Below are 72,089 nucleotides of genomic sequence, written 5' to 3'. Positions count from 1 at the left end.
TTACGTTTCTCTTCAGATGATTTAAATGTTTTTCTCAAGGTCATTTTCTTGAACTTTGTCATTTGGGATTGTATGTGCCCTCTACTATGACATTGGGCATCGGCCTTGGCAGACGACGTTGATGGCATGTTATCGTCTATGTCATGACTAGTGGCAGCAGCTTCAGCACTAGGAGGAAGTGGTTCTTGATCTTTCTCTATTTTATTTTTATCGGAGAAAGTTTGGTCCTCCATTTATGTTATATCGATTTGATATATACGTGCGGCTAAACACAGAAAATATATTTTTTTTTTGGTTTGGACTGGAGTGTACTTTGGGGGTTACAGCACCCTTTAACAGTCAAGCCAGCCGGCCCTTTACTTATGACACAGGCGCACGCTTGGCACTACTTTGTTGATGCACGTGCGGCTACTGCGCACACAATTCACAAACACAGAAAATATTTTTTTTTTTGGTTTGGACTGGAGTGTACTTTGGGGATTACAGCACCCTTTAACAGTCAAGCCAGCCGGCCCTTTACTTATGACACAGGCGCACGCTTGGCACTACTTTGTTGATGCACGTGCGGCTACTGCGCACACAATTCACAAACACAGAAAAAATATTTTGTTATTTGGTTTGGAGTGTACTTTGGGGGTTACAGCACCCTTTAATGGTCAAGCCAGCCGGCCCTTTACTTATGACACAGGCGCACGCTTGGCACTACTTTGTTGATGCACGTGTGGCTACTGCGCACACAATTCACAAACACAGAAAAAATATTTTGTTATTTGGTTTGGAGTGTACTTTGGGGGTTACAGCACCCTTTAACGGTCAAGCCAGCCGGCCCTTTACTTATGACACAGGCGCACGCTTGGCACTACTTTGTTGATGCACGTGCGGCTACTGCGCACACAATTCACAAACACAGAAAATATATTATTTTTTTAGCACTTGGGGGAAGCACCCCTGATGGACAGAGCACCCCCTGGACAACACTACAGCACCCCTTTAGGACCGGGACACTGCACAGGACTTTGGAGTGGACACAGCCCCTATGGACAACTGACTGCACAACACAGTCCAGCCAGCCCCTATGGACTTTGAAGTAGTGGACACAGCCCCTATGGACAACAGCAGCACAGTGCAGCACAGCACAACACTACTCTGCACTACACTACACAGCCCAGCCAGCCCTAACTCCCACCCTCCCTCTTCACTGTCCACAGCCGAGTGAGAAAATGGCGCTGACGCGGGTATCTTATATAGGATCCAAAACCCGCGAGACCCGGAAGGCGGGATGATGACGTTTTGCCTCGATTTCAGATCCGAGTCAGGCGGGAAAAGTCGAGCCTGACTCGGATTTGCCTCGGATCGGGGGGGCTCGGGGAGGTTCGGATTTCAGAAATCCGAACCCGCTCACCCCTAATATATATTAATATATATATATTAGGGATGTGGAGGCTCGGATAGGTTCGAGTTTGCACGTTGAGTTCGGATTTTTCCCTCAAAAAAAACTGAACTCAGAAAGAGGCTAAACGTCATCTTACATGGACGAACATCATCATTCCTGGACTTTTAGGAATGATGATGTTCATCCATGTAAGATGATGTTTAGCCTCTTTCTGAGTTCCGTTTTTTTTTAGGGAAAAATCCGAACTCAACGTGCAAACTCGAACCTATCCGAGCCTGCACATCCCTAATATATATATATATATTGATACTAAAGGTGCATACACACACAACAATTTTTTGAACAATTATCGATAACGATATCGTTTATCGTTCAATCCTTGATAAAATCATTCATTTTCTGAGTTAAAACGATGAACGATTATCGTTCATGCGCGTTCACGTTTGTAGTTTGTAGTTCAGTCAGACTGACCAACTAAACGATTTTCATTAAGGGAATATGCAAAAAATCATTTGTAGTTCAAAAAAATCGTTCATTACACTTTAAAAAATCTGACAGATAATCTGACAGTAAATCGTTAATAAAATCGTTCATAAAATCGTTGGTAACAAAATCGTTGTGTGTGTATGCAGCTTTAGTATTCTTAGTGCGCAAAGTGTGCATCTGCATTTCCCCCTTTTTTCTCCATGTAGATATATGACATCTGGAATTGGTTCAATTCATACACTATAGCTACGTGATTGTTCTTTCAGATATATGAGGATCTCTTATGTCTAATTTCTGCTCAGTATAAAAGGTTTGTGCTAATTGTGTGGCTATCTTGGGATGTATCTATACTCTGCATAATGGGAACCTTGACCCATTGTACAAAACTTGTACATTTGTATTATTCCTTGGAAACAGTTTATTACAATTCATGTGTATTTGTATTGTTTGCCCTGTGAATCCTTTTTTTCAGATAATTAAAAGTTTTATATACAGTATTATACTGACCATACTAGGGGGTCTATTCATAGAGCAGAGAAAAGTCCTGTTTTGCGGAAAACAGGGCTTTTCTCTGCTTCTTGCAATTCACAGAGCGGGGTTACCGTGGAGAAGTTCACTATTAAAGGACAGAAAGCTTCGCTTTCCACTTCTCCTTTGTGTTTAGATTTCAAAATCTCAGGATAGCATAATCTGAACACTGCCACTAAAAGAGCAGGGAAGATGCTTACCTCCTGTCTTCTGGCCGCAGTCCCGGCTCCCAGTGCTGGCTCCGCCCCCATTGATGTCCCACTGCAGCCTCCCCTGACCTGAGCCGCCGGCGAATGCGCAGGGAGGACCTGCCTTCGCCTTCCGGCTGCTCACCATGGATTGCAGCCAAGACAGGACCGCCGAACCTCTGGACAGCGCATGAAGACGTCAGAGAGGTAATTATACATGAATTGCTACTTAACAAAGCTACATATCTCATCGAACCGATGCGATATATAGTGAAAAGTAACAATTAATTTTTTGTTATCTTTATGAATAGACCCCTATCTCTTTAAACAGGTACACTAATGATTTATACATTTTCTGTTGCTGATTAAAACCAGGTGAAATGCAGGTTTGAAGTCAGCCAGCCACAGAACCTGCGTAATTCATAAGTGTCCTGATTTAAAGGGATAGCATGGTTAAGCCTAATTATATAAAAGGGTGCACAAGACAAAATAGTTTTCTTTTCAGCTTAAACTGTCAGTCTAGGGGGTATATTTTTGAGCCGATTATAAGTCGATTTAAATTGATAGAAATCGACTCAAAATCAACTGTGTAATGCCAAAATCTATAATTTACTAACATTCTATTTTGAAATCTATTTCAAAATTGAATGCTATGTAAATCAATTTTGGCAGGTGTAAATGCATTCGGTTTTGAACGTTCTGTTCAAAACCAAATGCAAATAGAACCTAAAAATCAACTTTTAAATGTGCATGCTTCTAAGGGTTAAAATAGCCTAAAGAGTTTTAAAAAACAAAACAAAACATTGTGGGTTCCCCCTCAAACCTATAACCAGCCTTGGACCTTAGCCTGTTCTGGTCATGGAAAATTGGGGGAAAAATCAAGGTGGGTTTCCCCCTTGTCGAAGCCGGATGATTGGCTGAGACCAAATCTTAAATTAATATCTGGCGACACCATTTTGTGTCGCCCCTGACGACGCCATCTTGTGTCGTCAGCACGAAACCATTGTGTACGATGCTATATTTGATTATTAGTGTCATGCGTCTGCTTTGCTACTGCATATTGTTGAAAGTCCTACCATAACCTATACGCACATTAAATAATACATATAAAATATACAAGACGCACAACGCACAGTTGCGCTGTTCATCCATGCACAGATAAGCACTAAACACATAGATGCACAATGCATACTAGCGACTTTACATAATATTTTCACTCTCACACATGCAATCACTTATAAAAAGGTTCCCAAGCATTAAGCTTAATATTAGAGGTTTATAAGCTAATACTTATGTTGTGAAATGTAAAGTATATGATGTTTAAGGTATAGAGACTAGGAGACAAGTCATGTTTGGTACCGTTCTAAATCACTGTTTATTTGCAGATCTCCGGTTCTATCGGCAAGGAGATCGCATCATGCGTCTGCAAGATATGAATTATAGGAAATTAGTGGTTAGAATGTAAATCTGTATGTAGTGTCTTTTATTAGTTTAAACCAGTTCTTCGGCAGGAAAACCACACAAAGCAACATCTGAGGAACTGAGACATACCCCCAGTGATGCTGTATGAACTGTCCAATGATCTGCATCGTACCAGAATGTCCAGGAGCAAGACCCAATGGAAACCTGTTAACTAGTTTCTTTGTTCTGTAAGGTATATAGCCTGCTCGCTGGTTATAGTATACAGCCATTCTTCTTGGATGACCACAGGCTTCTGGAGAGACGACTGTATACTGGAACCAGTGCGCACGCATATGTATCGGCCTGTACCTTTTGTATTTACTTGCTTTTTGCGCTAATTGTATAGATCACAGCGTGTTATACTTTTCATTGAATAATATAACTTTTTGTGCTTTGGAACCACAATTGGATTGGAAAGCAATTATTTCTTATGCAACTTGTAGCGCTAAACAGTGACATTTTGGGTATATAGATTTAGGGGTATCAATAGTTGGGGGTTCGTAGTTTTGGAGGTCACACTGCCAAGAGGTCGCAAGATAGCGTACGGATCTCGATTTCGCAACAAAGGGTGGAAGGCGCCATATGCAGGAAAGAACACCCTGTGGGTCTGATTCAGACCCGCTCACGAGCGCTGAGCGCTCACAAGCGGGTCGATGTTGGGCCAGTGCGCATGCGCGCGACGGACCCGGCTCCATCGTGAGAATGCGCAAGACCCGGATAGCGACGGGCTTTTTTTCTCTGTCCCTCTTCATCCTGACTGTCAGTATCTCTTTGCATTCACCTACAGGGGAGTACAATATACATGGACACGATTTCCCCAGGGTTTCATAGATAGCCCCAGTATTTTCTCTCAAGCTTTACACAACAGTTTGCAATCTTTTCAACCAGGCAATGGATCTGTTCTAATTCAATATGTAGATGATTTATTGTTGTGCTCTGATTCATTTATGTCATGTTTAAATGATACTAAACTACTGTTGCTTCAACTCTCACAAACAGGACATAAGGTTGCTAAGGACAAATTACAGCCACGCCAGACAAAGGTTAAATAATTGGGACACTGTCTAACCCAGGGCCTACGACATTTGACAACTGACAGAATACAGGCCATATAGACCATGACACTGCCGCAGAACCAACATCAAATCCGTACCTTCTTGGGCATGTGTGGATACTGCAGGACGTGGACCCCAGATTTTTCTATTCTGGCCTTACCTTTGCAGGAATTGGTGTCATCCTCAAAACCCGACCATGTCACACACACTGAGAAAACAGATCAGGCTTTCCTTAATCTTAAGGACAGTCTGACAAGAGCACCTGCATTGGGAATACCAGATTACGAAAAACCTTTTGATTTATACTGAAAGGAGGCTGAGGGCTGCGCAGCAGGTGTCCTCACACAAAAACATGGTGAAGCTAGTAGACCTGTAGCATACTACAGTGCACAATTGGACACGGTGGAAAGATCACTCCCAATGTGTTTAAGAAGTGTAGCAGCAACCGCTCTTTTGGTCAGTAAGAGTGAGGATGTAGTATTAGGCCATGATATGATTGTTTATACACCCCATGCTGTATCTGCTTTGCTGAATTCTGCCCAAACCAGACATGTTTCCTCAGCTAGGTTCACGAAATGGGAACTAGCTCTAATGGCACCTGCAAATATCACCATTAAACGGTGCAGTACGTTAAACCCAGCAACGTATTTACCGTATGTGCCTCAGGATGCACAAAGGGTCGAGAGAGGTGACTCACCTCTTTAGTTGAAGGTGAGTTTTGCAGGTATACTGATACACATTATTGTATGGAATATTTGAATCAGACCTTTACTGCAAGACCTGACATACATGATACACCATAAGAAAATGTAGATGTGACGTTTTACACGAATGGGAGTTGTCATAGACAAACTGACACAGGAGAATTATGCACAGGTTATGCTGTTGTAGATGATGAGGATGTTGTAGAAGCTGAACCACTTGGCCCACCTCATTCAGCACAGGTAGCTGAACAGGTGGCATTAAGAGCGAGTGAACTGGCAGAAGGTAAGTCAGCTAATATCTACACTGACTCTAGGTATGCTTTCAGAGTAGTTCATGATTTTGGGGCTCTTTGGCGTCTTCAAAATTTTATGACAGCAGCAGGCACACCAGGTGCACACTCACACCATATAAAAGGACTCTTGACAGCAATCCAACTACCAAAGGCAGTAGCTGTCATCAAATGTTAAGCCCATACATGCGAAGAAGACCCGGTGTCACTGAGCAATAACAGAGCAGACGAAGCTGCCACATTGGCAGCAGGGTTAAAATAAACATGCAAATTGATAAAATTATGGTTTTTCAAATGATTAACTCCCAGAAATTAATTGAGATGCAAAATTTGTGTTCCATTCAGGAAAAGGCAGTCTGGAGATCAAAGGGATGTGGTCAGGAGTCCTCTGGACTCTGGAGAGATGGACAAGCTAGGCCGGTTGCTCCCAAGGCATATTACCCAACCCTGGCTGAGGCAGCGCATGGTTTGACTCACCTATGAAAAGGAGGTATGTGCAAGTTAGTCAGAGCATACTGGTGTGCACCTGGATTTTCCTCTCAAGCTGAAAAGAGGGCTATGTCCTTTTTGACTTGTTTGAGGAAAAATGTCAGGAAGACAATCCCTACTGAATCCCTCCAACAGATGGACCTTTCCAGGTAATACAAATTAATTTCATCCAATTACCACCCTGCAGGAATATCAAGTATGTATTAGTTTGTACTGATGTGTTTTTTAATTGAGTAGAGGCATATCCAGCTGCCACTAATACTGCTGTTTTTACTGCTAAAAAGATTGCTCAGGAATTTGTATGCAGATACAGTATCCCTAGAATCATAGAAAGTGATAGGTGTACTCATTTTACCGGAGATGTTTTCCAGCACATGTGTAAGTTAATGGGTATTAATAGTAGACTTCACACCCCCTACCGACCGCAAGCCAGCGCGAAAGTGGAGAGAGTGAACGGTACTGTTAAGAACAAACTGAGCAAGATCATGGCTGAAACTGGATTAGGATGGCCAGAAGCCTTACCGCTAGTTCTCCATAGCATCAGGACTACTCCTGGACCTCCTCTTAATCTGTCCCCCTTTGAGATACTGTTTGGGAGACAAGCCCATTTGATTGTAAATCCACAGGATGATCTGAAGTGTATTAATGAGGTTACTGTGAAATATCTTATAACAATGAGTAAACAGTTGAAACAGCAGCAACAGAAATTGAAATTGTTATCACCTGACATACCTGAGACAAACTGTCATGATGTTGAACCTGGAGAATTTATTATGATCCGAAATTTCTTACGTTCAGGTTGTTTGACAGATCGGTGGAAAGGTCCGTATCAAGTGTTGCTGACAAGTACAACATCATTGAAAGTAGCAGAGAGAGATACCTGGGTCCATTCCACTCACTGCAGAAAGGTCAATCTTCCGGAGGAGATACAAGGCGGAGTCGAGACAGATAACGTGGACCTGTCGATTGCGAGCCTGTTCCAGAGAGTTAGAGATTGCAGTGGAACACCTGAGCTAGGGAAATTTGCAGACCACTATTCCAGCAATGGAGTGGCGGGCTGGGGTTGTGTTTGTGTTTCCTTCCAGGGTTCTCATCATACTCATTTGTTTCAGGATTTTCTGTTTCTGTGATGGAGGACAGATGACGGAGAGGGAGGTTGATGGTGATATCGATGGAGTGGGGTCAGGAGGAGGAGCGATAAAACCATTAGGGCAGTATTTGGCAAAACCCAGTACAGTAATTAAGAGATCTGTCATCCTAGAAACTCGGAGTCAATGTGAAGGTCTATTGTCTGAGGAATACTGTATGTGTGCAAACTGTGGATCCCTAATTGATGAAAAGTGCATCCAGCGATGCCAGTCCAAGAGTAATCTGTATTTGGGCGAGCATCCTTTAGAGGATTACCATTCCTTAGTGGGGAAGGTCTTAAACTAGACTTAGTGTTGGGTTTGCACTAATGTGCCTCAGGGACAACATAATGTAGGTTTAGTACCACTCCCGTTAAATGTCTCATGTTTAAACTTCACCAATTTCAATAAATCAGGAAGTTGGGAGGTGACCGGGAACAATCAGACAATGACCTTCTCACACAGAGCTGATAATAGACCACTAAATGATGAACTTGCACATGACATTACTAACAGTGGGAGATATTTCCGGTTGGCAGAGTACTAGTAGGGTACTGTGCAGATATTATACAACCAGAGACATGTATTAGCCAACTGGGAGAACCTGGGATAGGATCCTTTGTCAGAGAAATGTGTTTAATGGTAATGATGCATTCTATCCCTTATGTACTCCCAGACGATGTGTATTTTATATGTGGAAGGAAAGCATACAAGTGGCTCACTCCGAGTTCTGAAGGTTTATGTTATCTGGGAAGGGTACTCCCAGAGGTTATGACCCTTACACATGGTGAAATGCTTGGTATTCATAAAAACACACCATCACCATATCTTCATACACAGTATGAACACAGAGACAAAAGAAATATGATACCTGGTGATGTACATACAGCCACACAGTTGATTAGCGAAACAACTGGCTTCCAAATTTTGGTAGCATTAGATCCCACCAGGATCGCTCGCGGTACTTTAAATTTTAGATACATCTAAGACCTTGCTAAATTAATAGGTAAGGAGCTACAGGCCTATAAGAAAGAACTTGTGCAACATAGACTAGTGTTAAATTATTTAACAGCTGTTACTGGTGGATACTGTGTGACTCTGGCCACTCAAATGGGTGTCAAGTGTTGCACTTACATTACAAATAATACTAGTGATCCCAAAGAGGTGAAACCCCGATTATGGATGAGATTCTGCAGCTGAAATGGAAATTTCGAAAGAACCATAATGCCTCATTGACTGAGGCAGAGGAAAAGATAGAAGAGTGGTTCTCGTGGTTGAACCCTGTAAAATGGTTCTCAGGTCTAGGACAGTGGGTCCAGGAAATGGTTGCTAGCATAGGTAAGCTCCTGATCCTCATATTGATTGTTATCTTAATAATTGGCTTATGTGTCAGATGTGTTCCTACTGTGTTGAAGTGTGGAAAAATGTAATGCTAAGGTAAACCGATGATGTATAGATTTAGCCATGCATGAAATGTATTATTAAATGTTATTTTAAACATCCGAAATAATGTAATTCCCTATCCCCTTCAAGACTTCCTTTATAGGTTAGGTGCATTCCCACATCTTTCCCATGATCTCCAGAGATCTGCGGTGTGTGTATAAGGGTAGTTTTATGACCCTCCTATGGTTGATGTAATGACCGAATTGTGCCATCCCATAATATAACATTGACTAATATTCCATAGTGCATGACTGAACAGATTAAGCCTAGAGTGTGATAGCGTTTTGGTTGCTATCGAAGGGTGGACTATCAAAGCCGGATGATTGGCTGAGACCAAATCTTAAATTAATATCTGGCGACACCATTTTGTGTCGCCCCTGACGACGCCATCTTGTGTCGTCAGCACGAAACCATTGTGTACGATGCTATATTTGATTATTAGCGTCGTGCGTCTGCTTTGCTACTGCATATTGTTGAAAGTCCAATCAAAACCTATACGCACATTAAATAATACATATAAAATATACAAGACGCCCAACGCACAGTTGCGCTGTTCATCCATGCACAGATAAGCACTAAACACATAGACGCACAATGCATACTAGCGACTTTACATAATATTTTCACTCTCACACATGCAATCACTTATAAAAAGGTTCCCAAGCATTAAGCTTAATATTAGAGGTTTTATTAGCTAATACTTATGTTGTGAAATGTAAAGTATATGATGTTTAAGGTATAGAGACTAGGAGACAAGTCATGTTTGGTACCATTCTAAATCACTAGTTATTTGCAGATCTCCGGTTCTATCGGCAAGGAGATCGCATCATGCGCCTGCAAGATATGAATTATAGGAAATTAGTGGTTAGAATGTAAATCTGTATGTAGTGTCTTTTATTAGTTTAAACCAGTTATTCGGCGGGAAAACCACACAAAGCAACGTCTGAGGAACTGGGACATACTCCCAGTGATGCTGTATGAACTGTCCAATGATCTGCATCGTACCAGAATGTCCAGGAGCAAGACCCAATGGAAACCTGTTAACTAGTATCTTATGTTCTGTAAGGTATATAGCCTACTCACTGGTTATAGTATACAGCCATTCTTCTTGGATGACCACAGGCTTCTGGAGAAATGACTTTTTGTGCTTTGGAACCACAATTGGATTGGAAAGCAATTATTTCTTATGCGACTTGTAGCGTTAAACAGCGACATTTTGGGTATATAGATTTAGGGGTAACAATACCCTATTTTCCATTAACCAGCACCATGCTGAAGCAGCCAGTGTGGTAATGCCACAGCAGCATGACACAGCTTAAAGGTCCAGGGCTGGTTATGGGCTTAGTGGGGGAACCAATGCCTTCTTTTTAAAAACTTTTTAGCCTCTTTTAAGCATAAGAAGCATGCACAGATCATAGTGATATGTACATGCGTTTCCCAAATTCGCCTGCCATAGATAGGTGTATTGTTTGGGTGCTACATTTGAAGTAAATTTTTTGTAAATTTCCAATCCGACTGTTAGTAAATGAGAGGATCCTGTAGTGGGAAATGTTAAAGTAAAGATGTTAGCGCTATGGTCAAATTTGGACGAGATTCAGTTTATAGTCTATTTTATATTTGATTTTGACTTTAGTAAATCCCTGATTTGCTAAATCAACTTAAAATCACCTATAAATACACCAAAAAGCCAAAATTGATCTTTAGTAAATACACCCATAGTGTGGTCTTTGCCAGGTTTTGGGAAATCAGTGAAATGGGCTTCATTGAATCTATTTGAATACGAACAGTTGAGGATATCATTGCAAAGTTGGGTAAATATTGAAGTGTAATCTTCCAGGGCCGTAACTAGGGTGGTGCGACATGTGCCGTGGCAAAGGGCACGGTAGGGGCCGCTGTTGGTGCCTGTCGTTCTCACTTGTAGCTCCCTCTTCTTTTATCCCCGGCATCTCCTAGCCGCTATCTCCTCCCTAGCATCATCAATGCAGCCATTGGATTCACAATGTATTTGGCAGTGACACTTGGGTAACAGTGACGTCTCTCCCATAGTGCACTGTGGGAGCCGGAAGCCGGAGCTCATGAGTGAGCTCTTGCCTCCGGCTCCGACTGCCGCTGCGGGGAGGGACCCGAACGCCAGGCGCCCGCTGGTTACAAAATCTCAGCGGGTGCCCAGCAAATAGAGCCTCCTTGTGGTGCTGGCTGAGGTTGCCCCGAGGAGGCGGAACTGGTTCCTTCTCCTCCGGCCCACTTTAACCCCGATGGGTGTGGGGCCGCAGGGACGACCGCCCCTGTCGCCGACCCAAATAGTATTGCACAGTCATTTAACCAGGTTTGCTAGTAGTTTTCTGTATTTATTGGGCATTTTTTTTTTTTAAATGATCTTGTGTTTGAACTTTCCTTGTGAGCAGGAGGGCCGATTCAGACCCGGACGCAATGCAGCGCACTTTCGCAGCAGGGCATGGCTTAAGGACGCCCTCTATGTCTTAGAGAGCGATGGCAGTGTGAACGCACGCCGGTCTAAAGACGCCCCCTTTTCCTTCGCAGGACATATCATCTCCAGGAAGTGTATGTAATATCAGTAACGAGAGCCATCAGAGCTGCTCGTAGCCCTTGAGGTAAACCCTACTCTGCTGCAAGCACTGCGATCACTGCTGGCTGAAATACAACTAGGTGACGTGTACAATTATGCCTCCATACTAATTATGCACGCCCATGAAACACCGTTCGAACACTCAGGCACGCCTGCGTTCACACATCCACGCCCCCTTTTACACAGACCTTCCCCTGACACCACCTACAATCAGCACTATCTATCACTCAAAGTAGCGCTCAGTCTGTGTACTTTGAGCACCCGATTCCCGATTGCTAAGACTGGCTTGCGCACGCGCACTGTGGCTTATACACATGCGCAGAAAGCTAAAATCGGCCAGCTACGAGTGAACGCTCCTTTGCGTCCGGGTCTGAATGAGCTCCAGGGTGTCATACATTTGTCTTACTTGCAAGTAATTAGCTTTCTTGATTGCAGGGATGTGTTGATTGTACTTTTGGAAGGCTGCTGTGAGAGTATTACCCATTTCTGAAGAGTTTAGTGGAGAATTCTTTGTATTGTGTAAATAGATTATAGACATCAGAACACTGCTTTAGATCATACTTGCCTACTTTTGTAAAAACATTTCAGGGAGATTGTGAAAGCAAACCTATGAGCGCATGGTTTACTTACTACATGTAAATGAGCCCCAAAACAGTTAGTAACATCTACTTGTATTGATTTACAAGTGGTTCCATATAAGTGGCCATGAGAAACCTTATATGAAAATTAATATTTGATATAGGAATCATTGGCCCTCATTCAGACCCACTCGCAAGCGGGCGCACGTACGTTAGGCGTACGTACAAAAATATTTAAATTCAATGGCTCGCTCGTATTTTCGTTCGCATCTAAAATTCCTCCCTGAACTCTGACGACCCCTCCTCTAACTAACGAGCGTACGAAATAGCGAGCGTACATCCCCGAAATGGCTTGAAAGGAACGCACGCACAAGTATAAACAGGAAGTGGCCTTGTCAGATGTCGATTACCTGCTCCTTTATTCTGCCTACCTCCATCAATCGTATCATGCCAATCAATGTATCAATTAGCTTAATTGTTTGTTTTTTTTCAACACAATGCAAGAAACTTTACTCTTGTCCGTGTTTGTGTTTACCCGCAGAATACGTACGGATGAAACATTCGCTTTTATTGTTCAAAAAACATGTGAACCACAATTAATCAATTGTTCTATTGCTGTGTATCCCCGCATATTTCCCTTGGTTCATTTCTTTATTTAAATTTGCTTATGCATGTCACTGCATCAAGCCTATCATAACTCTCAAGAGATTTGTGGCCCTGTCGAACACATGACTCATACACTAACCAATAAAATTGCTCCTGTTAATTTCCAAAATACATTAGCCAATCAGAAAATTTTTACACACTTTATCAAAAATGATTTTTAAGAAAAACACCATTGCCATCATGAGAGCCTCCGCATTCACCAGGCGCGAGCTGCTGGTGCTTACGGAGGTCATGGATCGCCGGATCACCAGCCAACCTCAACCCATGACCAACCGGCAGAAGCGCTCCGCGTATGCGGAGGCACGGTCCCGCCTGCGGTCCTTCGGCTCACGCCGCAACATCGGGCAGCTGGAGCGCAGGTGGTCCGACCTGCAACGGCGAACGCCCCGCTTGCTGGCATGCTTTCGCATGCAGATCCTGGAAAGTAAGTGTTATGTATTGTGGTTTTAATGTTTGTGTTTGTGGGGCAAACTGCGTGTGCATGTTTTCCTGTCTGTCCTATTTCTTATTTGTACTCATATCTGCGTGTGCATGTTTTCCTGTCTGTCCTATTTCTTATTTGTACTCATATCTGCATGTGCATGTTTTCCTGTCTGTCCTATTTCTTATTTGTACTCATATCTGCGTGTGCATGTTTTCCTGTCTGTCCTATTTATTATTTGTACTCATATCTGCGTGTGCATGTTTTCCCTCTTTTTCTGATTTATTCATTCAACTCCTATTTGGCTTCTTTTTTGGGTTTTTTTTTTTTTTTAGTTTTGGTCCCCGGATTTGTCCATAAACTAACCGCAATTTCTTTGACATATTTTAGGGGGACAGCCAAGACTCCGCCGTCACCGTCCGTCCAGACGGCGTTCCCGCCCACTATCCCCAACCCCCAGCCAACACTCCACCCCAAATCTTTCCCCTATTCCCCACTCCTCCCCATCCTTCCCAGACCCTCTCCCGGAAATATCGGGCCTCCTTCCCCTCCGTCCCACTTCCCCCTCTCCTCCACTAACCCCTCTTCCAATTACCCCCTCCCCGGAGTCCATCATAACTCCTCCCCATTCTTTGGGGAATGACGGATCCTCCGAGGAGGATCATGGAGGCATTTCCGGAGCTCCCGTTTTTTTTTTTAAAGCACAAACTGTTTGTATGTAATCATGTGTCGTGCCTTTCTTCGTGTTTTTGTGGCTTGACTTTTGGTGATTTTGCAGTTTGCCTTTACCTCTTCCTGGTGATTTCAACATACACATATCACACCTGTGGGAATTTGTACATAGGCCTTGTATTTTTGGCAGCACCCCCTTTTTTTTTTTTTTTTTAGGTTTAGGAGTGATTTCGTTGTGTTTTTGTTTTTTTAATGTGGATTCCCTATTGTTGTATTAACCCACACACTTTTCTCACCCACAGAGGAACAGAGGCGTCGGCAAGAGGTGGCGGATTGTGTGGGCCAGATGCGCCAACATGTAATTGGCATTCTGGTGGCCCTCGACCGGCTGTCTGGCCTCCTTCGCCAGTAGTTTTTTTTTTTTGTTAACGTTTCAAAATAAATTTATTCAGACAAATATACGTTCTGGCTCATTTTTTACATCCAAAACCAAGATAGTTTAGCATGACATAAGTAGACTGTTCCTGCAAGGATTTCCCTTTTTTAAAAGTTAGATTGTGTTTTGTCTTTGTATGTCAAACAGACACAAGAAACACAGAACAGTAACAATGTCATTTCCCTTTTTGGGTGTAGTGTCAATTACATATTTCTACATTTTACAGGTTCCTAGTTGGTGCGCAAGCTGCTTAGGCCAATCTTACAAATCCCAAGGTTGGCCCAGGCTTCCTTTTGGTGTGGGTTGGGAAGCTGAAAACATATTTCAGTTTAGCTCAACTGGCGTCAGTACTGGATTACCCCTTAGTCAAATGTAACTTGTGTTAACCTGGTTACACTTGCTGTTAACGTCCCAAAAAAGGAAGACCATTTCACTCTCCAAACATTTATTCACAACATAACAGAGAAAACAAAGTGGTCACTCCCAAAAAAATAACACAGTGATAAATTCAAATACAACACATACCAAGAAATAATTAAATAAAAACAAAAAATCAAGAACTGGTTGACGAAGGACCATGCCAACATGATTCCACAAACATGGCGTTGCAATATGGGTTCGAGAATATATGACCAAAAGGACCAGATCCAGGTTTGGTAAGGGTAGCAGGAAGTAGTGAGCGTTGGAGTGCCAAAGATTATGTGAACAAACAGAAGATGGTGAGAAAAAAAACACAAAATTAGATGTTCGCAAACAAACACAAACACATTAGGTATAAACACTGTAGTTTTGTTACAACTTACCTAAAAAATCTGGGCACCACATCATCGCGTATGGCCCCCCCACATACTGACCTCCGACCAACCTCGGGGGGGCCATCCTCAGGTAAGGCATCCTCTGGCTGCATTGGGACACCACTCCTTATGGCAATGTTGTGAAATATCCCACACAGGACCACAATTTTAGACACCATATCCGGCACATACATGAGCTCGCCACCAGAGCGGTGGAGGCATCTGAATCGGCCTTTTAAAAGGCCGATACAGCGCTCCACCACTTACCTGGTGGCTGTAAGTGCGGAATTATACGCACTTTGTGGCCCTGGTGTGGGAGCCAAATAAGGAGTGAGCAGCCAGGACATGCAAGGGTATCCACTGTCTCCTGTGAAAAAAAATAGACAACATCAGGAACACTGTGTATCAAGCTTAACATTGTTATGTACTAAAGGTCTCCACTTACCCAGAAGCCACGCATCACCAGCTTGTAGGTTGGTTAATTTCTGCCATATCCCTGATTGCCGGATGACGAAGGAGTCATGAGCACTTCCTGGTAATTTAGCATTCAGGGACAGGATCTGGAGGGAGGCATCACATACCACCATTACATTCAGGGAGTGATAGTGTTTACGGTTTCTAAATATTGCCTCCAGCCGTGCTGGAGGCTGAAGTGGTATGTGAGTACCATCCACAACCCCTATGATGTGTGGGAAGCCAGCTATTTGGTAAAAATTGGCCTTGGCCACACTAAGGGCACCCATATCCAAAGGCATTTTAATAAAATGATGGAGGTGCTTGAAAAGTGCCTCCATCACTGCCCTCAGGATCCGGGAAAAGGAGGATTGGGAGATGCCCGCCACTATTCCCACCGTTGTTTGAAACGATCCTGAGGCACAGAAATGTAACACCGCCATAAATTGCGTCAGTGGTGGTATTGCTATTGGACTGTCAATTTGCCGCTCAAGATCACTTTCTATTAATGAGAGAGTGTCTATGATGATTTTGGGAGGTAGACGGTAGCGTCTTAAAACCTCATCATCGGGCATTCCAAAAAGCCTGACACGTGTTCGAAATATCTGGGGCCTTGCATGCCTACGATGCCTACGCCTGGGACGAGTTTGAGGTCGGTCGTCTTCCGGGAGCAGGGCCAGAACAATTCGCCCCAGATCTACCTGAAATTCAAAGTTTACAATGTAAGGCTTTTGAGCCACCCCAAAAGTAACATAAAACAACTTAGCTTTATGATACCATCCATAGCTGCTTACATGCCGGGGTATTGTCATGATACGTATAAACTGTAAAAAAGCCAAAAATGAGACATCAAAAATTTAGAGGGTGATTTTATGTTTGTCAAATTGGTGCAAGCCAACACATAAAATAGGCGAAACACACATTTGGCCATCGATGAAAACGACATTGCACACCGTACGTCAAATAGGGGTCAAATGGACCCCAAAAATGTAAAAGGGAAAAGAAAAACTGGTTTACATGATGAATAAGCCTCGAAAAATGCGTCAATTAGTTCGCAAATGCAAGTCACTACACCAACAGTCAAAAATGCGTCAATTAGTTCGCAAATGCAAGTCACTACACCAACAGTCAAAAATGCGTCAATTAGTTCGCAAATGCAAGTCACTACACCAACAGTCAAAAATGCGTTAATTAGTTCGCAAATGCAAGTCACTACACCAACAGTCAAAAATGCGTTAATTAGTTCGCAAATGCAAGTCACTACACCAACAGTCAAAAATGCGTCAATTAGTTCGCAAATGCAAGTCACTACACCAACAGTCAAAAATGCGTTAATTAGTTCGCAAATGCAAGTCACTACACCAACAGTCAAAAATGCGTTAATTAGTTCGCAAATGCAAGTCACTACACCAACAGTCAAAAATGCGTTAATTTGATCGCAAATGCAAGAAAAATAATGGACTTACCAAAATCGAATATATAAGATTTCCAACAAAAAGGTCTTTGGGTCCGAAAGCCAAAACAAACTAAAATAGATGAAATTAGTGTAAAAAAAAATATATAAAACAAAAAACAAGAAGTAGACACCAATTGGCCACAAATTAGACTGCACAAAACTTACCAAATCAGGAAACGAGGGCAAAAAAACCCCCCAAAAAATGCGAACGGAAAACCAAAACAACTGTAGCAAAACCAAAAAAATACAAACACCGCCAAATCCTCCAACCGCAAACAACCAAATTCAAACAACTTAACCGCCAACAATCCAACAACGCAACCTCGACTCCACACACACCAAGCCATAAATAGTGTTTATTTTCCCGCACAAATTAAGGAAGAATCATAGGGACGCACAATCAATGATGCGGCCGCAAACTAAGGACGCATGTATAAATACGTCACGAAATCACATTTCATTTCTGGTTGATTTCATTCGGGAAGCAGAGACATGGCTTCAGACCAGGGAAACAATGGCCAAAAATCCGGCGGTAAGGCCGTCATGCATTTTGTCTCAATGATTCTTTTAAAACAGAATATTGTGCAAGTTGTGAAGTGGCTAAATCTGCATATTTACCCAAATAGGTGAGGAGGAAGACATGGAAGAGACTGCTGGCCCCAGTCAACCCGCCAAAGCTGCCAAAAAAAAAAGGCAGCCACATTTCACAAGCAAGGAGATGGAGGTTTTGATCCAGAAGTGCGTTGACATCCTGCCCCAGGCAGCCAGGAATATGAGCCAAAGCCAGAAGTGGAGAATGTGGGAGGAGGTCGCCGTTGCTGTCAATAGGGTGGGTGATTATGTCCGTCTAGCCCGGGATGTCAAACGGCGGTAAGTAAACACTTTCCCATCCTATAAACAAACCCCATTGTAAAAAAAAGGATAATGGTTCCAATTTCATTCCACAGATGGGCAGACTTCAAATATCGTCTCAAGCAAAAACTTGCCGACAGGGCTAGGCATGCAAGGGGGACAGGTGGGGGTCCCACCCCTGTGTCATTGGAGTTGACAGACTTAGAAGAGCTGGCACAGGGGTGTGTGCAGGCTGTGGAGGTGTTTGGCGTGTCCAACATGGATACGGACATGCCAGACTTTGCGGCTCCTCATGTTGGCCAAGGTAAGTCTTGTGATGTCACCAACTCTGAAATGCGATTGTGCCAATATGTAGATTCTAATGTGAGTCTTTTTGCATTTTTCCTAACAGAGACAGAGGCGGATGAGTCTGCTCCAGAGGGGAGCCTTGGCCGCAGAATTTCTGCTGGCTCTGCAGGGGAGGAACCAGTACATCCGGCTGAGGACCCTGCAGAAGCCAGTCCAGGGCGTGCCCCCTCGCAGGCAGTGGGCCTCCTCACAGAACTCAATTTTAAATCGGATTTCCATACGGAGATTCTGCAGAGGATGGACGCCAGTCTGATATGGGTGGCTGAGGCCCTGGAGCAAAATGCTGCGGCCAACGTGACCATTGCTCAGGCCCTGGCGGAAAATACCAGGGCCAACATCCGCATCGCCGATGCCCTGGAGCAGCTCGTTCGCCAGCACATGGTGGAGCCGACCTCCCTTCCTGCCGGAACATCCGGATCCTCCACCTCTGGCACAACATCAGCCAATCCTCCAAATGTGCCTAGCCCTGTGCCTAGTCCAGAGGCCACAACATCTGCCTCTGGACAGGCCAGCCCGATGGCATCCCGGACCCGGTCTGGCGCCCACCCTCACCCAGCCAAACGGGCGAGAAAACGGTGACAGCAATGGCGACTTTTCCCACACTCCTTCTGTGCTTGGCTCATATTCCTTTCTGGTCAAAACTTCCCTCTCCTTTCTTGTGAATTTTTAAAAAATTTGGTATTTACGTTTATGTTACCAGTTATGGGTTTTTTTTTTTTAGTAACAAATATCTTTGCCACAAAAAAAAGGCAACAAAATATTAGGCCAATTTGTTTGTGTTTAAACAATAAATTTAAAACACAAAACTGACATTGTATTGTGACATTATTGTACAAATGGGTTACATTTAATCCTGGCCCTAAAGGCAAAAACTGACCCTCTTAAAAAAAAAAAAAGGCCTCTTTAAGGAACGTTTTAAAAATCACATAGCGATGCAAATTCCACAGTAAACCTAAAAAAAGGGGAGCTAATTAAAACATGATGACATTATTGTTACAATAGGCCATAACCAACAAATTGTGGCCAAAATAAAACACCAAAAATGTACGCTAATTGATTGTGTAATCATGACATTAGCAGCTCTGATTTTCACCTGCGTACGCTTTTGTGCTATCCCAATAAACTGCTTTCCAAACACATACCAAGCCGGTTTTCAATCCAACACTAATTACTTTTCTGATCAGCCGCGATTAATCGCAGCACCATCGTTGAGTCCCGGGACGGAGGAGAAGGCCATCGCCAATGTGGTCGAGTAATCCTGACCCTAAGCTGTGCAAGCATTTTGAAGGGAAAGCGGATGTTCCAGTGACGTATGAGACGGTCCGAACACATTTGACGTTCGCATCTGCTAATGTATGTACGCCCCACAAACGCCTCGCCACGCCTGCGTTTTTTCATCTCCACCCCCGTCAACACCCAAAAACGCCCTGTTCTGTCAATCACATTTGACATGTCACTTCCTGTACGCTATTTTAGGAACGAGAGAAAAAAAACTCGCAATCTGCCGTACGCACATGCGCAGTGTAACACCGACGCATGCGCGGTTGGTCAACATCAGAACGCAACGAGCGTACTGTTGTTAACGTGCGGCTCTGAATGAGGGCCATTGTGCCTTATAACCAATGCAAGGAAATGGTACTAATGATCCCATTTGAATGTGTATGTTAGGGATGAGCGGGTTCGGACTTCTGAAATCCAAACCTCCCCGAGCCCCCCCCGACCCGAGCTTGGAGCCGAGTCAGGCTTGAGTTTTCCCACCTGACTCGGACCTGAAATCGAGGCAAAACGTCATCATCCCGCTGTTGGATCTTGAGGGTTTTGGATTATATAAAAGGTCCCCGCGTCTGCGCCATTTTTCACTCCGGCTGTGGACAGTGAAGAGGGAGGGTGGGAGTTGTTCTGCTGTTGTCCATAGGGGCTGTGTCCACTCTAAAATCCATAGGGGCTGGCTGGGCTTTGTTGTATAGTCTGTTGTCCATAGGGGCTGTGTCCACTCCAAAGTCCATAGGGGCTGGCTGGGCTGTGTTGTGCAGTGTCCCATAAAGGCTGTAGTCCTAAAGGGGTGCTGTAGTGTTGTACAGGGGGTGATCTGTCCATCAGGGGTGCTCCCCCCAAGTGCAAAAAAACAATTATTTTTTTTCTGTTTGTGTGCGCTGTAGCCGCACGCGTATCAACAAAGTAGCAGCGCCAAGCGTGCGCCTGTGTCATAAGTCAAGGGCCAGCTGGCTCATCTGTCAAAGGGTGGTGTAACCCCCAAAGTGCCGGAAAAAAATTTAAAATATATTTTTTTCTGTGTTTGTGACTTTTGTGCAGTGTCCCATAAAGGCTGTAGTCCTAAAGGGGTGCTGTAGTGTTGTCCAGGGGGTGCTCTGTCCATCAGGGGTGCTCCCCCCAAGTGCAAAGAAAACAATTATTTTTTTTCTGTTTGTGTGCGCTGTAACCGCACGTGCATCAACAAAGTAGCAGCGCCAAGCATGCACCTGTGTCATAAGTCAAGGGCCGGTTTAAACATCTGGTCCGGACTGAAGGACCTGCCAACAATTTCTGACATGTCTGCTGTCACTGCATACAGTGGCGAATCCAGGGGGGGGCGATAAAGGCGATCGCCCCCCGAAAACACAGCCCCGATTCCCAAAATCCCCATACACTTATTAACACTGCAGTAGTGTTTGTCAGCTAGGGTGTCAGCCGGCTCAGCTGTGTAGCCACGCGGCACCGCGGGGTAACACCAGCGCAAGTTAATGCTTTGGAGGGAGAGGGAGGGGAATGGCTGCACCTAGCTCCATCCAACCTGCCCCACTGCTGCTGTGTGTGGGGACCCGCTTCAATCCCACTACTACCACCATACCATCACCTGTAAAAATCTGGTGGAGGAGGCTGAGCCGATCCGTGGCAGTGCTGGAAATGCTTCCTGCGGAGATGCAGGTACATGTTTCCAGCACCCATCTGCTATAGTCCGGGAGGGGGGGGGGTGGCCGTGCAGGTGGGGAAGGGGAAGAGAGTTGTTTGGTTGATGTTTGCAAGACTCTCCTGTTATAGCCTGGGGGCAGTGGGGGTTGTGATGTTGTGGGTCTAATTGTGCTGTGCCAATGTATAATAAATTAATAAGTCTGTCAGTCAGTGTGTGTATTTCAGAGTAAGTGGAGTTGTGGTAACCTTGACTTTATGTGGTAAGTAAAGAGTTTACCTTGTGTGTTGTGGTTCATTCTTCACTCGACTTACGGAGAGGTGAGAGTAATGGAAGCACATGAAGGGGTGACGAGGCAGCTTGTGGTTTTTATTTTGTGAACACAGGTTTATTAGAGAGTCGTCAGGGCACTTGCATAAATAACTCTCCGCATTCAATGAGGCAGCCTTTGTATTGCATCAGTGGGGAAAACATCAATAATGAGATTACACATAAAAACAATGGCATTTGCACGGCACCATATGTATTGGTGTAATAATACTTCGGCAGTATGACCATACAATGTAAGGCAACTTTTACGTTACTATTCACAGCTAAAATCAGTATTGAACATACATTCTTATCTCAAACGGTTGCACACTACAAGAAAACAATTCAGTAATGATGTCAGTACTAAACTAACTAACAGTTTCAATGTCCAGATGACCTTAAACACAAAACACTGTATTCCAACCCGTCTTCGCTGCTGCAGCTGGTGGAGCTCTTATAGATCAGTTTAAGTTGACCACGGTACTAGTCCCACTTAGTGTAACGTTTGTTAGTATTAAATCTGGGAGGGAAGAATCACCAATGTGTATATGGAAGTCCTGTACACAGTACAGCAATTCAGTCACTGAATGTTAATTCCACTTTTCTCTCTATAGGCACATTCAATTCTCAGGCAATCAGAAGGTTATTCAATATTCCTAGATAACTGTTACTGTAAAGTGTCCCGTAGTTCTATCCCAGGTTGAAGGGCTATAGTATCTCCTTTAAGTAGTGTATTCCAGCTTTCAAGTATCAAAGAATCACTGTGCTGTGAAATAGGACAGTCTTGGTGTGATCCGGAAAACATGCAGGGTAAATAGTGGTGAGCTTGGTCAGTGAAGCAGATAACTCCTATATCATGAAAGTGAAAGTAACACTGAGGTTCTGCTATTTGCAACAAGGTATGAGAAAGTCCACTAATACTGAGTGTCAGTGCAGCTCTGCCTGTGGTGCAATCAGTCTTCCACTCACCACTCCTGTAGTTACCTCTGGTGCAAGGCTATGTAACTTCTCCACTGCTGGAGCTGTATGTCTACACTGCAGTTAATTGGTGGCCATCTTGTGGTTGGCAGCATGGCAACTCAAAGTGTTGCTGTTGGCCTGCGGCCATCTTGTGGTTGGCAGAAAAAGTTATAAATCACAATAGGACAGCGCCTTCTCTTATAAGTAGTATAACTGAAATGAGGGTGCTTTGAAGTTACCCTATGATGGCTGCTGCTGTGGTATGGGGCAGGGAGGATGATTACCCTGTACTGCGTGTTGCCACAGTGGCTGTGTACCTCCACGAGTGGCTCTTGCTGCTGTGCTGGACGCCTTAATGGTGTGCTGCTCTTGGTCCCAACTTCCCACTGCTGTGGCTCACCTGACCCGGTCTATCTTCCGCGGGTCCCCGGCGTCCACGCTCCCGGCTCGGCTGCTCCACACTCCACTAGAGCTTTGCAGCTTGGCGGTCTCTGCCCGCTGTCCTCGTGCTGCACACCACACTTCTCCTCAGCTCCTGGCACGCCCTCTATAATTCACCCTTTTCTTCGCGGGCACCTGACCACACCCACCGCTTGAGAGACATGACAGGCTCATCGAATCAGCACCAGCTGTCCCCTAGCTTCACACGTGCTGGGGAGATATGTATTAACTCCTTCCTTGCCCAAGGTGGTATTAACCCCTCACAGTCCTAGGGGTGTCCGTTTTATGGGTGTCACATCCCTCCATACTGAAATGATGCGTGTCCTCACGCTTGGTCCAATAATAAAGGGAAACAGAACAAAGGATAATTCCCAAATAACAGAGTATTGGCATCTGTAAGTCACAAATCCTGGGCATCAATGAACATAGGATGAATAGATCATGACCCTGACTACGCCTAACCATTAACTATTACACTAGCACAAATGTACACATAAATACAACATATCAATGTCAAACAGATTAGTGCAATCAGGAAAATATAAACAGTACTAAAGGTGCCTCTACCGACCTCTCTATTGTCTGTAACGTGTGGGCAGTATTCCTTGGGTGCTCCTGGTCGAGGGTCTCACTTCACCAATTTCAGGGACGTCTGCAATGACTTCCTCAACCACAGGCGGATGCCTCATTTCTGGGGTCGGGGAACCGGCCACGACAGGCCAATACATACTCAGGACAAGACTCAATGGGTCATTTAGTATCGACAACTGATCTTGGGCTGGGTGTGATGGTGGAGAATCAGGTAGTAATTCTGGAGCTCTGTGATGGTTAGGGCACAATTTGAGTTGATCCCGATGTACAACTTTCGGTTGACCACCTTCTACCTTATCAATCTGGTACACGGCTATTTCAGCGTTGGGTATGCCGGTAACTACATATGGATCAGGCTCCCGCTGTGAATCCAATTTGCTGTGCCGCCGATTATTTCGCCTTAGCACGACATCTCCTACGGTTAATGGTCTGGCATGTGTGGTCGCATCGTATCGATCCTTTTGTCGATCCCGGATAGCATCCATACGTTGGTCCACAAGAGCTCGAGCAGTCAGTAATCTACGCTGGTGTTCTACGACCCAATCCCCTTGGAAGCAAGAATCTGTGGCATCATCCGAAGCCAGGCCTAAGTGAACGTCAGCGGGTAGTTTCCCAGATCGTCCAAAAAGCAGATAATATGGCGTGTATCCTGTGGAGCTGTGCACAGTGTTGTTGTAGACAAAGATCAGTTCTGCTAGCAGAGTGGGCCACTCACGTCTTTGTGGAAGGGGTACAGCTCGGAGTAAATTTATCACAGTTTGGTTCATCCTTTCGCAGGCCCCGTTGCCCTGAGGATGGTATGCTGTAGTGCATAATTTCACACACCCGTACAACTGGCATAGTTCTTGGAAGAGTAGGGCTTCAAACACAAGCCCTTGATTCAACAGAATACTAGCAGGGTACCCGTAGGGCCGTACAAATGCTCGCCAGATGATTTCTGCTGTCGTCTTTGCCGTGAGATCCCGAACTGGCAGTACAACGGTAAACTTGGTGTAATGGTCAATTATGGTTAAACTTGGTGTAATGGTCAATTATGGTTACAGCATATTGATATCCATTGCTACTTGGTTCTAGCTTCACATGGTCGATAGTTACGAGTTCCAGTGGTTGTCGGGTAACAATGGGGTGCAGCGGTGCTTTCTCTTCTGATGGAGCCGGTCTACATGCTGTGCATATGTCGCAAGATTTGCACCAGTCTTCCACATCCTGATGCATATTCCCCCAGTAAAATCTTCGACGTAGGGTCGCCTCGGTCTTTTGACAGCCAAAATGGCCAGAGTGATCCTGATAGGCCCGTAGGATAAGATCGATTTTCGCAGGGGGCACCACCAACTGCTTAATCAACAGATGTGTCTTTGGATCTGTGCTCTGTCGTAGCAATATGCCTCTTTGCAACATCAAACGGTCCTTTTGCCGCCACAATTGGATTAGGTCCAGGGTTGCAGCTTGTCTCTGAATTCGGGTCAACCCCTGACGAGAGGCCATCAACTGTTTACCCTTTTTAAGGTTGGGCTTGCGTCCTGCCAGACAGTCCAATCTCCTTCCATCTCCACGCCCTGAACTTACTGCACTCTTGCAGGGATGGGAACCATTGCATTCTGTTCCGGTGCTCTTCTTTTCAAACTGAAGTTGGGAGTTTCAATCTGCTCCCACCTGTCTATTCCTTCCAATTCACTTTCGCCCGTCTGTAGCCGGGAGAGTGCATCGGCATTCGCGTTACTTAACCCACTTCTGTATACTACTTTGAACTGGTAGTTGGCCAGTCTGGAGGACCACCTTTGTTCCAAAGCTCCTAGAGGGGTGGTGGCTTGATGAGCCAGTGGGTTACAGTCTGTATAAGCTACAAACGGTGTTGCCGCTAGATAGTCTCTGAATTTTTCTGTCACTGCCCACACCAAGGCAAGAAACTCGAGTTTGTAGGCGCTGTAATTGGCGTCGTTCCGTTCGGTGGGACGTAGACTGCGACTAGCGTAAGCGATCACACGCTCTTGATTTTCCTGAACTTGGCCAAGTACAGCTCCCAACCCTTGCTTGCTGGCATCCGTGTACAGCCGGAACGGGTGGTTGTAATCTGGGTAGGCCAGCACAGGGGCCTCTGTCAGGACTTTCTTCAGTAGGTCGAAGGCTGTCTGTCGTTCAGTCGTCCACTCAATGGGAATTCATTTGTTATACTTATCCTTAGGGATCCCTCGTAGAATTTCTAATAGAGGGGCGGTGACTTTGGCAAAGTCCTTCACAAACCGTCGATAATATCATACAAATCCAAGGAACCGTCGGACATCTTTGACTGTCAGCGGGATGGGCCATTCCAATACCGCTTTCACCTTTTCGGGGTCCGGGGTCACACCCTCAGGGCTTACAATGTGACCTAAGTACTGAACTCGGGGCTTGAGCAGGTGGCACTTGGATGGCTTCAGCTTCAGACCGAATCTAGTCAGCTGTTGGAAAACCTCCCGTAAGTGTTGCAGATGGTCAGAGTAGGTTTTTGAAAAGATGATAATGTCATCCAAATATAGGAGAACCACATCAAAATTCCTATGGCCTAGGCAATGCTCCATCACGCGTTGGAAGGTGGCGGGAGCATTGCATAAGCCAAATGGCATACGGTTGAATTCATAAAGCCCCATTGGTGTGACGAAGGCAGTCTTCTCCTTGTCCTCTTCCTTCATCTGAACCTGCCAGTAGCCGCTGGTCAAATCTAGGGTTGAGAAATATTTGGAAGATTTAAGCGCCGTCAGAGACTCCTCAATTCGGGGTAGAGGATAGCCATCCTTATGTGTGATAGCATTCAGCTTCCTGTAGTCTACACAGAATCTTAGCTGACCATCCTTTTTGCGAACTAACACCAATGGGGCTGCCCATGGGCTGTGACTCTCTCGGATGATGCCATTGCTCTTCATGTCCTCCAACAGTTGCCGTACGGGCTGATATAGCGCTGGTGCCAATGGGCGATGCCACTCCTTTATGGGTGGGGCATCCCCTGTCAGGATACGATGGTGTATCTCCTTCACGATACCCAGATCTGTAGGGCTATGGCTGAAAGTCTCAGCATTATTCTTCACAACCTGGAGGATTCCGGCCTTATGGTCTCTCGGTGTGCTGCCATCCCCTACCTGAATCTCTGTCCACCATTCATCTTCCTGCTCGTCAGCTGTACTACTCTCCGTGGTTACTTGACACTGATTAGCTTGTAAGGATGGATATACGACATCTTGAAATGAGGTCCACAACAATCGGGCCAGTGGCTGGCGTCGATACAACTTGATTGCGTAATTATGGGGATTTAAGATCCGCACTGGGACTCGTCCGTTCTCCACAGTGACTAGGGTACTGGCCACTACCGCCTCCTGGCGAGCGGACGTTAAACAGGGTTCAATTAAGGCCTCATAGCTTCTGCCAGCTGGTCCGCATCGTGCCTTGCCCCAGAGGATGGTCTCTGAATTGGGTTGCAATTTGATGGGCTTACTATCCATTAGTCTAACCTTTCCAATCTCTCCCTCACTATGGGCGAACCTCTGATGACCTTGAAGCACCCTGATAGTCTTCTGTATGATTCTTCGCTCCCCGGTGACCAACTGAGACAATTCACTCCTTAGTGTGGCCAATCGCTCCTCCGGACATTGCTGTAAGACGTTCATTCCTAGAATCACCGGTGCTACTTTAGCTTCACTGCTCTCAGTGATCAGACATCCCTATAGTGGAAGGAGGGTTTCTCCGATCTACATATTAGCCTCCCAGTACCCCACGCAGGAGATCCCCAGTCCGTTACTAGCAATTAGTTGCAGCCATGAGGGAGGTGGCATCAGCAACTGCCCCTCCTTCCAATAGCGTTGAAAAGCAGGTAGCTGTATGGTGGTGATTTGGGATCCTGTGTCTAACATGGCCAAAACTTCCACGCAGTGTATGACAATTGGGATTGTCGGACACGTCCCGACATACCGGGGCCACCACTCTTCAGGATTCGGGTCTACTCCTCCTGTTCTCCCCGAGGCTTGACCCCCACCCTCGGGGTGTTGCTTTTTAAAGTCTCCTCTTGCCTGCAGTGTCTCTCCACATGACCTGCCTTCTGGCACTGCCTGCAGATGGGACGGCCTTGAGCATCAAACCGATCTGTTGATCTTCTCCCTTGTCCCCGGGGTGATTCCCACCAGTCATCAGCCCTTTGTCTTCTTGGCCGCCACCGCGGCTCTTCATAATCCGCCGGTGGGGATTGAGCTAGGCTATGCACCTCCCTAAGTATCTCTGCCATTCCCAATGTCATTTCTTTCATCTGTTTCCTCAACAGTTGTATTGGGTCAGGGGATGGCAGCTGCAGCCCATGGGAGGCGGGGTTGGTTTCTTTGGGTGCCTGACATGCATTCCGTAAGCCAGCTTCTGCCGAGTAGGACTGACTTGGTAATTCTGGGAATTCCGTATTATGCTCTTCGACCGTGCCCAACATTTTGATAGCCGCTTCTTTAAAGTCTAAGAAAGTATGCGTCGGAAGTTGTAGTCGCAGTTGAACTCGTGTTCCTTCTCTGTTAGCTCCCTCTATCAATTGGGTGACTAAGGTCTCATCCGGGTTCCTGACTTCTTCCTGATCGACAGCCTGGATTGCCCTCAAGGCCTACTGCAGGGTGAGGGCGTAGTCACGCAGACTCTCCCCAGGTTTTTGTTTACATGCATATAACCTCATTTTCAAGGTGGATAAGGTACGGGCATCAAAAGTCGTTTAAGGACTTGTTCTACGTTCTGTTTTTCTCTGGCGGGCCAGGACGTCACTTCCCTGAGTGCCGAATTCTTCAATTGCCCAATGAGTATCTCGACCTGCTGCTGATCACTTAGCGGGTACAAATGGAACATAGAGGTCATCTTCCTTTTAAACTCGGTGAGAGTGCTTCCTTCTGTGCCATGGTCCTCACCAGAATACGTGGGGAGCCACGGGGCTCCGAAGTAATAGGGGAGCGTGATAGGATTGATCTGTGCCACAGGTGGGTTGATCGGTGCTCCTGCGCCAGCAGGCGGTACTGCCTGGGCTGGTGGATCGGTCGACATGGCTCTTCTATACTTCCAACCTTCTCACTTTGGACTCCGTTAATCCTGCTCGTGACGCCAGTTGTGGTAACCTTGACTTTATGTGGTAAGTAAAGAGTTTACCTTGTGTGTTGTGGTTCAATCTTCACTAGACTTACGGAGAGGTAAGAGTAATGGAAGCACATGAAGGGGTGACGAGGCAGCTTGTGGTTTTTATTTTGTGAACACAGGTTTATTAGAGAGTCGTCAGGGCACTTGCATAAATAACACTCCGCATTCAATGAGGCAGCCTTTGTATTGCATCAGTGGGGAAAACATCAATAATGAGATTACACATAAAAACAATGGCATTTGCACGGCACCATACGGATTGGTGTAATAATACTTCGGCAGTATGACCATACAATGTAAGGCAACTTTTACGTTACTATTCACAGTTAAATTCAGTATTGAGCATACATTCTTATCTCAAACGGTTGCACACTACAAGAAAACAATTCAGTAATGATGTCAGTACTAAACTAACTAACAGTTTCAATGTCCAGATGACCTTAAACACAAAACACTGTATTCCTACCCGTCTTCGCTGCTGCAGCTGGTGGAGCTCTTATAGATCAGTTTAAGTTGACCACGGTACTAGTCCCACTTAGTGTAACGTTTGTTAGTATTAAATCTGGGAGGGAAGAATCGCCAATGTGTATATGGAAGTCCTGTACACAGTACAGCAATTCAGTCACTGAATGTTAATTCCACTTTTCTCTCTATAGGCACATTCAATTCTCAGGCAATCAGAAGGTTATTCAATATTCCTAGACAACTGTTACTGTAAAGTGTCCCGCAGTTCTATCCCAGGTTGAAGGGCTATATTATCTCCTTTAAGTAGTGTATTCCAGCTTTCAAGTATCAAAGAATCACTGTGCTGTGAAATAGGATAGTCTTGGTGTGATCTGGAAAACATGCAGGGTAAATAGTGGTGAGCTTGGTCAGTGAAGCAGATAACTCCTATATCATGAAAGTGAAAGTAACACTGAGGTTCTGCTATTTGCAACAAGGTATGAGAACGTCCACTAATACTGAGTGTCAGTGCAGCTCTGCCTGTGGTGCAATCAGTCTTCCACTCACCACTCCTGTAGTTACCTCTGGTGCAAGGCTATGTAACTTCTCCACTGCTGGAGCTGTATGTCTACACTGCAGTTAATCGGTGACCATCTTGTGGTTGGCAGCATGGCAACTCAAAGCAAGTGTTGCTGTTGGCCTGCGGCCATCTTGTGGTTGGCAGAAAAAGTTATAAATCACAATAGGACAGCGCCTTCTCTTATAAGTAGTATAACTGAAATGAGGGTGCTTTGAAGTTACCCTATGATGGCTACTGCTGTGGTATGGGGCAGGGAGGATGATTACCCTGTACTGCGTGTTACCACTGTGGCTGTGTACCTCCACGAGCGGCTCTTGCTGCTGCGCTGGACGCCTTAATGGTGTGCTGCTCTTGGTCCCAACTTCCCACTGCTGTGGCTCACCTGACCTGGTCTATCTTCCGCGGGTCCCCGGCGTCCACGCTCCCGGCTCGGCTGCTCCACACTCCACTAGAGCTTTGCAGCTTGGCGGTCTCTGCCCGCTGTCCTCGTGCTGCACGCCACACTTCTCCTCAGCTCCTGGCATGCCCTCTATAATTCACCCTCTTCTTCGCGGGCACCTGACCACACCCACCGCTTGAGAGACAGGACATCCAATCAGCATCAGCTGTCCCCTTGCTTCACACGTGCTGGGGAGATATGTATTAACTCCTTCCTTGCCCAAGGTGGTATTAACCCCTCACAGTCCTAGGGGTGTCCGTTTCATGGGTGTCACAGAGTGAGTGTGAATGTCAGTAAGTGGTGTCAGTGTGTATGTCAGTAAGTGGAGTCAGTGTGTGTGTCAGTAAGTGGTGTCAGTGTCAGTCAGTGGTGTCAGTGTGTGTTAGTAGGTGGTATCAATATCAGTAAGTGGTGTTGTAACACCCCAGTAAGGGTCTACTGTTCGAAGCGTGGGGTGTTGGAGGGTTTCCTTACCAAATACACACACAGCCTCTGTTTCGGCTTGGACTCTTCTGGAAGGTGATGATATAGATACAGGCAATAGGGTACAAAACAGTTGGTACATTTATTCAACAATATTAGTTAGGCTAAATGACAACTTCTACATCGGAAATATAGTTCAACAATGTACAATGCAATTTGCACACGCATTTTAAGACAGGAAAGTACACTGACATCCGTATATTTTATTATGATTGGAACTCTGGAATCTCGGATCCGAATGCTGAAAGAGGGGTTAATCAATAGATATGCAAACAGACAAATATCAATATGCAATGTCAATACTTACATAAAATATAATACTATTATTTTGTGCACAAATATTAGTTTCTCGTCAGTTATGCATTCAAGTGAGTGACTAATTGTTGAAATGTTTGCAAACGGTGCCCGGGTTGAAGTAGAATGTTGGGGGATAAGTTGAGGTGTACTCTTTTTATACGAGATCCTGCACTGACACTTTTTAATCAACTCTGGTTACTTGTCTCTGGTAATAATGTGCACAATACAATCCTCTCCGACTTCCCTTACTGAGCAATATTGACCACTTGCTTGGATGGAATGAGTAATATCACACTATTTCCTTAGTAGCAGCTGTATAGTAGCTGATTGGGCTCCGTTAAAGTTAAATGTAGCAGAGTTAGCTTAGCTGAGAGTATGGCTGCTCCCTTACTTACACAGTGTCTGTTATCTCCTGTCAGCAAATTTTATGAGTTTTAGGGTCCAGAGAATGTACTGATGGGAGTTACCTGACAGCAATGTCTACATCCAAATAGTAAAAGTGTATGCTATATTCTCCCTGCAGGATGGGGAACTCTCACTGTATAGGATTTTGCCTTTTACTGCATTCAGGGATCCAAGTTGCTTATAGACTGAAAGAACTTCTTCCTCAGCTGGGATGCACTAACTAATACTGGGGCTGTGTTTAACTGACAGGGATTGCGTTAAGAAGAGCGGGTCAGAGTACTCACTGCTCCACCTGTCACCAGCTCTGGTCCGTCCCATCCAGTGGAAGCCGCACCTCAGCACTTGATACTCTCTGGCCCCAGCCGTCAGTCACAATAAGGGGGAGGAAGCAGGGCGGCTCCACTGCTGGAAACCCATTAGTCCTCTCAGAGTCCCGGCAACAGCCTCTCAGCTCCCCGGCTGTCAGTCACCTAGAAGGGGCAGGCTTGGAGATGGCCCCCTGCTGATGCTGCTTCCTCTCAGCTGCACTCCAATCCAAGATCTCTCCCCGACAGCGGCTCCTGCTGACAGTCTCCTCAGGACTCCCAGGTGAGTGCGCCGACTCTGCGCCGCTCATCGCTGCCTCAGGACTTCTCCCCAGTCCACCGAGCCACCTCAACAAAAAAAAAAACTCCTTCATCCGGGTCCCCCCCGGCGCGAGCCGGCTGTCCTTCCCGCCGGGATCGCGTGCTCTCTCTTTGATATGTTAGCGGTCACGTGCGAGCTCCTTCCTGCTGGCCGCACGCGCCGCTTCTCCTCCTTGGCTATCCATAATAATAATAATGGGGACAGTTTTCCCTATCCTGCAGCCACAATGACCTGTCCCTGGCCACATGTCTCTCAGAGTCCATAGTCCAATGGGGCAAACTGTTCCAAAGTCCCCTCTGTGAGGGGTGTAGATACATACATATATATGGGCAGCTTCACTGCCTTACTATCAATGTAAATACATGAATTAATACTTTTTAATTATTTATATACAGTGAACATATCTCAATTAAATACCAACATATTTAAGTAATGGTAACCACTTCAGGGGTGTCACAGTGTCAGTGTCAGTCATTGGTGTCAGTGTGTGTCAGTAAGTGGTGTCAGTATCAGTAAGTGGTGTTAGTGTGAATGTCAGTAAGTGGTGTTAGTGTGTATGTCAGTAAGTGGAGTCAGTGTGTGTGTCAGTAAGTGGTCTCAGTGTCAGTCAGTGGTGTCAGTGTGTGTTAGTAGCTGGTGTCAGTCTCAGTAAGTGGTGTCAGTGTCAGTAGGTGGTGTCAGTATCAGTAAGTGGTGTCAGTGTGTGTCAGTAAGTGGAGTCAGTGTCAGTTAGTGGTGTCCGTGTGTGTCTGTAAGTGGTGTCAGTGTGTGTCAGTAAGTGGTGTCAGTGTCAGTCAGTGGTGTCAGTGTGTGTTAGTAGGTGGTGTCAGTCTCAGTAAGTGGTGTCAGTGTCAGTCAGTGGTGTCAGTGTGTGTCAGTAGGTGGTGTCAGTGTCAGTCGGTGGTGTCAGTGTGTGTCAGTAAGTGGAGTCAGTGTTAGTTATTGGTGTCCGTGTGTGGTGTCAGTGTCACTCAGTGGTGTCAGTAAGTGGTGTCAGTATCAGTAAGTGGTGTTGTGTATGTCAGTAAGTGGAGTCAGTGTGTGTGTCAGTAAGTGGTGTCAGTGTCAGTAGGTGGTGTCAGTATCTGTAAGTGGTGTCAGTGTGTGTCAGTAAGTGGTGTCAGTGTCAGTCAGTGGTGTCAGTGTGTGTTAGTAGGTGGTGTCAGTCTCAGTAAGTGGTGTCAGTGTCAGTCAGTGGTGTCAGTGTGTGTCAGTAGGTGGTGTCAGTATCAGTAAGTGGTGTCAGTGTGTGTCAGTAAGTGGAGTCAGTGTCAGTTAGTGATGTCCGTGTGTGGTGTCAGTGTCAGTCAGTGGTGTCAGTGTGTCAGTAGGTGGTGTCAGTATCAGTAAGTGGTGTCAGTGTGTGTCAGTAAGTGGAGTCAGTGTCAGTCAGTGTGTCTCAGTCAGTGGTGTCCGTGTGTGGTGTCAGTGTGTGTCAGTAGGTGGTGTCAGTGTGTGTCAGTCAGTGTGTGTCAGTAGGTGGTGTCAGACTGTCAGTGTCTGTGCCAGTAAGTGGTATCCGAGTGTGTGTCAGTAAGTGGTGTGTCAGTCAGTGTGTCTGTGTCAGTAAGTGGTGTCAGTATGTGTTGTCTTTCAGTAAAGGGTATCTGTCAGGAAGTATGTATGTATAATAATGTGCCAATAAGAGGTGTCAATAAGCGGAATCTTTCAGTGGGCGGGATGCATGACGCATCGCATTCGCATGACGCAATGCATCTCGACGCTCTTCGCTTGTAGGAATGCACAAAGGACCACTATCTCTGTAAAAGTGTCCCTTTGCGATTGAGGGACTTCTGGGTCTTTGACCTAGAAGCCCCTCTGGAGTGCATTGTATGCCGAGGATTGGTGCATATGAGAAATGCGGTCAAACATGCATTTTCGGGGTTTGACTGTATTCCTCACCTTGCAGCATCCCGCCTTGTATGTGGTATCTGTGTGAATAAAAGTGTGTTTCATTGTGTCTTTTTCAGTAAGCGGTTTCTGTCTGTAAGAGGTGTCCGTGTCAGTAAGGGGTGTCTGTATAGGTAAGTGTGTCTGCGTCACTAAGTGGTGTCCTTGTCAGTAAGCAATATCTGTGTCAGTAAGAGTGTTTGTGTCCGTAGGAGTTGTCTGTGTTAGTAAGCAGTATCTGTGTCATTCATCGGTGTCTGTCAGTAAGAGTTTGTGCCAGTAAGTGTGTCTGTATCAGTGTCAGTAAGGGGTCTGTGTCAGAAAGTGGTAAGGAGTGAGTAAGGAGTGTCAGTGTTAGTAAGGTAATGTATGTGCGTGCGTGCACATTTTTGGGGGGCCAAGGCGGGGTCTGGTGCACTGAAACTGCCACCCACTAAAACCGCCCCCCTAAAAGTAAAGTCTAGATCCCCCACTGGCTGCATAAGATACTGTCACCAAGAATGGTGGAGGATTACATCGGTGCCACATCCAAGTAGGCATGTCAGACAGTCCTTACCTATACTGGCAGGAAAAAGAGGAAATTTGGAGGCCCCTGTACAAACTGGCTCTATTTTACCTAAGTTGCCCCCCCCTCCAGTGTGTACTCCGAAAGAGTTTTTAGTGCAGCCGGGAACCTTGTCAGCAAAAGGTGTAGGAGGTTGCTTCCACAAAATGTGGAGAAGATGATGTTCATCAAAATGAATTATCAATTCTTCCAGGGAGACCAGCCTCCAGAGAGTACAGAGGGACCTGTGGTGGTGGATTCCAGCGGGGATGAACTAATACTCTGTGAGGATGAGGACAACACTGAAGAGGGTGAGGAATCGGTGGATGAGGACGACATCTTGCCTCTGTAGAGCCAGTTTGTGCAGGAATAGATTAATTGCCAGCTTGTTTTGTGGGGGCCCAAACAAACCAATCATTTCAGTCACAGTCGCGTGACAGACCCTGGCACTGAAATGATTGGTTTGTTAACATGTGCATGTCCTGTTTATTCAACATAAGTGTGGGTGGGAGGGCCCAAGGACAATTCCATCTTGCACCTCTTTTTTATCTTTGCAGTATATACTCTTTGGGGCCTAGTTTTTCAAACTGCCATCCTGTCTGCCACTGCAATGCCACTCCTAAATGGGCCACGTGTTTGTGCCACCCACTTGTGTCGCTTAGCATAGTCATCCAGCTACCTCGGTGCAACCTTTTTGCCTAAAAACAATATTGTGAGGTGTTCAGAATAGACTGGAAATTAGTGGAAATTAATGTTATTGAGGTTAATAATAGCGTAGGAACAAAAAAAAAAAAATTCTGTGATTTTAGCAATGTTTATGCTTTTTTCCCAAAAAATACGGATCCAAAACACAAAACCCAGAACCCAAAACACGGAAGGGTGGTTGTGGCAAAACCAATCCAGATCCAAAACACGAAGAAAGATCCAGATCCAAAAACAAAACACGAAAAGTGGCCGGTACACTCCCCTAGTATATGTCTATATTTCCAAGTATATAATAGCTACATAATGGGGGTACGGTGTAGGGATGTGCGCCGGACCATTTTTGCCGGATTTGGATTTGGTTCTAATTCGTCGTCTGGCTTTGGATTTGGATTTGCCAAACTGCGGTGACTGGCTTTGGATTTGGATTTGGATTTTTTTACAAAAATTGACAAAAAAAGCTAAAATCACATAAATTGGTCTTTTTTTTCTTCCTAGAGTATTATTAACCTCAATAACATTAATTTCCAGTCAATTTAGACCATATCACAGCTTATAATATTGTTTTCAACATTATTGGCCAAAGGTTGCAGTGAGCTGACAGGTTACTAAGCGACAAAGCAGCGGCACAACGACACAGACACCACAGTATAAAGCACATCTATGACACATTGCCACACAGCAGTGGCAGAAATGAAAAGTAGTGCACCCACCCAGTGGGGTACGGCCAGCAGAGTCACAGTACTTGTTTACAAAGTGGGTTACGGCCCTAGGAGTCACAGTGCACAATCTTATTAGCATTACACCGCACATAGGGCCTGATTCACATTACACCATAAAGTAGTGTCTCTTATTTATGTTACGACACACAGTAGTGCCCCTTTTACACAATGCCCACAGTAGTGACCCTTTTACACAATGCCCACAGTAGCGGTGTCCCTTACACAATGTCCCCCAGCAGTGGTGCCCCCTATGCAGTCCCCTTAGTAGTAGGGTCCACTATGCAGTGCCCCCAGTAGAATGCCCCCCAGTAGTATGCCCCCCCCAGTAGTATGCCCCCCATTAGCAGGCCCCCCCAGTAGTATGCCCCCCATTAGAATGCCACCCAGTAGTATGCCCCCCCAGTAGTATGGCTCCCCCAGTAGTAGACTGCCACAGTAGCAGGCCCCCCCAGTAGTAGGCTGCCCCAGTAGTAGCCCCCCCTGTAGTATGGGCCCCCCCTGTAGTATGGCCCCCTCTGTAGTAGGCTGCCCCAGTAGCAGCCCCCCCCCAGTAGTAGTAAGCCCCCCCAGTAGTATGCCCCCCCCCAGTAGCAGGCCCCTCAGTAGTATGGCCCTCCCAGTAGCAGACCCCCCCCAGTAGTATAGCCCCCCCCCAGTAGCAGGCCCCTCTGTAGTATGGCCCCCCCAGTAGTATAGCCCCGCCCAGTAGCAGACCCCCCCCAGTAGTGCAGACCCCCCCAGTAGTATAGCCCCCCCCCAGTAGCAGGCCCCTCTGTAGTATGGCCCCCCAATAATGCAGATCCCCCCAGTAGTATGGCCCCCCAGTAGCAGACCCCCCCCAGTAGTATAGCCCCCCCCCCAGTAGCAGGCCCCTCTGTAGTATGGCCCCCCAGTAGTATTGCCCCCCCCCAGTAGCAGACCCCCCCCCAGTAGAGCAGACCCCCCCCAGTAGTATAGCCCCCCCAGTAGCAGGCCCCTCTGTAGTATGGCCCCCCCAGTAGTATAGCCCCCCCCAGTAGCAGACCCCCCCAGTAGTGCAGACCCCCCCCCAGTAGCGCCCCCGGACCTTTGACTAGTAAAAAGATAAAAAAAATAAAACTTACCTGATTCCCCGCTCCCGCGCCGTCCGCTCTGTCATACGCTGAGGAGGGAGCCGGAAGACGGAGCTCATGTGTGAGCTCCAGCCGGCTCCCTCCGTGCAGCAGCCAATGAGAGTCTGTGTGACTCTCATTGGCTGCTGTAACAAACACACAGCTGCCGCTGGCGGCTGTGTGTCTGTGTCTGTGTAGGGCAGAGCGCTATCACTGCGCTCTGCCCTACACGCGAGGAGACCTGATGTCGGATTCTCTAGTGAGAATCCGACATCAGGCGGCCGCCGTTCGGCCCCGAACGGGGATCCGAGTCAGGCGGTGAACACCCGAACAGGGTTCGGGTGGACTCGGATCCCCAATGTTCGGAGCGGTTCGGATTCCACAGAATCCGAACCGCTCATCTCTAGTACGGTGTAATCAGGGCGTTACTGGACCTTTCAGGGAGTCAGGGAGATTACTACTACAGGGAGTCTCCCTGACAATGAGGGAGAGTTGGCAAGTATGCTTCATAGTTCTCCCAGAAAAGACTGTTGTTATCAGTTTGTTCTATGGTTCTTCTGTGAAATGGTGACGTTGTTTGAAATACAAAGGGCCTGATTCAGAGATGTATGCTATGCCGATGTATGCTATGCAGGTGAGACGTACATCATTTCCTTCATTATGTGCCTCCCGGCTGCTGGCTGGGCACCATCCCACCATGCAGCGTGGAAGGTCAATGGCTGGGGAGGCACACATGGATACGGATATGAGTGCTGGGAGCCTGTCTCACCCCTACTCACTGTAACTCTCCCCTCACTATACTAAGCTTCAGTGTCCATTGATTCTCCTACCTGCATCACTGAGTCTTCTCTTGCTTCTGCAGACTGAGCTTCGATCTCTAAACACTGCAGTGCACTTCCTGGTCACATGACACATACAAGGTGTCCATCAGTGCTCAACGCACGCCCCCAATACTCAGAGGTATGCCTCTATTAGCTCTCTGTGCAGCTTACTGTCCGTGGTGTGTCCCAGCCCCCATTTCTGCAAACAATGTGCCTGATTCAGAGCCGCTTGCTCTCACAGAGTCGGCTCCATTGTGCGCATGCGCGAGACCCGGCTGGCGACGGGCACTATGTCACACCAGGTCTTGCACCAAAGGGGGCAAGCTGTTGATGTTGAGTGACAGCTCGCCCACTTTGGTGGGCAGGCTGGAGGGGTGGCTGCCCAAACGGAGGCGTCACCAGTAGCAGCATCTCAGAAACGCCAGCTCGTTCCAAGGCAGACTACGCTGTGTATCACTGGTTTTAGTAAGAGGCACACCGCCGACAACCTCTTAGAGAAACTGAGGGGAATCATCACCCAGTGGCTTACCCCACTTAGACTCTCCTGGGGATTTGTGATATCTGACAACGCCACCAATATTGTGCGGGCATTACATCTGGGCAAATTCCAGCATGTCCCATGTTTTGCTCACACAATAAACTTGGTGGTGCAGAATTTTCTGAAAAGCGACAGGGGCGTACAGGAGACGCTTTGGGTGGCCCGAAAAATTTCTGGCCACTTTCGCCATTCAGCGACTGCGTGCCGAAGACTGGAGCGCCAGTAAAAATGAATTATCAACTCTTCCAGGGAGACCAGCCTCCAGAACGTACAGAGGGACCTGTGGTGGTGGATTCCAGCGGGGACGAATTAATACTCTGTGAGGATGAGGATGTACACAACACTGAAGAGGGTGAGGAATCGGTGGATGAGGAGGATGAGGATGACATCTTGCCTCCGTAGAGCCAGTTTGTGCAGGGACATATTAATTGCCAGCTTGTTTTGTGGGGGCCCAAACGAACCAATCATTTCAGCCACAGTCGTGTGGCAGACCCTGGCGCTGAAATGATTGGTTTGTTAAAGTGTGCATGTCCTGTTTATACAACATAAGGGTGGGTGGGAGAGTGCAAGGGCAATTCTGTCTTGCACCTCTTTTTTTTCTTTGCATTATGTACTGTTTGGGGCCTAGTTTTTCAAACTGCCATCCTGTCTGCCACTGCAGTGTCACTCCTAGATGGGCCACGTGTTTGTGCCGCCCACTCGTGTCGCTTAGCATAGTCAACCAGCTACCTCAGTGCAACCTTTTGGACATAAAAACACTATTGTGAGGTGTACAGAATAGACTGGAAATTAGTGGAAATTAAGGTTATTGAGTTTAATAATAGCATAGGAGCAGAAAAACTCACAAATTCTGTGATTTTAGCTATTTTTATTCTTTTTTTCAAAAAAAATACAGATCCAAAACACAAAACCCAAAACACGGAAGGGTGGTTTTGGCAAAACCAATCCAGATCCAAAACACGAAGAAAGATCCAGATCCAAAACACAAAACACGAAAAGTGGCCGGTGCACACCCCTAGCCCTCGCATATAAGAATTACATTGAGATGATAAAGGAATTTAACCCCTTAGAGATGTCACCTGTTATTTGGCAAAGATTATGGCTGTGTGTCAAAAATAAATTTGATTTGGTCCCAGATCACCAACCCAAGGCACCCCTGCAAGTGCCATATGGCACCCCAGGGTTCTACGCACCCAGTTTGGGAACTACTGGTCTAGATTCTAACCTCAGACCCTGGCGACATTTCTGTATAAAATATTTTATACATAACACCATTTATGTTTGAATTCATGTACATCAATAAAATAAATACAAATTAAACTATGGGGGAGATGTATCAAAGCTTGGAGAGAGATAAAGTGTTAAGTCCTTTTGGCCCCGCCCTCGCTACACAATTCCGATATTAAAAGCATTGTGAAGCAGGGGGTGGGGCCAAAATGACACCCCTACTGCGGGGGTTTCACAGGTAATTGCGGGGGGTGGGGGGTTGGGGGTCAGGAGGGGGCTTGTCTGCCTTTCTGGGGGGCTGGGGGGGCACCCAATTTTTGGGAGGCTCCCGGCCGAATTGGGAGGATAGGCAAGTATGATTTATAGCCCATAGTCCTGATGCAGGAAGCACAGTAACAATGATTCTGGCTCAATTGGAGCTATTTGGTGATATTTCCCGGAGGTGAGTATATAGTTGTAAAGTATGAACTTTATGCAATCTTTTATTATGTCATTGGACTTCCGATTCAACGATCTGTAGTATTGGATGACTATGTGCCTGATTCAGAGATGGATGCAATGGCAATATTTACACTGTTGAGCGATTGTCGGGAAAGTGTGCACGCGTCTACATGTAGGGAGGTAAAAGGAGTGATGGCACAAATGCAGCCATGTTGAGACCAGTATCGGTGTATGTCCTAGTCTTCATCTGCGATCCCATACCTAATAAAAATGGCTTTGGCATGTTAGTACACACGCCCATTCTCCATGACAACAAGGTTACTCAGAAGCCGATCACTGTAGGATCTGTGACCGATGCTGCATCTTTGTATGTGACATTTGCATATTTTCAAATATGAAATATGGCATACAAATTTGCACAATTTGTTAGAGTTAATGTCAGGATCTAATATTTGTGCATAAATCATACTTGCCGACTATCTGGCTGCCCCTTCAGGGAAGGAGCAGCCAGATCGGCATGACCGGGGGGGCGTGGCCAGCAAACGGGGGCGGCCAGACGAATGTTTGCGGGTGGGGGGCGGTGCCACGCAATCACGTCATTTTGGCCCCGCCTCCGCTACACACTGCCGATATTACAGGCAGTGTGAAGCAGGGGGCGGGGCCAAAATTACGCGATTCCACGCGAATTGTGTCACCGCCTCCCTCTGCTGCTGCGGGGGTTTTACATGTAATTGCGGGGGATAGGAGGGGTCGCCGGCAGCCGGGAGGCTAGCCTGTCTTCCCAGGAGGTCGGGAGCAGCACACGATTTTCGGGAGGGTAGGCAAGTATGGCGGAAATTATATTTATAAGAGTAACAAAAATTGTATTGCACAGTCTAGGAACCTTATTCAGAGATGTTTGCAAATCCAATGGGTGTCGGCCCTGTATTCCAGGTGTGCTGAGACCAGTGTCTGCATTTTCTGATTCTGCATCACTGGCCCCGACAGCGTGAAAACACTGGCCCTCCTGAGCAAACTGAGGGGTACTCAGATGACTGATGTTCACGCAGAGCACGGGCTGGCTGGCAAACTTAAGACCGGGGGGGCAAGCCCACAGCACTGGCCTATGAGCAGCAGTCCGTAAACAAAGATGGTTTAACATATTGCCAATTACAGTATTGTGGAAATGAAAAAAAATCTCTTAGCACCAACATTTATCAATACAATATTGCTTGGGTGTATGTTTCAGTTTTATTAAAATAATATATATATATATATAAAGAAAAACTGGATGATAAATTTATCAAAAAATGTAAATAATAATAAAAAATAAAAAAAATGCTGTATCTGAACAATAAAGGCCTGATTGTGTTTTAGCAACTGCGCATGCGCAAGAACTTTGAGTGTACACACAAAGGGCTCGATTCTATTCAGCGCGATGTAAATAGCTCCGGGAGTGAGCTCCCGGAGCTATTCAATACACCGCGCTGACAAGTCCGACTAATGATTTCTTCTCTCATCCCTCCGGGGATGAGAGAAGAAATCCGACAAAACTCCCGGCGCGAGGCTGTTTTCTGCCCTTAGTGCCGGGAAAACAGCCTCGCGCCGGGAAGTTAGGTCGGGGAATGCCCGTTATCGCGCCTAAACACCCTGTTTAAGGTGCGATAACAAGCCTTCCCCGACCTAACAGCGCGATGAATTGAATAGCTCCGGGAGCTATCTCCCGGGAATATTTACATCGCGCTGAATTGAATCGTGCCCAATGATGCTGTTGCGATCAAGTCAGACGGTATCGAAAATGGAGCGGCAGAGTGATGGGCATTCCTGGGTGGTGACTTGAAGTGAACACAAAAAGCGAGTCTCATGGGTATGTTATGGGAGTGCTGTGGGGTCATCAGTGAAAGCTGCTGCTTTCTAAGACGCAGAGCCGCAGCTACAGAGGTCATGTTTAGATGAAGAAACTGTGCCTAACTAGTCAAAGTTGGAACGCAGCCACGCAGTGGCGTTACGATACAGTCTGCTTGCTACCTGCCAAAAAAGTTTCTGGCTTCCCATGGTATTTTGGTAAAAACTAATACAGGGCCGTTCAAGGCAACTTGTCTACCAGTGAGAACAGTTAAAAATGCTCCCCCATCTCCCATAGACAGTTTACGTTATTTGTCATTTTTCCTCCTTATAGTAATTCCCCTTACACATTATGTCACACACCGTAATGCCCATTACACATTATGCCACATACAGTTATGCCCCTGACACCATACCCCATAGTAAAGCTTCTAGTTACTTTTAAATTATCTACTCATTGTCAGGGGTTTTATGCTCTGGGTTTCCATGTTCGTTGTCAGGGGTCTCATGCTCGTTGCCAGGGGTCTCATGCTCGTTGCCAGGGATCTCATGGTCATTGTCAGAGGTCTTATGCTCAGGATTTCATGTTCGTTGCCAGGGGTTTCATGCTCGTTGCCAGGGTTGTTACAGGAGAAGATGCAGCTTTCTACATCTTCTCCAGGCGGCGCCAGCGTTCCCTGCACCTCCGGGCATTGCTATACGCTCCGACAGACGCTAGAGGTCAAGTAGGACCCCTAGCATCTGTTTCCTCCTAGGCGGTGGCCATTTTTGGAGGGACGTTTTCAGCAGATTCCATGCAGACAGCTATTCTGCATGGAATCTGCAGCCCCAAAGCCACCGCGGGGTTTGTGGGGGCTTTTGTTACGCCCCTGCAGCCGCGGCTGCAGCATCATTACACACTGGACCACGTCAACAATAAAGCGGCCCGGGGGGCACATGGCACCCTGCCCCCCGGCCCAGCCCGCCACTGAGGCAGAGTGATCTGATGCTGCATCTTTGGACGCAACCCTTGGATCTGCGATGCCTGCTGGAGGCGTCTTTTTACACTAGATGCCTCCTGTAGCATTAGCATACTATTGCACAGCTTCTGTGCACAAAGTCGCAGGGGCTGTGCAATAGCATCTATCTCTGAATCAGGCCCTAGGTCATACTTGCCTACTCTCCCGGGACTGTCGGGAGCCTCCAGAAAATCAGGTGCCGCTCCCGACACCCCGCAATACTAGGCAAATCCCCCGGAATAGCCGCCGACACCCTGCAAACCCCCACGTCCACGCAAAAGTGGGCGGTCAGGGGATGCGATTACGCGATTCGTGCTAAATCGCGTCATCATAGCCCCGCCCCCTGCCTTATAATGCAGGTAATATTGGCATTATAAAGCGGCGGGCGGGGTCACTATGACGTGATCGCGTTGGCACGCCCCCGCTCCACCTACTTGAACCACCCTCACCCTCTCTGCTGGATGGACCTGCCAGCCCCCTCCCAGATCTCCTTTCACAAATGTCGGCAAGTATGCCCTAGGTTTGCTACTACAGTACCTTCCTGTATTTATTGACTTATGTTTTTTTTTTAAAACCATCATGTGTTTGAGCTTTCCTGTGTGCAGGGTGTCATATTTGTTCTACAGTATTTGCAAGTAATTAGGTTTGGTGATTTCAGGGTTATAGATAGTGCTTGTACTTGTAGCAAGCTGATGTAGGAGTGGTTCTCATTTCTGGAGGGTTTATTGGTGATTTTCTTGTGCAAACAGATTATAGTCTTGGGAACACTGCTTTGGAGTTTTCTCAGAAAAACATGTTGTTATTGTTCTCCATGAGTCAGCTACAAAGTTGTGCCAGGATAAGTAAAGGAAGCAACAGAGATAACCCAAGTACACTGGGATTTGTTCTTATCACTATTGGGCTGTGATCAGAAACTATAATGAAGACACCATGGGGTAAGTTTACTAAAGTAACAGTTTTGAAAAGTGGAGATGTTGCCCATAGCAATCAATCAGATTCTAGCTATTATCTTCTAGAACAGAGGTTCTCAAACTCGGTCCTCAGGACCCCACACAGGTCACATTTTCCAGGTCACATTTTCCAGGTCACCCAGCAGGTGCACAGGTGTAGTCATTAGTCACTGACACATTTTAAAAGTTACACAGGTGGAGCTAATTAGTTTACTTGTAATTCTGTGGGGAGACCTGAAAACATGCACTGTTTGGGGTCCTGAGGACCGAGTTTGAGAACCTGTGTTCTAGAAGGTGCTAGTTAAATGTTAAGTAGAATCTGATTGGTTGCTATGGGCAACATCTCACTTCTAAAAACTTTCACTTTAGTAAATATACCCCTATGGATCAACCAAGTCTAGATGAATATCATGGAGCTAATTCTGAGTCCAATGCAAAGTGGCTATTTTTTCAGGAAGCCGCAGAAGCCAAATTTATTAGTTTATGGCACAGTTTCTCAAACTCGGTCCTCTGGACCCCAAACAGTGCATGTTTTCCAGGTCTCTTCACAGAATCACAAGTGAAAGAATTAGCTCCACCTATGGATCTTTTAAAATGTGTCAGTGAGTAATGAATACACCTGTGCACCTGCTGGGTGACCTGGAAAATGTGAACTGTATGGAGTCCTGAGGATCGAGTTTGAGAACCACAGGCTTATATTAATGTGAGTTTCCATAGGCATAATGTGAAAAAGAATCTGTACGGCTTCAAACAGCACTGCCCACTATTATATCATCCACAGTCACAAGCATAATCAGGGGCGTATCTATAATGGGTGCAGGGTGCGCTGTGCACACGGCCCCCGGGTACAGGGGGGCCCCGCAACGCACACCCTGCACCCATATTACTTTAAAGTTAAACTTACCTCTCCGAGGTCCCGCGCCGGGTGTCAGCGCTGTACAAAAAGCCAGAAAAATGGCTGCCGCTGCTATTTTTTTCCTGCGTTATGCGCATGCGTAGTAGACTCCGGGCACACTCTAGTGCCAGGGGTCTACTAATGCTCCAGTGGCCGGCCAGCCGCGTTAGTTGGCTGCCGGCCACCGGAAAGAGAAGAGGGGGCCCCCGGACAGGGAATGCACACGGGCCCCCTCCTCTCTAAAGACGCCCCTGAGCATCATCATTAGTATCAGCCCCTGCACCAGCCCCATGCTAGGTGTAAGAAATCCATCAGTGTCCCGTTCTCCATACATGTGACTCAGAATCACATGGAACTCTAGCTACATGCCCACTAGACAGATCTCTTGCTGCTGAGTAACTCCCACTTCATGCAGAGAGTGATACCTTACTCTATCCAATCTACTCATAATCGTCCGGAGATGCCTATATTTCCTTCTGCACATTGGCAGTATGCTAACACTCACTGTTTGTGCCTGTCTAAAAGTGGGGGTGAGCGGTTCGGATTCTGTGGGATTCAAACCGCTTTGAACATGGATCCTCGTGAGAGTGCTGCACTCCCGAGAGGCGAGAGTTCACCTCTATATAAGGCGCTGAGACTGGGATTCGGCGCCATTTCAATTGCACGCTCTGCACTGCACACAGCTCTGCTGATATCACTGGCTGAGTGGGACAAGTGGCTGTTCTGGAAAGGTGGCTGTATAGGGGGTACAGATATCACTGGTTGAGTGGGACAAGTGGCTGTATAGGGGGCACACTGCACGCTTATGTATGCTGCGCTATATACTCTGCTGATTAAGTGCTGTGTCCAGAGACTCACAAGTGGCTGCGCTGGCAAAGTGACTGTGTAAGGGGGCACACTGACTGCACACTGATGTATGCTGTATTGCTGCGCTATACTGATTAAAGTGTCGAGACTCACAAGTGGCTGTTAGTAAAAAAAAAAAAAGTTTAAAAAAGTAAAAAAAAAAGAAAAAGTTTAAAGTTTAAAAAAATAAATAATTTTTTGGTGCTGTACTCCTCTGTGTATACAGGCATTGTGACTCCTTGGGCCTTAGCCCTCTGTGGGAACAAGCACTGTGACTCCGTGGGCCTTAGCCCTCTGTGTATAAAGCACCGTGACTCCGTGGGCCTTAGCCCTCTGTGTATTAAATAAATGAAAAGCACCGTGACTCCATGGGCCTTAGCCCTCTGTATACAAGCACCGTGACTAATTGGGCCTTCGCCCACTGTATAAAAGCACTGTGACTTCTGGGGCATAAGCCCTCTGTGTATACAAGCTCCATGACTGCTTGGGCCTTAGCCCTCTATATACAAGCACTGTGACTTCTTGGGCATAAGCCCTCTGTGTATAAAAGCACCGTGACTAATTGGGCCCACTGTGTGTTTTCATCAACATGGATCATGATTTCACATGGATAAACACAAAAAAACCTCTAAAGGTTAGTGCAGAAAACAGAAAATTGGCAATATACCATTCACCACACACAGTTGCAAGGAAAGACTCAGGCCTTTGCCTTTATTTCTTAGTGGTGGTTCTGCACCTGTCAGTGAGGCATCTTCTGCCTCTCATGATGACAATGAAAGACCTGTTAGAAGAAGTGTAAAAAAAATGAAAATCACTAAGGCAGTAGATCAAACTGTGCATTCAGAAACACAAATGTACAAAGTATGTCCATTAGTGCTATGTGTGAGCCTGCCCTTTCAGAGGATCCGCCTTCCACAGTTTCTGCTCCCTCTGCATTTGTGGGGATGAGCAGCATAAGTATTGCTGATGACATAGAAATTGAGGATGCCAACGTGGAATTGCAAGAGGACGAGGGGGATATTTCTGTAGCTGACGCTGGCACTAATGAGGATATTGAGGATGAGGATGTTGTTTGTGTAAGTCAGGCACTGGTGGAAGCAGCTCTTGGCCATGATAAGAAGAAGGCCGTTGTCATGCCTGGGCATAGGACCAACAAATCCACCTCTTATGTCTGGAATTATTTTTATCCAAATCCTAACAACATTTGTCAAGCCATATGTAGCCATTGTGGAATCACAGTAAGTAGCGGTAGGGACTGTAAGCATCTAGGAACCTCCACGCTATTACGTCATCTGCAGCAAGCTCATGACAAGCATTTTATAACATCAGAAACTGGTGCTGAAAAATGAACAACAAGCAGTCGAGCATCAGCTAGCTCCTTTCTCTCTACTAGATCCCAGCATCTGCAATCTCCACTGGCAGTACCTTCATCCTCAATATCCCCAGTAATGATCAGAGGTAGTCTGGCATCTAATTTGCTAGGTAACTCATCCACTTTCCAGGACTCCTCAGAAGAATCCTTGAGCGCTAGGCCTGCTACTGCTGCTGCTGGGGGTGGATCTTCATCCCAGAAGTGGACCGAGAAGTCTACTAGTAGTAGTTTAACAAAACAATTGACTGTTAAACAATCTCTTGTAAGGGGAAGCAAGTATGACAGCTCTCACCCAGTCGCACAGCAGATCACTGACGCCATGACAGCTATGCTGGTATTAGCTCTGCATCCAATATCTGCAATTAATGCAGTGGTTTTTACAAAGTTAATTGAGGTCCTGTGTCCCTGGTACCAAATTCCATCTCGGTTTCATTTTACACAAAAAGCCATTCCACGGCTGTACCAGGACGTTAAAAAGGACCTAATTATTGCCCTACAAAATGCCATTGTAACAACTGTCCACTTAACCACAGATATGTAGACAAGCGGTAGTGGGCAAACTAAAGATTACATGACTGTGACAGCCCACTGGGTGGGTGGATCGCCTTCAGCAGCATCAGAAGCAGTATCTAACAAACTGCCAGCTCATTCAGAGGCAGGCTACTCTGTGTATCACCGGATTTAATAAGAGGCATACCGCTGACAACCTCTTAGAAAAACTAAGATATGTCATAGAAACATGGCTTACCCCACTTGGACTCTCCTCAGGTTTTGTGATTTCTGATAACGCCTCAAATATTGTGAAAGCATTACAGCTGGGTGAATTTCAACACATCCCCTGTTTTGCTCACACAATCAACTTAGTGGTGCAGGTTTTTTTAAAAAACGACAGGGGCATGCAGGAGATGCTGTCTTTGGCCAGAAAAATTCCAGGACATTTTTAGCATTCAGCAACAGCGTGCAGGAGATTGCAGCAGCTGCAAGAACAGTTTAATTTGCCCTGCCATCAACTGAAGCAAGAGGTGGTAACAAGGTGGAACTCCACCCTTTATATGCTTCAGTGGATGGAGGAACAGCAAAAAGCCATCCATAGCTTTACAACAAGCCATGACATTGGGAGAGGAGGGGGAATGTACCTTAGCCTAACACAGTGGAGAGTACTTTCTGTCTTGTGCAAGGTGCTCAAACCATTTCAAGTAGCCACATGTGAAGTGAGTGCTGACACTGCTAGCTTGAGTAAGGTGATTCCCCTAATTAGGCTTTTGGAAAATCAGCTGGAGAAATTGAAGGAAGAGATTAAACAAAGCGAATCCGCAAAGTATGCCGGACTTGTAGATCAAGTCCTTTATTTGCTTCGCCAAGATCCACGGGTGGCCTTGATCTTGAAATCTGATCACTACATTTTAGCAACTGTGCTTGATCCTAGGTTTAAGTCGTATGTGGTGTCTTTCTTTCCAACTGACCCAGATCTTAAAAGATGCAAAGAGCTACTGGTGAGCAAGTTGGCAAGTGTCACAAGCACTACAACAACTCCTCCTTCAAGTTCTTCAGCAGCAGCCAGAGAAAAAAATCGGCTTTCCCAAAAGATCAAGCGGTGATGCAAATAAGTCAACCCAACATTTTGACATCTGGTCGGGTCTAAAAGAATTGCCCAACATTAGTGACACGTCTACCGTAACTCCATCTGATACGTTCACCATCCAAAGAACGGTGGAGGATTATTTTCATGACACCATAAAAATAGACATGTCACAGAGTCCCTTCGAGTACTAGAAGGAAAAAAAGGCAGTTTGGAGACTCTTGTACGAACTGGCTTTGCATTACTTAAGCTGCCCACCCTTCAGTGTGTACTCAGAGAGTTTTCAGCACAGCTGGGAACCTTGTGAGCGAACGGCGTAGGAGGCTACTTCCTCAAAATGTGGAAAAGATGATGTTCATTAAAATGAACTGGAAATTCCACGAGGAAGACCAATTACGTCACAGTACAGAGTCTTTTGTAATGGTGGATTCCAGCTGGGATGAATTAATATTGTGTGAGGATAATGTACACACTGATGAGGGTGGGGATGGAAATGATGCTGACATCTTGCCTCTGTAGAGCTGTTGCCTTAAGCCGATTGGTAGCTTGTTTTGTGGGGGCCCAACAAACCAAGCACTTCAGTCCTTGTCGCTGAAATGCTTGGTTTCTTAAAATGTGCATGTCTTTTTTAATATCCAATATAAGGGTGGGTGGGAGGGCCCAAGGACAATTCCATCTTGCACTATCTTTCATTTATGCCACTGCTGTGTGGCAATGTTTCATAGATGTGCTTTATACTGTGGTGTCTGTGCCGCTGCTCTGTCGCTTAGCAACCAGTCAACTCATTGCAACCTTTGGCCAGTAATTGTGAAAACAATATTATAAGCTATGAGGTGGTCTAAATTGACTGAAAATGAATGTTATTGAGGTTAATAATACTCTAGGAGCAAAAAAAAGAACAAATTTTGTAACTTTAGCTTTTTTTGTACATTTTTGTAAAAAATCCAAATCCAAATCCAAAGCCAGTCACAGCAGGTTTGGCATATCCAAATCCGGACAACGAATCAGAGCCAAATCCCAAAAAAATGGTCAGGCGCACATCACTAGTATAAAGCTGGGTACACCCTGTGCCGACTAACCCGATGACGGGCAGATCCGCCGACACAGCTGCCGATCAGGTAAGCTAAACAGACTTACCAAACAGCCACTCGATGTGTGTTCCCTGACATCATAACTGGGCTGGCATTTGAATTTGCCCACCCAGTTGAGCTGTCAGTCAATGGCAGTCCCTGCAGCAAGTGTACGTGCTGTCGACTGACCACCTGTACACACAGCCAGATGCGCCAATATATTTGCAGATATATTGGCCATCTGCTGTGCTGCAGAGCAGACACTATATATTTATGAACGACATCGTTCACAGACATATTGGGGTACACACCCTCTGACACGCTTGCTGTATATTGGCTGTTCAATTGAACATCCGATATATATCATCCTGTGTGTACCCAGCTTAAAGAGCTGTGACAGCCTTAGAATCAGCCCCCATGTTGTTGTTAGATGTTGTGATGGTCATAATTAACTAATCTCTTACCTGTCCATGGATGGGTCATTGGCTGAGTTGAAATCTGATATCATAATTAAGTTTTGACCTTCCCACTCTTTGAAGAATATACTGGATAGGGTAGGAGCATACAGTTCTAGCAAGGTACTGTATATATTTTGTCCTGTCCTGTCAATGCTCACGTCTACTATGTCAATGGTCACGTCTACTATGGCACATTTGCCTTCAGTATCTGGTGTCTACGTGATCAATTCCCTGAAGATCATTGCAGCCCTCTCTTTCATATCTTGATAGTGAAACCATCTTTCTTTCATTTATAACTGATGACCCCTGTCCTCTGTGTGGGCCTTGCTACAAACAGTAAACTAATATTTTCTAATTTAACCACTTAACTGGAGTGGTCGCATATAATGCGACTGGAGCCAGAAATGCTTCATCTGGCAAGGTCGCATTACATGTGACCACGCCAGCCTGCTCCATAACCTGGGTTTAGCGAAGGAGATCCCTTCGGCACAAGTGCAGAATGGATCTTTTCTGTCTCCCCAGACCCCCCGGAATGATGCAGCAGTCTGTAACCGCCGACATCACTGCTAGAATCTCGTCCCAGAATGCCATGTGAATGACACTCTGGGGAGCATGTGCCGATAGTAAAGCACTGGGGGAGGCTTCTTTTGGCCCTGGGAAAGAGGTGGTTATGCAGGCCATTAAAATATTTTTTTTGGCTGGGGGGTGGGTTATCTTAAAAAAATATCTTATATATAAAACTAGCTGAAGTACCCTGGCGTTGCCTGGGTTTGAATCTTCAAGTTATTAAGTTTTATTATGTGATGTCGTCCAAATCCATCCAGTGGAAGGCCCGGAACAGGCTCCCTGGGTCTGTGAGGCAGCAATGCTAGCCACAGTGCCACCTCCTTTGTTCTCAAATAAAGGTAAGTTAACAATAACTATACCAATTTATGACTGGATGTTGTTAATTTTGTAAGAGAGACAGGACTATACAAGCAAACTACATGATTTAATAAATTTTTATTATCATCATCATCATTATTTTTAATTTGGGAGACACTGGTTTGTTTAATGGTTCTTTCCTTTGAACAGCGCAAAGGTTTTGGTGTAAAGTGGATCTAATAGAGCTGTTTCTTTCTATTAGATCCAGGACCTTATAGTGCTAGCAGGTACAGTAGGTGAAATGCGATGCAGTCCTTCACTGCCCTCTGCTGGGGTAATCCTTGTAATGCCACCCAACTGTCCCTATTAAAGAGAGACAATGCCAATTTTAGGAAACTGTCTTAAAATCCCTGGGTTGTGAATCCATGAAACAACTACTAGTAGATGTCTGTATTTCCAAATTGGGAAATACAGTCATCTAGTAGTTGTATTTCATCTTCCTTCTTCAGCAAAGCTCGCTATAGTGTAATGGTTAGGGTGACTGCTCCAGGAATTTATCCCAGTATATATGTTTTATGTGTGATTGATAATATGAACAACTGAGGATAAAATTTTTTTCATACATTTGTTATAATGTTTATTATACTGTTTACTAGTTTTCTTCAATAAACATCTGTTTATCTATCTATCTACTAGTCTATCTATCTATCTATCTATCTATCTATCTATCTATCTATCTATCTATCTATCTATCTATCTATCTATCTATCTATCTATCTTATTTTATGTAATATATGGATTGCACTGCTCTAATTAATGCACCAACAATACACCTGATATCCCAGGTGTCAGTTCATTTTCTTCAGGGAGGACCTTGATTTCTCACCCTATTTAAAGGCAAGATAACCATAACGCTATACTCTTTAATAAAGCATCTGGAAATGAGGTGAAACCATGTTTTTTTTTTTGCCCATGTATTGGACCTCCGACTTGGACTATCTTCTCGATTCCCCGCAACCAGGACAGACGCTAGAGTGTTCATCGCCTCCCCGCAAACTATAAATTTGTGCCTCTATCAAATATGTCCTCTTGACACGTCTCTTTACAATGTTTCATATTTTGAATGCAATGCACAATATGTTGTAAAATAACTGATGACTCCTGGTTCTGTACTCACCTTGTTTATTGCTCCAATAAAAAGATGTTAAAAAAATATTTAAAAAATGTTCACCCTTCCTGTTTTATATTTTATCATTTTTATGTTTGTATGCAATTGATATAATAGCTTAGCTTACAGCTAGCTGACTGGCCCCCTCACCTCTGTCAGGGACAGGCAGCAACCAGCTGTCTCTCTCTCTCTCTCTCTCTCTCTCTCTCTCTCTCTCTCTCTCTCTCTCTCTCTCTCTCTCTCTCTATCACTCACTGTTCGGTGGGTCCTCATCCTGGCATTGCTGTACACAGCTGAGGCAGCATCACCATTGCTCCTCTTCTTGGGCACAGCACACCACACACAGAGAGCGGGTGTGCACGCGTGGCGTGACATCATCCTACAGCGAGTGCAGCTGTAAAGGTACTCAGAAAGCAAGCATCGGGTAAGTCGCCTCTCCAGCTATGGCGTCCCATATCATACAGAGAGAGCATCACAGTGACTGACATCATACAGAGAGCTCTGCAGTGACTGTACAGTTCTAAAATATAATGGAGGTCCTATAAACAGAGAGCATCGCAGTGACTGCCATATCATACAGAGAGCATCGCAGAGACTGCCATATCATACAAAGAGTATGGCAGTGACTGGCATATCATACAAAGAGCATCGCAGTGACTGACATATCATACAGAGAGCATCGCAGTGACTGACATATCATACAGAGAGCATCGCAGTGACTGACATATCATACAGAGAGTATGGCAGTGACTGGCATATCATACAAAGAGCATTGCAGTGACTACCATATCATACAGAGAGAGCATCACAGTGACTACCATATCATACAGAGAGAGCATCACAGTGACTGACATATCACACAGAGAGTATGGCAATGACTGACATTATACAGAGAGTATCACAGTGACTGACATAATACAGTGACTGACATATCTTACAGGGAGCATCACAGTGACTGACATATCATACAGAGAGCATTGCAGTGACTGACATCATACAGAGATCACTGCAGTGACTGTACAGTTCTGAAATATAATGGAGGTCCTATAAACTGTTATATACAGGACAGGGGGTATAATGAGTGATAAAATGCCTGGGCTGAACTGTAAGGTACAAGAGACAAAGGCTGGACACACTGCTGCTCTATAGGGGCCCTTTACAGTACAAGAGGAAACAATGAGGCTCAATGTGGACCCTATATGATACATGAGGATACCGTGCTGGTCTACGGTTTTGGGAAGCATATCTCTCCCTCTCTATCAACTCACAGAAGGTGGTTGGATGTGCTGTCTGGGGGTGAGTGGGCGGGGCATCAGATGACCGGAGCTTTGGTTCAACTCGGACACAGGGGGCGGAGCTAAACAGCTGGAGGTGGAGCTTATCACAGCTGGGGGTGGAGCTTTGGACTGTATGGCGATGGAGGGGAAGGGTGGGGGGGTGATTAACAGGGCTTTGGATCTGCCGGCCAGGAGGTGAATAGGCAGGACATTGGAATGCTGTTGGAAGTGACAGGAGAAAAGTATTTTCTCTGGTCTGCACTGCACTGACTGGGTCCTGTGGGCCTAATTTTAATGGGAGGGCCTGGAGCTGCAGCTCCACCTGCCCCATTGTTAATCCGGCCCTGATTAGCATCAAGGGAGCTGAGAGAGGCATTCTGTACATTGTCTGCAGAGACAATGTGTCTGATGCCAGGGCCGTAACTAGGGTGGTGTGGCATGTGCCACCACACAGAGCGCAAGGCAGGGATGGGCACTGGCTTGACAGAGCAGCTCCTCGCTGAGATCAGTGCTCCTGCTCACAGGGACGCTGTCAGGTGCACATTCCAGTTGTTTCCCCACTTTCTTTTTATTGACAAGTAACACAAAACCTCTAGGAGCTGGTCCGGGTTGGGGTCAGTAACACCATGGATCGGAGATCTGGACAGATTCTCCCCTCTGTGCCATCTCTCCTTCTACTTCTCTCCATTCTCTGCCTCTCCACCTCCTCTCACTTCCCTTTCAGGAGCCGAGATGTGCGAGGCATGAGGAGGAGCTGCAGTTCCTGCACTGGTGGAGCCCTCTGTGTACTGCACAAGGCAAGCTGGCCACTATAGAGGAGCTGCAGGTGTCTGCCTCATCTTACTAGGCTGCTTTCTGCGGAGATTAATCCATATGACTGTGAAACTCTCCAAATGAGCCTCATTTATCAATGAGTTTTATAATTCACAGCGAGTGATAATACTCATTGTGTATGATAAATGGTGCTCTAGCCAATCAGCTCCCAACTGTCATTTTTCAAACAGATGACAGTTGGGAGCTGATTGGCTGGATCACCATTATCATACACACTCATTGTGAATGATAAAACTCGGTTATAAATGAGGCCCTTAAGTCTGCAGCTGTGTGTCTGCCTAGTCCCTGCAGGGTGCTGCAGCGAAAGGGTCTAACAGCTGGAGCCAGATCAGAGGTTGTGGGATGATTATGTTTGTAACTAATTAGAATTAGAGATGAGCAGGTCTGGTTCTCTGAGAACCGAACATACCTGCTTCAAGGGGGATCCGAGTCCGGCTCGGGGCTTCCCGTCAGACTCGGTTCCCAAAACGAGGCAAAACATCATCAATTCCGGCGTCGGATTCTTGCTGGATTTGGAAGTCCCTTCCTGCAGTGATCGGCACCATTTGCTTCACTCCGGCTGTGCTGTAGTCTGCTGTGTGGCTGAGCTGTGGGCTGTGTTGAGTACATCCAGGGGCTTTGCTATCTAGGGGCACTGCTGAGTCCGTCCAGGGGCTGTGCTGAGTCCATCCAGGGGCTGTGCTGATGTAAGAGGGGCAAGGGATGGTCTATTGTGTGCGCCTGCTGCCATGCAGGTGTGGCGGGCCACTTACCTCTCGCACCCTGTGGCTATCACCTTCAGGTCGCCAAGATACTCCTACTGACTGTCTTGGATTCCCTGGTTCGACGCTACTGGGACAGTCTACCCTGTAAGATAGGTCGCACACGCTGAGCCTCTAGAAGGGTCTAGAAGGGACCTCGGGACCACAAGTACGGACTAACGGACAGACCTTACGGGGACTAGAGGATGGTCATCATTGGCACTTTCGACCTCAGACTGTTTACACCCGCGTGCCAGGCACTAGGGTGCAACCCGAACGTAACCGCCCGATAAGGGAAAAGGTAGCACACACTACTATAATCGCGACACACAAACACAGAATGTGCTCACCGGGTATGCTCTTGTCCCCTTGACGGGCGGGTGATCCTGGTCACAACTCCTGTAAAAGAGCACGGTGGCCTAGCGCCGCACGAGAGCAATACCTGCGGCCTAGCACCGAATGAGCACAATGACTACGGTCTAGCGCAGTATCAAAGCAATACCTGTGGCCTACTGCCATATGAGAATACACCCTTTGCGGGGCCTGCTGTACGGGCTTCTGCACCCCTAGGTGTCTCCAATACTGGGGACCCTTCTCCAGGACTAGGGCTTGGTCCAAGCAACGGAGTATATTCATCCCCAAGATGACAGGCCCATGCTTCAAGTCCTCCCCCGCGATAACCACGGTGCCTTTCTTCCCCAGGGACTGGGCGTATAGCTCCACCTCGACCCACACCACACCCAGGATGGGAATCGACAGGTTGTTTGCGGCCATGAGGGTTACCCAATCTGCTGCAGGTGGGCGTAGTTCTTCTGGAAGCATCGCGACACACAACAATAATCGTGATACACCAACACAGAATGCGCTCGCCGGGTATGCTCTTGTCCCCTTGATGGGCGGGTGGTCCTGGTCACAGCTCCTGTAAGAGAGCACGAAGGCATAGCGCAGCGCGAGAGCAATACCTGCGGCCTAGCACCGAATGAGCACAATGCTTACGGCCTAGCGCAGTATCAAAGCAATACCTGTGGCCTACTGCTGTATGAGAGTACACCTGCGGCCTAGTGTCACAGGGTGGTGAACACGGATACACAATGGCCTAACAACGGACTTCAATGGTCTCGGCCTAGTCCCGGACAGTGGTGGTACAGTGATGCACAACAGCCTAACAAAGGGACTACAATGGCCTCGGCCTAGCGCCGGACGGTGGTGGTACAGTGGGTACAGTGATGCACACAGCCTAACAAAGGGACTCCAATCGTCTCGGCCTATCACCGGACGGTGGTGGTACAATGGGTACAGTGATGCACCCAGCCTAACAAAGGGACTACAATGGCCTCGGCCTAGTGCTGGACGGTGGTGGTACAGTGGGTACAGTGATGCATGCAGCCTAACAAAGTAACGAAAAGGGGCCTCACTGAGGGCTTACCTGATCCTCTGACCTGCGTCCTGGACTCCTTCCAGCGATGATCCGTCTGCTCCGGTAACTCCCGCACGCTTCGCCGGGCCGCACGCAGGGGTTTAAATAACCCACCGCATGGCCTTTTGGGGTTGATGACACGGCAGGTCCTCATTGGCCCGCCGCATCGCCTAGTGATAACACGCCACACCACGTGGACACATCCGGCGATGCGTGGTCCGGTCCTTGTCGGCGTCTTCATGGGAGGAGGGGCGCTCGGCCCCGGACCTCCCACACTGAGTCCATCCAGGGGCTGTGCTGTGTCCATCCAGGGGCTGTGCTATGCTCCATCCATACACTCAGTGGCTGCTTCTGTGCTCAGTGCTGTGCTGTGTCCATCCACTCCTGTGCTGCCGATGCACCTGTCCGGTGTCCATCTGCTCCAGTGTTGCTGACACACCTGTCCGGTGTCCATACGTCCAGTGCTGCCTACGCACCTGTCCGGTGTCCTTCCGCTCCAGCGCTGCCGACACACCTGTCCGGTGTCCATCTGCTCCAGTGATGCTGATGCCCCTGTCCAGTGTCCATTTCTTGAAGTGCTGCCAACGCACCTGTCTGGTGTCCATCTGCTCCAATGTTAAAAAAAAATTAAAAAATTTCTTACAAAAATGAATAAAAAAGAAAAAAGTCAAGAAAAAACTTTAAAAAAATGACAAGAAAAGTACTGTGATGCCATAACCCTGTGTGTATCTCTAACATACAAGTAATGTGAAGTTGCAGGCCATACCCCAGTGTATCTATACCAGTACTGTGAAGCTGCAGGCTGCACTCCAGTGTATCCATACAAGTACTGTGATGCTGCTGGCCATACCCCAGTGTGTATCCCTAACACACAAGTACCTGTGACGCTGTAGGCCCTACCCCAGCGTATCCTTAACATAAGTACTGTGACGCCTCTGTCGTATCCTTAGTGTGCATCCATAACACAAGTACTGTGATGCCTCAGTGTGTATTCGTAACACAAGTACTGTGACCAGGTGCATTTCTAGAGAGGAGGGGGCCTTGTGCAGTCTCCGACACGGGCCCCCCCCTCTCCGCCCGGCAACACACTGAGCTGTGCGCGGCCAGCGCCGGAATTATAGACTCTGGGCACTAGAGTGTGCCCAGAGTCTATAATGTATGCACAGGGCACCAGGAAAATGGCTGTGGCGGCCATTTTCCCTGTACTGTGCATACGATGGGAAAATGGCCGTCGTGGCCATTTTCCAGTCGTTTTACAGCGCTGGACCCCCGCGCCAACGTGGGACTCCGAAGAGATAAGCAATATTATGGGTGCAGGGTGTGCGGTGCGGGGCCCCCTTGGACCCAGGGGCCCGTGTTCCCCGCACACCCTGCACCCATTATAGATACGCCCCTGACTATGACACCTCAGGATGTACCCAAGTGTGTATCCATAACATAAGTACTGTGACGCCTCAGGCCCAGGCTTGCCTACACTCCCGATTTGGTCGGGAGCCTCCCGAATATTGGGTGCCTCTCCCGGCCCCCCTGGAAAGGCAGGCAAGCCTCCTGGCTATTGCCTGCTCCCCCGACAAGTACTAGAAACCCCCGCAGCGCTGAATCGCGTCATCGTGGCTCCGCCCCTTGCTTCACAATGCAATGATGACATGATTGTGCGATCACGCCCTGGCCCCCGCCCCCATACGGAGTCAATGCCTGGCCACGCCCCCCGCTGTATGCAGGCATTCAGCTCCCTCCCGGAAGGAAGGAGCTGAATGTCGGCAAGTATGCTCAGGCCGTACCCCAGTTTGTATACATAACACAAGTACTGTGACCCCTCAGGCCATACCCCAGTTGATTGACGGCCTGGTCAGGGAAGGAGGGAACCTTAACTATAAGAGTGCAACCTGATAAGTGTGCAGTGTGTCTTTTCTGTAACCAGCAGCTGATAATTACTATAGCATCCATTCTTACACCTGATTTAAACTGTGTCTTGCGCAATAAAGGGCTAGCGCGGGGTGGGGGTGGGGGGGTATGCCAGCGTCCTCAGTCCAGGTCAGTGTTTTCAGTAAGTGTAGTGCAATCCGCACCCAGGGTCGGAGCCAGGCTAGAGCTCACTCATGAGCTCTGCTTTCCAGCTCTCGCCGTGGGTGATGAGAAAGACGTCTCTCTCATAGTGCAGAGCAGGAGGACAGAGGATCGGCGGGCAGACAGGCGCAGGAGCGGGGATTCAGGTAAGTGTTTAGCTTTGTTATAACTTCTGTTTTTGTGTTATATATGTAAGGGGCACTACTGGCCATGGGCACTACTGGCCGGGGGCACTGTATAAGGGGCACTACTGGCCGGGGGCACTGTATAAGGGGCACTACTGGCAGGGTGCACTCTATAGGGGGGACCACTACTGGGGACACTGTATAAGGGGCACTACTGGAGGCACTTTATAAGGGGCACTACTGGGGACAGTGCATAAGGGGGCACTGTATAAAGGGCATTACTGGGGGTACTGTATAAGGAGCACTGCATAGGGGTGACCACTGCTCGAGGCACTGCATAGGGGGACTACTACTGGGGACACTGTATAAGAGGCACTACTGGCTGGGGGCACTGTATAAGGGGCTTTCTGTCAGGGGGCACTGCATAGGAGGGACCACTACTGGGGGCACTGCATAGGGGGGACCACTACTGGGGGCACCGTATAAGGGGCACTACTGGGGCACTGCGTAAAGGTCAATAGTGGGGGCACTTTATAAGGGGCACTGCATAAGGGGCATTACTGGGGGCACTGCATAAGGGGCACTACTGGGGGCACTGTATAAGGGGCACTACTGGTGGCACTATTGGGGGCACTGCATAAGACGCACTACTGGGAGCACTGTATAAGGTGCACTGCATAGGTGGGACCACTATTGGGGGCACTGTATAAGGGGCACTACTAGAGGCACTGCATAAGGGGCACTACTGGGGGCACTGCATAAGGGGCACTACTGGGGCACTGCATAAGGGGCACTACAGGGGACACTGCATAAGGGCACTACAGGGGGCACTGTATAAGGGGCAAAACACAAAATATATACAATTGACTGCACAAGTGTCATTAATTAAAAGATGTAGTACTATGTGCTTTATTGATTGAATGTGAAACAGGCTTCTCTAAAATAAATATAAAATATATATAATAATAAAGCTATGTTTATTAAGACCCAAACATATTACACTTCACAGATACACAGGCTTTATGTGAACCAGCTAAATGGCGGAGCAAATGACCGGCACTACAGTGAACCGAGGCGGAATCACAGGACGCTAAGATTTCCGCTGGCTATTGGGAACATACAACACCGGACTACTACCGGCATTGTAAGGGGTAAATTTACTAAGCTGACGATATCTATTTGATGTAATCGAGATGAATCTCGGATGACATCGTTCGTATACATGTGTTTCATTTTTTGAACAGGTTACTGAATTTACTAAACTGCCGAGTTGCTGTTGTTCGATGGTGTAATCAATCTATATAATTTGTATTATTCATTTCTATTTAGCGTTCGGTTTTGGCTAACTCAAATGGACGGATGTCTGCAGGGATCAGGGAGATCCGTGATACATGCATCTCTGTGTAAATAAAATAAACACAGATGCATGGACAAGATCAGTGAGATCCGTCTGTGCTACTGTGTTTAAAAAAAATGAATAACCTATGTACATTTTTTTTTAATAAACTACTTGGTCCCCCCGAAAACAATAACCAGCACCAGGCTTTGGAGACCCAGTACTGGTTGTGCTAAATACAGGAGACAAATGAGGTAGGGGTCCCCTGTGTTCAGCTCAACAAGGCTAATCAAAACCAGCCCTGGTTGCCAAAATACAGGGGACAAAAAATGTGGGGGTCCCCTGTATTTAGCACAATCAGCACTGGGCTCTAAGCTGGTCCTGGTTCTGGAAATATAGGAGAAAAAATGTATAGGGTTCCCCTGTAAATTCCAGAACCAGCACCAAACTTTTTCTACCGGGGGTGGGGGGGTAATGCCACAGCCAGGGGAACACTTTCACCGAGGTCCCCCAACCAAAGCATTAACCCTGCCGCTTGTCAACCCAAGCTGGTGATCCTCCCCCAATAAAGGGGTTCCCCTCTCCAGGGTAGCCCAGGCATAGGCTGATAGCCCAGGCTATCCACACTTTTTTTCTTTTTAATTTTTACACTTATTTACAATTTTTTAAACACAGAAGCACAGACAGATCTCACTGATCTGTCCCTGTTTCTGTGTCAGTCAGCCAGAATGGAGTTGTCAGTGATGGGTAAGTATGTTGAGATGTGAAATTTGAGTAGAAAAAGGTGTTCTATTTGAGACTTCTATTTGGGGCTCGTATTGGCATATTTTGCTGCCGATTTGCACTATATTTCGGCCGTGATGACAATACGAATCTTAATAAATTTCAAGGTCCTATTGCTTTCTATGGCAAAGTGCTGCCGAGTTGTACTGATGGTGTATGTGTCCGAAAACATGTTATTGTCCAATTTGCGAATGTTCTCGGCCGAGTCGGCAGAGTTTAGCCTTTAGTAAATACCGAATATGCTTTTAACTGCTGCTTTTGCCCCATTCGATGTCATTCAAGCTTAGTAAATTTCCCTATAAGTGTCCATTGCTCTACCACTAACTACATATTGAAAGGATGCCTCCACTATCCATGCTCTGAACACTTGTAGCATAATCCCACAGGATATTACCTCTTATTAACAGAGGACATTTGCAAGAGAGTGTCTCATTTATTGACAAGTTCCAAAACCACCAAAAGACACCACAAATTGGACAAATAAGTAGAGGTAACTAGTCATACAGCACTTTTATTATAAACCTAGATTGGCAACTTTAGCTTGATATCAAGTTTTACAATCTAAAAACCGCATGTCTGGAACTGTTCACACTCTTACACTGTTAGGTGAGCACACAATGATAATACAAATGAGAAATATAAGCTTTTAGAATTGAAGAACAATATAAAGTGGTGCTTATATTAATTTTTAGTTCATCAAGATTGTGGTCACATCAAAACAAGTCTTGACTAGCCTCTTTTATTTAAGATGAAAATTATTTATTTGTGAAATAGAGAGATATAAATATAGAAATCCTTTTTAATATGCTTACGTAAGATGTTCTCCTCTCTGGTCATAATTAAGCACAAAAATGTTATTGTAATATTGCACAGCGATAGATTTGAATATTGATACAAAGTCTCACATGGTAACATTATGTGGTGAGAGATTTAAAGTTGTTACAAAGTTGCACATCCTTTTATTATGCTTTTGAACCTAGTGCAACGTATTTAAACTGGTTTTTGGTTTCAGTCTGTGAACAACAACACAGCTGAAAACGATCCTAATTATTTAAATGATGTCTGATCCATAGGCAAAACTAGAGATCTGGTAATGGGTGGTCCCAGTTTTAGCCCCATGTCAGATATTGGAAAAAAAACACCCGTGGCGTCCTTCCCCATGGTGTCACATGGTGTAGGGTGGTATGTTGTGTGCCGCCAAAAAAGGGGGCGTGGTCTCGTGAACAGGGGGCATGGTCACTTGAGAAGGGTGAATGGCCTCACAGCCAGAACCCGTGGTCTGATGTGTGGAACAAGTACGGGTGAGCACTGTGCAGTGCCGGCTCCCTCACACTGTCAGGAACCGAGTGCTGCATTTAATGCTATAGTGCAGCACCCGGCTCCTGTCACACACCCCATAGCGGGATTTTGGGGCCCCAGTCAGCTTGAAAATCTTTTCTTACCAAAATGGTGGTTTCTCTGCAACGGAGAACCTCTGAGGAATTTGAGCCTCACTGGGCAGTGTCTTCAGCCGGTATTCACTATTCATGTAGGAGATCACATCTGGAAGATTTCTGTTTACGTAGAAACATAACCCATGTCATCATCATAACCAGATAATATATACTGTAGTAACAGAAGCTTTTGTGCAGGAAAAATGTGAATTCCCTGATCAAACTTTTGTGTCTCTCCAGGCTCCCCTGTGTTACTCCAGACCCCCCAATGTCTCCATCCCCAGGCCCCTCTGTGTCTCTCCAGGCTCCCCTGTGTTACTCCAGACCCCAGCCCCAGTGTGAGTCTCTCTGCCCCATTCCCCCAACCCCAGTGTGCGTCTCTCAGCCCCATTGCCCCGGCCCAAGTGTGTGTCTCTCTGCCCCAGCGTGCATCTCTCAGAGTCATACCCAAGCCCTGTGTTAACTCTATTGTTAACTCTATCCCCCCCAACCTAACATGGATAGGTCTATTAATATTAAGGAGGTCAAATATACATTTATACATATTTACACACACATACATATATATATATATATATATATATACATACACATACATATATATATACCCACATATTTACACACACATATATATATATATATATATATATATACACATACATATATATATATGCACGCACATACATACATATATGTATATAAACACACACACATATATATAATTAAACACATATACATATAAATATACACACATATACGTATATATACACACACACTATATATATATATATATATATATATACTAAACAAAAACTTAGAGGGCGCAAATGTATCCAATGTCTTTCGTTACATCAATTAAAATACTGAACAAAAGTTCTTTTTGATGTTAAGACTTAAAAGTCAATTCAAATTGTCACCAAAGTGGAGGTTCTTTTAACAGATAGTCCAATTCAGTCTATTCATCTGTTTTGAATCCAATATTGTTGATGGTAGATTCCATATGTTCTGAAACAATTTGTCTAAAAAAGACCCGCTCACCAGAGAACACCCATAAACATGGCACAAAGGCCAACCATTAGATCGTTTGAACAATAAAATATTTTTATTATTATAAAATTTCTCTGTCAATCTGACATATAAAATGTATACACAAAAATGCTTACATTAATTAAACGTAATTTACAGCTCTAAATAATGTATAAAAGTAGTCTGAGAGGAAGCAAATAATTAGTTAGCTAATTTAAGGTGAGTTTATTGGTTTCCTATTATTATTTTTCAAAAGTAAGAATTTTTATTATATAATTTTTTTTTTATATATTTGAGGTCTGTTATGTTTAGAATTTTGGCGGTCAAGTTATGGCTGCTGGAATGCTAGCAACTAAGGTTGCTAAGTGATCATCCGGTTATGGTTTGGAATACAACTATTTAGCGTTGCTATGCGACCACCCGGAAAAGAGGTTCATGTTCCCCGGGGCTGTTCGTATAATGATCCAAAGGTTGCCGGGCAACAGGTACACACAGGGATGTAAGGTGAGCTGCACTCCAGATGATAGGGAGGTATGTTAGCTGTATAACCTACATAGATGTATGTCAGACACATACGTGGTCAGGTGTCTGACTGCATAATAAATGGAGATTCAGTGGTCGTTGGAACGTAGTTTTGTTGCAGAGAAATCTGCCTGGTTTTATAAATATGTCTGCTGGAACGCAAACACATGCGTTGCCTAGCAACCCACCCGGAAATTGTCAGACCTCTATACTAGCTTGTAATTAGGCAGATGCCTTAATTAAATGTAATTTACAGCTCTAAATAATGTATAAAATTATATAGTTTAATGAGAAGAAGCTAATAATTAGTTGGCTAACTTAAGGTCAGATTTTAACAGCATAGCTCATCACAGCTTGATTCTGACAGAGCACAGCACGTTTTGAGAGGTGTATCTAGCAAATAGTAAGTATGTTGCAATCATTTAGCTCAGTCTGGGTTATAAATTCTTTTGTATTTATTTGTATTAGGCATTGGACTATTTAGCTTCCAAATGAATTTCTATATATATAGTAATGAATTTGGTTCTTATTGTATTTATTTTGTATATAAGACATTTGTATTTTGTATATAAGAAATTTTGTTCCTGTAAAATTATGGTGTTACATTAGGTATTGAAATTTGTGATGGATATATAATACACTGTAGAGATATCTGTTTTTAAAAAATATTAACCAGATATCATTTTTAAAATTATTTAATTAGATGAATTTATGATACAAATATTATTCGTTTTGGTTTGTACTACATGTTTTTTTTTAAAAATGTTTAGGTTGTCCAGAGCGACCCCAATTTGCCAGAGTTTTATTGAGCTACATACATCAATTTACCAGGTCTTTATTTTTGAATCTTTTCTTCAAAATTGGTATGTATATGAAACATGACATTATGGGTATATTCTTTATAATAAGACCCCATGCCGATGTTTAGAGTTCACCCTTCTTCTCTTTAAAGTATACCCCTGATGAAGTTCTAATGGACAAAACGCATTGGGTTGTGGAGTGAATCCATCAAACAGAGAGGAATTATCTGTACATTGGATTCTACATGTCAAAAAATTGATTATGTAAGCATTTTTGTGTATACATTTTATATGTCAGATTGACAGAGAAATTTTATAATAATAAAAATATTTTATTGTTCAAACGATTCTAATGGTTGACCTTTGTGCCATGTTTTTGGGTGTTCTCTGGTGAGCGGGTCTTTTTTAAACAAATTGTTTCAGAACATATGGAATCTACCATCAACAATATTGGATTCAAAACAGATGAATAGACTGTGAATTGGATTATCTGTTAAAAAAAACCTCCACTTTGGTGACAATTGGAATTGACTTTCAATTCTTACCATCAAAAAGAACTTTTGTTCAGTATTTTAATTGATGTAACGAAAGATATTGGATACATTTGCGCCCTCTAAGTTTTTATTTTGTATGTCTTGATCATAGTGTTCCCACTAACAGGGGTTCAATTTGAGGTGCAGCAATTTATATTCTAGCTCTTAATAAGGACATTCTTTTTTATATATATATAACACACACATATACATATAAACACACATATATATATATACTTTTTACATCTGCCAATAAAAAAGGTGCATTTAAAAAGTATAGCTTTCATGAGAACATTTTTAATGAAAATTAAAAATAGAAGTTACAGCCAAAATTTAGCACCCTATCCCCTGCAATTGCAAGCTGCTGCCAGAATAATAAATGCCGAACCTGAACTCTTCTGTTCTTCTGCAGACAGGCTGTCACTGTCAGCTCAGTTTGTCAGCGACAGCGTGGATGAGGCCGTGGCATCCTCTTCCTCCTCCAGGCAGCTCACACAGCACCTCCGCTCCTTAGTAGCACACGAGCGTGCACGGACTGACGCCAAGATGTCACCGTGCGCTCGTGCACCGTAGGCTAATTCTGATTGGGCCAACACAGGGGAGGCAGAGCTGTTGTCTTTCTAGGCCCTCCCGGTCAAGTGCGGGCTTATGCAGCTGCGTTAACGCCAACCTGACTTCCAGCTATTAATTAATGTTTAAAAAAATCTAAATGGCGGCAGAGGCTAATGGGTGGTCTGGTGCACCCCCAGACCACACCTTAGTTTCGCCTATGGTCTGATCATGTAGAGACTGATTTCTCTTCCCAAACTACGCTCCTGACGAAGGTGTAAGAACACACAGAAATGCGTTGAGAAAATCTTCAACAAACTGAGTCATCTGATTTTATTACAAGGCTGAATTCAACCTGCCTAGGCATTAAGAATGGAGTAGCTTCCCACCGCACACACTGCACATGCCACCTGACCATAGGATCACAGAAGAGCCGGCTAAAGCTTTCATATATCCGAAGCTTCACTGGCCACCCAACTTTACACTCTATGAGCAGAGATCCCGCCGTGAGTTCCAGCAGAGTTAAGACGCAGCAGCCCGGCGGACGACTAAATGAATATATCAACAACGGAACACCAAATACACTGTTCCTACCTTTACTAAGTTTCCCACTACTGATTTGTCTGCAAACGAAGGGATATCCCTTAGATGTCGTGTGGCTACTACAAAGCAGATGAGCTCTCTCTTATTCTCTAAACCAAAATATCGTACATTATGCCAGCATAACGAAAAACATTTTTATTGCAGCTGTTTCATAAATTTGAGCCTTAATGAGCTTCATAACGAACAATTACAATGTTTTAAGAAAATTCCTGATGTCTAAATACCTTGGATCATAATCCAGTTGATTTTTATATATTCAGTGACTCTGATTGTGTTGGATTACGAAAAATACATGTGCAAATGCATAAATAATACAGCTATATAGTTTACAACCAACTAAACAGATCCATATTATAACACAAGCCGTTAATGCATTTCTTTATATGTACAGGCTCCTTACAAACAGTTTAGGACTATATCCTATAGACTTCATTTTTATATTTCATTTTTTTCAATTTAGTAAATTTTCTTGGGTAGTTTTTTGTACCTTTTATTTTACATTTCATTGTTGGCCATTGTTTTAATATGTATTGTATGTATATATACATTTGCATACTATGGGGTATATTTATCAAAGTTCGATTTTACTTTCGTTTTGAAGTTCGATTTAGATCACCTCAAACTGAATTAAATTGAAAGTACAAATCCCTTTTCAAATCCCTCATTTACTAAAATTCAATTTTTGAAGCATTTTCTAAATCGAATTTGATTTGGTTCGGTTTTGAACAGTGATAACACAGGAATATGTGGTCATACATGTTCCTCAGCAATTCACGAATATATGCATGCTTATGTTCCTTTATTTTCTCTTATATTGCAATGTAGAATATATAGAAATGTTAAGATGGTATTTATTAGTATAGTTGTGAGGTGCAGCTGGGTCACATTTGTTGAATGGGCTCAGCCCTGGAAAAGATTGAGGCCTACCCTCCCTCGTCCAAAGTAAACACATGAGTTCCTGGTGCACCAGTATTCTATTTTATGTTTAATCCAAATATATAGTATATTATGTATTAATAAGTATATAGAGAGTAGTGTTTATATCTATGCAGGTGTAATTAACTAAGGAGATATGTATAAGTTAGAGCTGATAAAGACAGCCATTTTGTTTAGGGGTTAGCAATAAGAATTGTAAGCCATTTTGTTTCAGCAAGAGGAATCATGGATTTGAAGTATGTCAGTTTTTCAGTATGAGCAGACAACCAGTCTCAGATTTAATAAACAAAAGAGGACTAATCAAGATAACCTTGGCCTAGAAGAAGCTACAGCGAAACAGAACAATAAGACAACATATTATATTATGGTTAAGACATTTAACTAATTACTTGCTAAACACGCACATTCGCCATTTTGTATTTTGTGGGATGAATAATAGTATAAAGTATTGAGCAGGGAGAGGGAGGGGGACACACGTAGCTAGAATCCAGGAGAGGGAAGAGGTTGGAGTCAAGGGTGCTGATATGTAGGTATAATCCTATTTGGTTGGCTGTTGTCTTGTAGAATTTGTGCTAAACATTGCAAATGATTTCTTTAACACTGCTGCTGGAATAATAATGTGCATTTCTGTTGTAAGTCTGCATTTACAAAACTTCATGCATAACCATGTAAAGTAAAGCATTTTCATTTATTTTAAAATCTGCATTTGTGTGTATTATTTAATTTTCCCTTTATAACAAGTAAGGTTGATAAATAAATCTAGAACACAAACCGCGTCATCAATTTTGGTGCCGTGACTCGGATACACCAGTTGACGCCCGCTATAGGTGAGTGAGGGAGTTTACACGGGCAGTGAGTTATTTTTTTCCATAAGATAATTTTTATTTTTTATTATTATTAACCGTGCAGTTTTTGTTTTTGTTTTTTTTCTCTCCTCTTTTTCCCCGTTCTCCCTCAGTCTGTGGTGGTAAGTTATAAACTTCCCATCGTCTGAGGATTGACCTGCGTGTGAATCAGTGACAATAACATACTTAATTGAAATAAAGACACGGAGACTTGTATTTGGCAGAATTTGTTAGCTATTTATTTAAAAACATATAATGAATTAGTTACTATATTAATTAAATTAATTTAAATATGGTGGCAAAGAAAGAACGGCTAACAACAGCCCAAGCCTAACACTATAAACACTCCAACCACAACACAATACGCTCAAGCCTTCTATCTTGACTACCCACCCGGTAAGGTGATGATGCTGCCCCCGGCAGGGTGGTCCAGCAGACTTTATGAGTCAACGAAGGTGAGCAAAACAATGAGTAAACAAATATTCACAGTGCTAATAGGTAACCTGCCGTTCTTTCCCGCCTAAAATAGCCAACGAAACAATCACCAAACCCAAATCAAAAAGAGCCCATAAAAATAAACTTTAGGGACGGAGGGTGGGAAGACAGGAACAAAAGAGGCTGACTCCGCCTCCAACAATCTCTAATATCCCTGCTATAACCTACAACCCTAAAAACCCATTGGCCCTAATTATCACATGATTCCTCACACTGGTCTGCCCCCAGCCTAGGAAGTTTAACCCTCTCCACTCCTATACAGTCATTTAGTTTATCTAAACTTCCCATCGTCTGAGGATTGACCTGCGTGTGAATCAGTGACAATAACATACTTAATTGAAATAAAGACACGGAGACTTGTATTTGGCAGAATTTGTTAGCTATTTATTTAAAAACATATAATGAATTAGTTACTATATTAATTAAATTAATTTAAATATGGTGGCAAAGAAAGAACGGCTAACAACAGCCCAAGCCTAACACTATAAACACTCCAACCACAACACAATACGCTCAAGCCTTCTATCTTGACTACCCACCCGGTAAGGTGATGATGCTGCCCCCGGCAGGGTGGTCCAGCAGACTTTATGAGTCAACGAAGGTGAGCAAAACAATGAGTAAACAAATATTCACAGTGCTAATAGGTAACCTGCCGTTCTTTCCCGCCAAAAGCAAGGTTCTGCCAAAAGAAACCTTGCACCGCCACCATAGAACTAACGCACAGAAACCACAACCTCAAACAGATCCTCAAGAAAAATAAACATACCTTCCTCCGCTAAATGAACCCCGTCAGACCGAAAAAGGTAAGTATACCGAAATTTTATCCTAGGATGTCTGACCACTGCCCCACCATTTTCCAACACAAATTTTGAAACCGTAAAGTTCACTTTCTTCCGGGCTTCATCAATGGCTCTGCCGTCAACCACACCACGCCAACACAATCTAGGGACCATGAAAGACCAAACTATTGTGCAAGCTGGCCATGCCATTATAATCTGACCCAAATCCTCCACCACCGCATGCCTTAAATCCAGAGATGTCCTCTTGCCCAAATCATTCCCGCCTAGATGAATAACCACGACTCTCGGTAAGCCATACCGCTGAACCTGCTGCAAGAGTTTAGGCTTAAGGCTCTCCCACAACATACCTCTGACCCCTATCCATCTAACTCCACTAGCCCCCGGAAACAACGGCGCGTCCTGCGCCTGCATGAACCTAACCGCCCAAAAAACAAATGAATGGCCAATTATCCATACAGTACAATCATCAAAAGCCATTCCTATAATGAGGGAAAAACAAAGAAAACATTAAAGTTATTGTAAAATTTTAGCATATTTAATCATGTATATCTAACGGGGAACATATTACTGAGGATCTGCCAAAAAGAAAAAATTTTGATTTGAATCTTTAAAGATCAACAAGCTTCTGTGCCAATTTGAAGCAACATGAAGACACAAGAGGATAAGTTAAAATAAAAAAGAGGGGGGGGGGAGCGGGGGGGGGGGGTTTGGGAGAGATATCGGATAACACAAGTGAACTCGACCAGAGAGAAAACGTAAAACCTGCTGAGGGACATATAATTGTAATTATAAACCAAATAGCCGAATTAAATCCGTCAGATCAGGTAAAAAAATCGTCAAAACTCTCCAGACTCCCACTGAAATCAATGGCGAGTAGCTAGTCCCCGAGTAGGAAAGACAGGGGAAAACAAACAAGACCAGGACCAATGACATTTCGTAAAACATAACAAACCATATGTAACGTGCATGCACAACATTAACCTCAATGATTCGGTCGAATGTAACGCTTATAACTGGCTGATTTCCATCGGCCCAGAGCTTGAATCTGTGACTCTGGAAATCCCGCAGCAGCGGCGGAAGTGGCAGCACCAATTCGAAACGAATGCGTGCCGAACTCCCCTGGTGAGAGGCCCACGCTGCAAAGACATCGCCGCAGCATCCAACTAAACTGAAATTTTGTCAGCGGAAGCCCATCGCCATGCATCAGCCATGAGCCCTCCGCTGAGGGTCTGACAGATGCATAACGAGTGGCCAAGCCGACCGGACAAATTCGACAATCCGCCGAGGGGACCAATGTTATCCAGCGACCCCTGCCTAACTGATCGGTCTTAGAACGACGCAATCTGCACAGCAAGGACCTCTCACCCACCTTCACATCCGAACGCAGCATAGTTGAATCCCTCCACTTGGAGGGAGCAACCAATTCCGACACCCGGAAAGCACCATGAAAAGCCATGGAAAAAGCTAACTTAAACAAAAGCGTTTCGAAACCGGAGGCCGCCACGTCCGCAACCGCTCCTAGAATGGACGGTAACAGATAAATGTCTATAGGCCGTCTTTTATCGGGGTTAACCGGCTCAGCGCGCGCCCAACCTTTCAAGGCCTTTGTGATGACAAAACTCCTTGTAAGGTCAGGGATTCCCTTCAATTTGGAGAAAAACGAAATACCTGCCAGGTACCGTGAAACTACCGCTCTCGATTTGCCAGATACATACAGCTGCCAAATAAAAGCAAGCATCAATTGATGCTGACCCTTACCTCCAAGGCCTTGGCTACGGGAAAAAACTTCCCATTCTTCCCAAGACCGACGGTAAGCCTTGAGGGTACTTGGTGCAATGGACAGCTCCGCTAACCCCTCCAGTCCGGCTTGATAACCTGCCAAACATAAGAGGGGCACAGCACACCATCAGTCTCTGCATCAGGAGCCAATGTACGGAACCGACCCCATTGACATCTGGACAGCGCATCGGCAATCCCGTTGTCAACTCCGGGTACGTGTTGAGCTCGAAACAGCACATTATGGCGCAAACAGGCAAGCACTAGCTGCGCTAGCACACGCAAAACCAGCAACGACTTTGCTCGCTGCCCGTTTATCGCATGCACCACGCCCAGATTGTCACATCTGAACAGAATGCTGCGATTGCAGATGCGCTCGCCCCAGACCTCCAAGGCAACCATTATTGGGAACAGTTCTAAGAGCAGCATATCTCTTGTCAAACCTGCATGAATCCACTCCTCCGGCCAAGTTGCGACGCACCAGGATCCCCTCAGGTAGCAACCGAACCCCGAAGATCCTGCTGCATCGGTGAAAAGCTGCAAATCGACATTGCCCACCAGCGGGGATAACCATATCCTGATCCCATTAAAATCTGCCAAAAAGGAAACCCAAACTTCCAGGTCTCTCTTTATTTCTGACGATAAACGGATCAAATGGTGAGGTTTGGAAACCCCCGCTGTGGCCCTCTCTAGCTTTCTGCAAAATACCCTCCCCATCGGTATAACTCTACAGGCAAAGTTCATACAACCCAACAGTGATTGGGCCTGCCTGAGCGAAATTTTGCGCGCAACCAAACACTCTGAAATGGAATCTCGCAATTTGTCAATTTTATCGCGCGGCAGCCGACAGGATCCAGCCAAGGTATCAATCTCGATACCTAAAAATGACAAACACGAGAGGGGTCCCTCTGTCTTTTCGTCTGCCACAGGTACTCCAAAATGAAAAAACAGCGCTCTCATGGAACCAAATAACTCGTTACAATGCTCTGACCCAGCGGGCCCCACGCAGAGGAAGTCATCGAGATAGTGCGCTATCCCATGACCCCCACAAGAAAACTCTACGCACCAATGAAGGAAAGTGCTAAATTTTTCAAAGTATGCGCAGGAAATCGAACACCCCATAGGCAAGCACTTGTCTATGAAGTATTCCCCCCCAA

Source organism: Taudactylus pleione, unplaced genomic scaffold, assembly GCF_031769625.1.
Source record: "Taudactylus pleione unplaced genomic scaffold, aTauple2 ptg000010l, whole genome shotgun sequence".
Lineage (NCBI taxonomy): Eukaryota > Metazoa > Chordata > Amphibia > Anura > Myobatrachidae > Taudactylus > Taudactylus pleione.
The sequence above is the reverse complement of the archived record's forward strand: the minus strand, read 5'-3'. Positions refer to the sequence as shown.